This window comes from Gossypium raimondii, chromosome 1 (genome assembly GCF_025698545.1).
Source record: "Gossypium raimondii isolate GPD5lz chromosome 1, ASM2569854v1, whole genome shotgun sequence".
NCBI classification, from domain to species: domain Eukaryota; kingdom Viridiplantae; phylum Streptophyta; class Magnoliopsida; order Malvales; family Malvaceae; genus Gossypium; species Gossypium raimondii.
In genome coordinates this window covers 8,561,943-8,631,892 of record NC_068565.1, presented here as the reverse complement: position 1 = coordinate 8,631,892, position 69,950 = coordinate 8,561,943, and the positions used below count along the sequence as shown (strand labels likewise).

The window sequence follows — 69,950 nt, the reverse complement described above, 5'->3', positions numbered from 1 at the left end:
AAGAAAAAAAAAAGTGGGCAGGCCAGCTTCCAGATTTTTTCCCAGGCAGTCTGGACAAAATCTCAGGCCCGTATTTTGGGCTGGGCTGGGCCCAGGCCTAGGAAGAGGGCTGAATTTTTTTGGGCCCGGCCTGAACCCTGCCCAGCCCGGCCCATGAGCACATCTAGTTGGTTAGTAGCTTCATGCTACTAACACGAAGGTAGTAGATTTAACAAGTGCAACAAAATCATGGATTACGTCCTACTTCACAAACGAAAATAATTATACTATTAAGTTGGTGTTATTTCCGATCTGATGAATTTGAATCAATTGTATTAATAAATTTTTTAATTTATCATTCAAATTAAAATATTATTTTGATATTAGTTTTATTTTTTAATTTTAATTATACATATTTTATTATTTATATTATTTTTAAACACATTTATAAATTTTATACACATATATGTGTGATAGAATTTCTGATTATAATAAATTAATATAATAACTAACTAATTATTAGAAAAGGATATTTCATGCACCATCTTGATTGATTTCGATATGGAAGGAAATGCAACCGTTGATTTCAAAGGTTGGTTTTGTTTTTTATCGTTACTATGTTTTACGGTTACTAATTTATTTTTTCAGTGTTTGAATTTGTTAGCCATGTGTTGCACTGTGTTTTTTTTATTTTAAAAAAATTAATTAATGCTAACGCAGCATACATGTGAACATCACATTAGGAAAGTTAACATATGATAATTTTTCATCCATTTTGAGTGATTTGATAAATAATGCATATTTAATGGACAAAAGATATGAAAAATAAAACAGAGGATTAAAATGATATTTGGTGTAAAGTTGGAGGACCAAATAATTTTTTTACTTTTAGTTCTTTATTGCTATTGATTTATTATTTATTAAAGTTGTAATATATTATTAAATTAAATAAATGATTTGTTTATTAAACGAATGAAAGAAAGAATGGAATTCAAAATAAATTAACGACCAAAATGAAATAAAATTTAAAAAATATATAGAGGAACTGCGGAAAAAATTATCTCCATCGAAATTCCAGACAGGAAATATGGATATGCCTCATCTAAAGAATCTGGACCTTCCATAGTTTCCCATTAAAGAAAACCTATGAACATAGACAAGAAAATTAGAGCATGTAGTTGCCGACTTGCCATGATTATAGCTGTTGTCTTTTTCGTCAACTTCAAGGATTACTGACCAAACAAATATCTAGCTGGCAATACCAAGAAACGGTTCCCTATATATGTACACATGGAACTCTTGCTAACGGCATGGCAGCTTTGTTTGTTTCCAGGTTTTTTTCAGCCATGGCATTGACTGTCAAGCAACGATTCTTCCTAACAATTCTAGTTCTTGCCTTCCCTTTGTCGGCAATAAGTGGAGACCCTGATATTATATCTGATTTTGTGGTTCCAATGGAAGTGAATAATACTCTATTGGATGGAAATTTCTTCACCTATACTGGCATGAGGCCACTCATTAACTCTGATCCACCAACAAATTTCACTGTAACTAAAGCAACCATGGCTGAATTCCCTGCTCTTAATGGACAAAGTGTTTCCTATGCTGTTGTACAATACCCTGCTGGTTCAGTTAACCCTCCTCATACTCATCCTCGTGCCACTGAGCTTTTGTTTCTCACCTATGGTGTACTTGAAGTTGGATTTGTTGACACTACTAACAAGCTCTTTACGCAAAGACTTCAAGCTGGTGATATTTTTGCGTTCCCAAAGGGATTAGTCCATTATCAGTTCAACTGTGCCGAGAACGATTTTGCGGTCGCGGTTTCTGCTTTCGGTAGCGCAGCTGCTGGTACTGTTTCAGTTCCTTCTACGGTGTTGGCAACAGGCATTGATGATGAGATCTTAGCGAAGTCTTTCAAAACAGATGTGTACACAATTCAGAAGCTCAAAGCAGGGTTTGCACCTAAGGCCTGAGATGGAGATTCTAAGCTATTAGCAATAATTCCACTTATGGGGTTCTAAGATTTGGTCACATATGTACGTCTTGTGCTGCAAAATGGGGATTTATCAATTTGCTTTGTTCTTTGAAGAGCGACTTGTAAAATAAACATCAAGATGTAATAAACCCATTCTTGGTCTTTGTTGCAATATCAAATAACTTGTTATGATATGGAATGGAAAAGGGGAGCAGGTTTCTTATGGAGATGACCCAGAAATCGACGATGGAAGAACACTGAGAAAAGTTGAAAAGAAATCATGACCAAGATGTAATTAACAAACAGAGAAGAAAGAGTCATTCAAAAGGCCAAGAAAAATATGGTACCAACAATACAATATTATATTTATATCAAATAAACAAGATACGGCATTGCTTTGATTTCCTTGGTGAAGCCAACAACACTTGATATATCTCCAATTTCTCTTCTTCAGAAATGTATAATCCTGTGAGTATTGTCAACTTCTGTAGCGCTCCACCATTCTTTAGAATATACTTTGCCTTTCCAATACAATCTTTTTCATCTGTAAAGTTTGTAATTTTGATGGTCTTGAGTTTATACAACAAACAACAAGGCACTTTCTGTGGCAGAGAGCAGAGAACTTCCTAAAACCACAACATAAAAAAAAGGGGGGGTGTCAGTAAGAGCCTGCAACTTAAATAAAAGCTTAAACATAGAATATACCTGAATAAAGTAAAGCTTTCTAGTTGAGAACTTGTCAGCAAAGTTTCAAGTCCTTTATCCGAACTCGACCAATCAATAAGACCATAATAATAACGCATATCCGGCTCCATCAAGTTGGCAAAAACAGGAAGCGGCTCACAGCTTAAAAGCTACGACAGTCACAAAATTTGCATTGTGTCAGTAGATGATAAAGTATCTAAAAATCTAGAGATTGCAAAATAAAGTCAAAGAAACAAACCATCAGAGATGTAGCAGGCAGAACAAGTGAACGAACACTACAGATCTCTAAACAATGCTGTTGCATCAGCTTGAAGATTACAAAATGAATATCAGCGCTCACAATAGATTCCAAATTCTTCAGTGAATACCCTGTTGCTACATGGGAAATGGATTTGAAGTGGGCTAGATTAGGCGTATCGATCATAAAATAATGGGTATACGAGTGAAGTGTAGTCAATCTCTTGAGCAAATGATGTGAAATATTGACGTTGCTTATATTCCCCATGATGCATTCACATTGTTGAAAAGTATATTTACCATCGAGCTGTGGTCTTGCACATCTAACCTCTTTCGAGGTGTCGTCCCGTAGGATTTTACAATCATCGCGGTGTCATCCCATAGAACTTGCTGACCGCCACCGCAATGTTGCTCTTTGAAACTTAATAACTGTCGTTATGATGTCGTCCCAAAGGACTTGTTTCCCATTTCACCTTACTACTCAAACACCGAAGAGTCCCCCCGCAAGGTCTGAAGCTTCGCACATCGCGGTCTACTCCCAACAATTCCGGATGGCGATATTTTAACGGAATTCTATTTTCCTTTTTCTCTATTCTTCCACCCATTCTTCCATTCGCCATCCTAACATTGATACTCGAACACCGCAGTGTCTCCTCTATAAGGCCCAAAGCTTCGCTCATCACGGTTTACATACAGTAATACTGTATAACAGTATCTAACAAAAATTTTCATTCCTAATTTCTAACTTCACTTATCTTGTTAATATTTTCCCTTCCCTACCCCATATACAAGAAGCAAATATATTTAACATTTATCGTTATACATACACCACACCAATTAACCCATCAAGAATTATTCATTATCAATGCTAGGATGGACCCGATTAAGCAACAAGTAAAAAAAATAGTGGAATAAATTGAGAAATTGAACACATAAATTTAACGTGAAAAAACTCCTCCAAAGAGGATACAAAACCACGGGCAAAGATAATTTTACTATAATGACAAAAGAACGAAGAGTACAAAAGATGGAGATAAAAACTAAACCCCGAAAACCCGAAAACAAAGAACACTCAAAACATAAACACAAAATTCTCTAAATGTGTTATGAGTTCTAATCTCTAATGGGTGTATTTTCTAAGGTTGTACAAGAACCTATTTATAGGCTAAATTAGTAGGTCAAATAAACTATGCTAATAAAGGTTAAATATATTATACTAATAAATATTAAATCTTCTAGAAAGAAAATATATTTTATTTAACTTGACTTGCAAGTAATCTCTTAGAATTTAGGTCAAACAACTCTAACAATCTCTACCTTAACACGAATTCTTACAACGTCATCTTCGCTAAAGCCCGCCACGAGTCTATCTTGAACTATGTAGGGAATTAACTGAGTCGAATATGTGCTTAGAAGCTGGAAAACTTTTAGCCTTCGACTTGTGCACTGCCAAATCAAAACTAACCCGGGTTTAAATTTCACGAACACAGTGCCGTAACTTTTCAAAACATGTATCCTAAAGAGAACCTCTCTTCAACGAAACAGTTATACCTTTTTTCCCTCCTATGACCAAGTTGCCTCCACTCCAAATGAATTGACTTCAACTCTGTATCAGACGAGGGACGTTCGATTTCACCGGTCACGGTAGAACCTTCCAGAATATAAAGACTGTCAGTTCTTTACCTTTTAACAAAACGAGAGCTCCACAAGATACTTTAATGTCGCTTGACTCGATGCTGATTCTGCATCCTTTCAAGTCTAAAATACTCAAGGAGATGAGATTCTTTTGTAAATTAGGTACATACCTGACATCTGAGGGTGTCCTAATTGTCCCATCGTGTATCCTAATTTTAACAGTACCAATACCAATTACCTTACTAAATGACTCGTTTCACATGCGCACAATTCCACCTTCAACCGAACTGTATGTGGAAAACCATTCTCTATTGGGACACATGTGGAAAGAACATCCCGAATCTAGGATCCACTCGGACGTGAGCTTGGAGTTATCGCTCGTTGACACTAACAATAAATCATCACCACTTTAATAGGCCAAATTAACATCAGCTACATCTTCCTCGTTTCTCTCAGCAGCTTTTTTATTTCGCAGTTTATAACAATCTACTTTGATGTGACCTAACTTTTTACAATAGCAACACCTTTTGTCTTATTTCTTTGATGCTACCAAAACGAAAGCTTGCCTATCTGCCATGCTATCCAAACCAAACTCATTGTCGAGTTTGTCTCTACTCAACAAATGACCCTTCACATCTTCGAACAAGAGTTTGTCTCTGCCATAAATTAGAGTTTCCTTGAAAGACTTGTATGAAGGGGGTAAAGAGCACAATAATAGCATAGCCTGATCTTTATCATCAATATGACCCTTAACGTTCTTTAAATCATTTAAAAGAGTAATGAATTGACTGATGTGATCTCTAAGAAGCTCACTTTCGTTCATGCGAAACCTAAATAGACGTTGTTTCAACACTAAACGATTAGCTAGAGACTTAGTCGCATAAAGAGTTTCTAACCTTTTCCACAAGACAGATAAGGTCTTCTCCATTAATACCTCTTGCAATACCGTATTCGTGAGGCACAACTGGATTACAGACAAGGCCTTTTCATCAAGCTCTTCTCATTCTGTTTGATTTAGATTCTCAGTTTTTTTCCCGGTAATAACCTTTTTCAAGCCAGTTTGAACTAGAATTGTCATCATCCGAACTTGCCACAAATTGAAATTTGTCTTACCATTGAACATCTCAATTTCAAATCTTGTTGCTGCCATCTCTGAACGGGTTGATATATGAAAATTGAACTAGCTCTAATACCACTTGTTAGGATCGACCCGATTAAGCAACAAGTAAAAAAATAGCGTAATAAATTAAGAAATTGAACACATAAATTTAACGTGGAAAAACCCTTCCAAAGAGGATACAAAACCATGGGCAAAGATAATTTTACTATAATGGCAAAAGAACGAATAGTACAAAAGATGGAGATAAAAACTAAACCTCGAAAGCCTGAATACAAAGAACCCTCAAAACGTAAACACAAAATTCTCTAAATGTGTTATGAGTTATAATCTCTAATTGGTGTATTTTCTAAGGTTGTAAAAGAACCTATTTATAGGCTAAATTAGTAGGTCAAATAAACTATGTTAATAAATGCTAAATATATTAGCCTAATAAATACTAAATCTTCTAGAAAGAAAATATATTTTGTTTAACTTGACTTGCAAGTAATCTGTTAGAATTTGGGTCACACAACTCTAACAATCAAACATTTATCAAACAATTGGCAAGCTCACACAACATTATCGATTATCCAAAGGTAAGGTATAGAAACTCACTTGAATTCTCTTATCTTTAGCAGTTGAGCTTGTCCAAACGTCAAGGCCTTCTTTATTTTAGCAGCTAAGTATGACAACCATTTATTAGATAAACTAAAGGTGTTCAACCCAAAATCAAGACTTATGTAGAAGTTTGTAAGAATTACTGCTTCACCCCTTCTTCAATCCAATAGTACAAAGAGGTAAGGAAACTTACTAGTTTTTTAAATTTCTCTATTATCAGACTTCAATTTTTTTTCTGTTGCAACATGCAAGACTCCCTTCAGCTACATTCTATTCTTCTTTAGTACGTTTGAAGAAAATGATTTTATGGAAATAATAAGATTTGTAAAAAGAATTGAGAGAATTCTATCTTCTCACACATGTGTATATATATACTCCTAAGGCAAGTTCTTCACTGACCATCTCAACCCTCCATCCTTAATCATTTTGTCTCCCCCCATGGAACTAACCAGTTTCATCCTAACCGAACCAAAATCGAAATCCAACCAAATCAAAATTTGGCCATTAAAATTTCTAAATTCCCTGATAGAGTCTGACAATTTGCTAATTCTTTCAATTTAGTCCTAATTTTTCTTAGATTTCGGGTCAATAGAGATACCTGGGTATTACAACTCCACCTTTAACTGGATTATATATGGAGAAAAACGAATAATCTGTAACACCTCTAACCTCTAACCGTCGCCGAAATCGGGTTACAAGGCATTACTAGATATCTCGAACAATATACAGTAATTCTTAAATAAATAACAAACATATATAATCATAAATTCATATAAATTCTTACTAATTGACTTCATTCATTTTTTATTTTTTTTAGAAAAATTTGAACATAACCCCTTTATAACTATTGAACCTTCCCTGCAAATATTAAATCGCAACCAATGCATTATATATTCAAATATACCAAAATATCATTTATCAAAGTGCACCCAAAATGAACATAACACATAATGTTTCCATTCTAAACTAAACATTTCCAACTCAAGCCATATCACATAGCTTGATCAAACCCCAAAATTCATACCAAAAATTAACTATACATGCCATATTTACATTATTTACATAAGGTCCAAAAGTACCGAAAATCGTTTGGATAGTGTGATAGCAAATCTCTGACCTAGTCCAAAATCGAGCTAGCTTCCAAAGTCTATAGAACATAAGAAAATAAATGAAGTAAGCATTAAGCTTAGTAAGCCGTATAATATAGAATTAAACTTACCAATTTAACATTTAAGCATTTAAAACAATTAAAATCAACTCATTTGTCTACAAAGTCTATTCACATCACCATCCACGAGTTAGTCATATAGCTAAATATATCATGTCGTCCCTATAATTCATATATTCATAAAACAAATAATTCATGTAAATCATATAGCATTTATATCAATTCCATCCTATTCGTGTAACCTGTAATTCATCAGTAATAACATAAATTTTTCCGTATCAATAGTAACTTATACATATCAATGGTAATTCATCCAAATAATTATATAACTTATTCATATTATCAGTAACAGTAATTATACCCGTTGAACCTATTAGAACATCGAGGGATACACGGGGGATACACTATAAGTGTATTTATCAGAAATTCGTCAATTCATTGTCATTTTCGCTCTTTCGAGCCATGATCGGTAAGCTCATTCTGAGCTGATAAACGGTAAGCTCTATCGAGCTGAAACGGTAAGCTCCGTAGAGCTGAAACGGTAAGCTCATACAAGCTGTGGTGAGTCCGCAACAAATACAGGAGCTCGACCAAACGGTAACCCTAGTGACAAGTCACTCGTATCCGACGATTTTCTAAAGTTCAAACGGGCTCGGTATTATCCAATTTCATCAATTAAGCAATGAAAAATCAATAGCTCAATTTCTCAATTCATATGTGTGTATATATATATATTTAATATAATTAAATACATACATTTAAATACTCAAAATTTCATATTCAATGCCTATTATTATACCAAATCTATATAACGTATATAGTATTTGTAACATTTCATTTGCATTCATGTAAACAGTAATATAATAGTATATCGGTAATTTAAAATTCAAGTGGATCATTCATTCAACTTACATACATTCATTTTTGGACAATTACAAATATTTAATAATTCAATTCTAGCTACACGAACTTACCTCGTATTTGCTCGAATACTTTCGTCTACCCGTCTAACTTTTGTTTCCCCCGATCAAGTTCCAGTATTTCTTTATCTTGATCTATACAAATTCAAATTTAACTCATTTATTCACCAAATCAATCAATCCAATCCATATAAATATATTTTGACATTTTTACAAAATAGTCATCATATTTTCACATTTTGACATTTTAGTTCCTAATTCACAAATACACAAAATATACGAAATTTCTTTATACGTATTCTTAGCGAATACTATATATCTTCTAATCAACCCATATTTTCATTTATTTCACATTTCTAACATAATATTTCTATTTTTTAATTAAATCCCTAATGCTCATTTTTGTCAAAATTTACTTTATAAAACTTGTATATATTTTAATACTCATCAATAATCTAGCATAATACTTCAAAATATACTAGTATTCAACAATGGCACATTTCAAAATCATTAAAATTTTCAGAAATTGAGGTGCAGGCTAGCTAGAATACAAAGCAACGATCTCAAAACGTAAAATTATTAAAAACGGAATAAAAACCATACCCTAATTGAGAATCTAAGCTTGGCCGAATGTAAAAGCCATGACTTTGGCTTTCTAAACTTCAAAATCATGCAGAAAAAAAATGATTGCTACTTTCTGTTTTGTTTTACTTTAATTCAATATTAATAACCATTTTACCAAATTAACCTTAATGAAATAAAAGCATAATTCACATATTTTAAGGTCATTTATGACCAGCACCACTATCATTGGTCCAATAACATAATAAGGACCTCTCATTCAACTTATCAGCAAATAAATACTCTTAACTTATAGCATGCTACTTTTACATTTTATGTGATTAAATCCTTTTTATCAAATTAAGTATTTAAACGGTAAAATTTCTTAATGAAATTTTTATACTATAATTCCATCATGTTGTAAAACTTATTAAAATAATATAATAAATATTTTTACTCGGTTAAGTGGTCCCGAAACCACTATTCCGATCAGACTCAAAAATGGGCTGTTACATAATCACCCTCATTCTCAGCCATATCAACTACCTTAGTAATTATCCGAAATTATCAAAAGCTAAAATTTGTGATCCCATCGAACTTCTCGATATCCAAATTAGTTGTTGTGTCACCGGACGAGTTGATCTGCGGAAGCTAAACCGTATTTTTTATACCAATTTATTGGGGATTGACCTGTATAAACAACGAAATGGTAAAAGTGGAGAAGAATGAACACATATATTTTACATGAAAAATCCTCTAAAGATGATAAAAACCACTAGTAAAGGAGGCTTTGACTTTTCACTAAATAAGTAAATAAACGGGAGTACAATATGGGTAAAATAATCTAAATGTACAACCTGTACATTACCCAAAACTCTAACTCTCATAGAGTTCTCTCAAAAGGGATATTATACTCTCTCTATAGTTACTATGAAACTCTCACTAAAATTCATTTGTAACTGCATCTTGTTACCTCGAAAAGAAAAACTCTATAGTTCTACATCTTTTAATTGCCTTTTAATTGATCTCTCAAAATAGGAATACAATTACCCCTTTAAATAGGCTAAGATTAGAGTTATAATCATACTAAAATATCATTTGAATAATTAGAGTCTAACTGGGAGAATTAGCGTTGCTTGAAGTCTAAAACACGATTGCCAAATAGGAGAACACGTTGTGACGTCGCAACATCCCATTCGCCTCGTCATGACATCGTCTATCATGTCATCCCGACAAGCTGGCGCTCCTCGTCCCGACGTCGGGCTTGTTTTGGCCCTTCTTTGGTTGCTTGTCGATTCTTGTCTAAGGTGCGTACAACATGTCTGATAAATGTGAGGCACACCCCACACTTAATATAGAAGGAATCAAAGATTGCTTAAAGAGAAGAGAACAGTAAAGAAATTACTCAGAAACTAATGAGAAAAATGTTGATCAAAATGATAACAGATCAACTAATTTGATTCAATCAATTGGGTTGATTACATATTTATAGGAGTCTTAATAACTAATCGATAAATTGAAAGTATAACTTTTTAGTTGACTAACCAACAAAGCCAACTATTACAACTACTATAACAAATACCAACCGACTCAACAAATATAGTTACTCTTAGCATTTTCTTGGTCTTAAGAACTTCTTCATAAGAGACAACACTAACTTGAATGTGAACTGTATTAAACCGAGAGGGTGGTATAGGCTTAGTCAAAATGTCTACATCTTATTTAGTGGATGGAACTTGATTAACGACAAACATCATCTCGTTAACTTTTTTAACGATAATTTCATCAAATCTATTAAAAAAAGTAATTTGAAAAAAAAAATAAAGGCTGATGGCCAAAAAAAGCTCAAAGAAACAATCAAGACCATTTTGACAAAATATATAAATATTAGTAGTCAAAGTTGCTATTAAGCCTTAAATATAAAAACAGGAGCTTGAAATTTTGGTGGGATTTAATTAAGTACATAAAATATTTTTATTTTTTTTTAAAAATTGACGGTTAAATTTAGACAAAAGACGGAAAACAAGAGGGAGACGGTTAAAATCAGCGCATAAAACGGCTAACTACTTTTTCTATGTATTTTAATTTTTAATATCCTTGTGCGTGTGTATGTGAGATGACAGCTTTCTTTCCTACGACCATGGCTGCCACCATCACCATCACTCACCATATAAAGCTATAAGTCCATCATCAACCACGAATAGAAGACTTCTTGTTCTTTCTCTTTTTTTAATCTTTGTTCCAAAAAAGAACCAAAACAAAGGAAGACAATACTCTTTTTCCCCTTGTTATTTGAAGAACTTAACTTGGCTGAGCCCTTCATTTTCTCCGCTTTCCCTTGCATTCCTTTGATTTTTTTTTTTTATTTCTGGGTATTTCTTCTTCTATTCAAAGGTTTCAGCTTTTGGTAGGTCAGCTGCAAATAACAAAAGAAACCCCCCCCCCCTTTTTGGGTGCAAAAAAGGGGGGAAACAAAAGAGAAGAAAACTTTTATTAGTCCTTTCCGGGTAAATGCGGGGGGCTCCTTCAGAACCCGCCGATTCTTATTATGAGGTCCGGCCTGATTCCACGGATGTTCCTGCAACCAGATTTAGGATCAAGGTTTGATTTTACTAATTGAAAAAAAAAATGACGATTTGTATCCATGTTTAAGAAAACTTTGGAAAGGAAGCATGTTTTATGTAATGGAGGTTGCATTAATGTTTATTTTTGTTTAGATTTATGGGGAAAATATCTTTATCTTCATTATTGGCTCTAATTTGATTGGACTTTAGCTTTAGCGGTGAATTTATCTAATAGAGGATTTGATGGTATGATCTTTTTGAGATTTGATCTTGAATTTATACGTACGTAGAAACAGTGCAGTTAAAAACTGAGGCAATGAACTTGGTTTATAATGTAGTTTCTTGTCATGATCATCACATTTTCAAGTCAATGCTTTTCATGGCAAAAAAAGAAAATAAAATTCTGCTTCCAGATTAAAGAATATGGTTTATATGATGAATATCTTTGTATTTGCTTATGCAGCCTGGTAAAACTCTAAGTGTAAGAAAATGGCTAGCTGCATTTTCTTCAGATGGCCAATTGGATATAGGCAAAACTCTAAACCGGATTCATCGTGGGGTAAGTTCATATTAATGTTCAAAACTATTTATCTTTTCTACATTTCAATTGATTCAAACAAAATTGTAGTTATGTTAAACATATTTAAGTTAGATGGATGATTTGCTTGCACTTTTGTATGCAGTTGTTCATATATTTGATATCCTTTGCAACTAGCACCCTGTCCATCTCTTATTTGCAGTCGATAAAGAAACTCAGCAAAACAATATTCAAATGTAGATTGTTATCCTTTTGATTTTTTAGACCATCAGTGAGAATTGATCCATACACCGTAAAAAGGAATTAGAACATGCGGAATGAATCCATGAAAGAGTTTTGATGGTTTCTTACTACAAGAGAACAAAAAATGAACTCATCTATGTGTTTCATGTAACATTTACTTCTGAATCTTATATGTAGAAGATCATAGATGTTGTGCATGGCTATGGTTATGGGACTTCAATGCATGTACTTATTTATGCTCTTTTGTTTCTGTCTCTGCCCATCAAGTTTATTTATTTACGTATTTGGCAAACATAGGGGATCCATCCAGCAATTAGAGGAGAAGTTTGGGAGTTTCTACTTGGCTGTTATCATCCTATGAGCACATTTGATGAAAGGAAGCAGATACGACAGAACCGAAGGTAGTCCACTTAACCTGTTTAACAATTTTGATCTATTTGGCTATTGAATCTTGAGGGATCGTTCTCTGCCGAACCTCTTTCCTCATCACATGATCGTTTTCTGAGTTTCTTTTTCTCACTTCTATATCTCAGGGCACAATATGTTAGACTGAAGAATGAATGTAGTAAAATGTTTCCTGTTGTTGGAAGTGGCAAATATATTACAGCACCTGTAATCACTGAAGATGGTCAACCCATTCGAAACCCTGTAGTAGATTTAGAGACAAATCTAGGCAAGTTACTTGCACTTTACCTGTTTATAATAATAGTTTACTGAAAGTGAAATAAACCAGGTAGTGATATGTAATGAGTTATTCAGATGCAAATGCTAATAGGACAGAAATGGCAAACGAGTTAACCAGTAATGGTCCTTTGGACATGAAAGTAGTCCAGTGGATGCATACATTGCATCAAATAGGTTGGTTTGTTGTCTTCAATTTCAAATACATTTCTCTCTTTGATTTGTTGCTTTCTTCTCTTAATCATTACCACATTCCTTGTGTTTATGTTTCCTTCAGGTCTCGATGTCAAACGCACTGACAGGACTTTGCTATTCTACGATAAGCCAGAGAATTTATCGAAACTTTGGGATATTCTCTCTGTTTATGCCTGGATAGATATAGATGTAGGATATTGTCAAGGTGTGTAATTACATGAAGTTTTGTTTCATTACTAGGACAGCTTTTTAAATTGATGATTATAGTTTCTGTAATTTTAATTGCCTCAATCAAGTATATTTATTCACCTTAAAATGGCATTACCTTTTTTTCATTAGCATGTGATTGTGGCATATGCTTAACATATATGTATATATGTTTCTAATCATTTTCTTCTATGTGCAATTTGTAACCAATTCTAATTCTTGAAGTTAGATTCAATAACAATGTTGAGCAGGAATGAGTGATCTATGCTCCCCCATGATTATTATTCTTGAAAATGAAGCCGATGCATTTTGGTGCTTTGAGCGTCTAATGCGCAGATTGGTAACTTTCTATATTCGACTTTATTTTGCTTTACAGAGGTATAACAGCAAGATGGCCTATCTTTTATTATGCACTCAAGTCTATTTTCCAGTACTGGGATAAGTTCTAGTTCCTACCGGTTTAATATAAGCTTATGTATCTCTATTGTCAAGGTTTAAGCTCTTTTTCTTCTTTTAAGTAGCATTCCTATGACATGTGTTCGTTCTTTTTTGAAATCTTAAAGAGAGGAAATTTCCAATGCACCGAGACTTTTGTTGGAGTACAGACACAACTTAGTAATTTGGCCACAGTAACTCAAGTTATTGATCCGAAACTTCATCAGCACTTAGGTACGAATCGAAGCTTATATCTTCCGTTCTCTAGTGTTATGGATTGAGCTTTCTTTGTACATCTTCGAAGACTAATATTTCTGTTCTTATATTTTGGTTCTACAGAAACACTGGGTGGAGGTAACTATCTCTTTGCTTTTCGAATGCTAATGGTTTTGTTTCGTCGAGAGTTCTCATTCTGCGATTCATTGTACTTATGGGAGGTATGTTCAACAGTTATCTTCCTTTGACTGATTTTATTGATTCAGATTCAAAATGCATGCTAAACTGCTTTGCATATTAACCGATAAGTAGATGCATATTGTAGCCTTCATGGAAGATATACTTGTGTGTCCCGGTACACTTCACATGAATTCTTTTACGCATTCTGGTTGCCTAAACTTTCTACAGATGATGTGGGCTCTGGAATATGATCCGGACTTGTTCTCTCTGTATGAAGAACTTGAACTGAATATGGAGAAAACCGAGGGTTCTAAAGGAAAATCAAAACCAACCCGGAAGTATGGGAAGTACGAGAGAGAAAATATGAAAATTAAAAGCGTGGATGCACCCCTCCCCATTTCTGTTTTTCTTGTTGCCAGTGTCTTAAAAGATAAGAGCTCGGTACTACTGCATCAAGCACGGGGGCTGGATGATGTAGTTAAGGTAAGATTACAATTTCCTTCCGTTGATCTACAACTCGTGGGATAGCCAAAATTCAAAGCTGTCTTATGTCACCTTAGCGCTTTGGCTTTTTCAGATTTTGAACGACATGACTGGAAATTTGGATGCCAAGAAAGCCTGCATTGGGGCATTGAAGCTTCATAAGAAATATGTAAAGGTACTGCTATTTCATTGTCATCCTTCTTGATCTTGATGCAACACAAACATTTGTGCCTTGCTTTATGTTTAAAATTCCTTCATTTGATGTTGTGATCGCAGGCCAAGACACATCGTAATTCTAAAAGCATGGGATGATTTTCCATCCAGTGAAAACTTGATCTCTGAAAAGAGAATAATGAACTTCCAGATGGGATCCTGGCTCCGAGATTACAGAATTTTGCAGTTGCCCTGACCATGACCATCCAATGTTGCCATTGAAGCAATTGTTGTATTAGACATCAGACCTCCACATTATTTGCATACTGAAAGCAATCTATACACGTCCATCGTTGTATTCTAAACATACCTTGTGCTTCATCAATCCTGAACAAGCAAAGTTAAGAATTCAATCCGATCTCCAATCAAAGAAGAAAATAAATCCCAATCAAATGAAGATTCGCTTTCATAAAGAACATGACAGAACCTGGATTCTTCAATCTCCAACAATTTATTTCTTCGGTTCAACTGTTTTAAATCCTAAAGCAAAACAATCTATTCTCCATTTTTGTTTTTATGAAGTTCATATATTTCCATGTGAATCTTTTTAAATAATCAATGCAACAATAAAAATATTTAAAATCAAGGATTAACATTCCACATTTTAAATCACAATTTGATTTATTATAAATAATAATGTGTAAAATATATAATTTAGTAATGAGTAACACAAATACACCATTTTCATACCTATTAAGTTAATTATAAATATAAGGGTAAAGTACAGAAATGTTCACTAAACTATTGTCCGGTTCTATTTTGGTCAATAAATTTTTAATTTTTTCAATTTAGTCACGAAACCAAATATTAACTGCCACAGCTGTACTGACGTGGGCCTTTTTTATTGGTCGGATAATAAATTTAGCCCTTCAATGTTTACACATTCTATCAATTTAATCCTAAACATGAAATTTTAACAAATTTAACCCTCAATTTACAAAATTTTTCATTTTAGCCCTCTAATATATATATTCCAAAAATGAGTAAATTTATGTAGATCACATACCCCTATCCAAGCCTCACCTCAAGTCCAAGTAGCATAAGCTAAACAATGGATGAAAAAAAATGGGGTATGTAGAATGAAACAAAACAAGGGAAAATAAAGAGTAATATTTTTGCATAATTGGTCCATTTAAAGGTTCCGCAATCAAAAGACTATCCACAGGGAATGTATTGTCTTTTACTTTGACGAGGTAAGAACAAGAGGCGAGATCATTGGCGAAGCTCATCTGGGTGGTGTTGACTCAGCACTTGACCGTACCGTTGAAGAGTTAACGTGGCTTGATCTAATTGGAGAAAAAGGGAATAAGTTATTTAATTCATAAAACATTAAAAATTTAGAGAGCTAAAATAATAAATTTTGTAACCATTGAGGCTAAATTTATTAAATTTATTAGATTTTGAACTAGAATGACATTGAGAGCTAATTTTGTTTTATAATTTTTTATATTTAGAATTAAATTGATAAAATATGTAAACATTAAAATTAAAATTTGTTATTAATTCATGAGCCAAAAGAGCATTGTCAACGATGTTACCACCTTTTATAAAAGCCCTTTGGCTTTCTGAAATCATTGTAAGATTCAAATAAAAGATGTTACATTTAAACATCTTCTTGTTTTTATAACATTAAATATTATTATTGGTACATAATTCACATTATTACGAATAAGCTTAATTATATGCCAAACTAAGGTCCAAATTATATATATACATACACCAAAGGGCTTGAAGCTTGAGGAGTGATGTAATCCGAACTGAAGTAACAATTCTAATTTTTTTTTTTTAAACTTATCTATCACCTACGTGTTTGAAACAAACGCGTTAAGTTACGTGAACGACTTAGTACTGAATTAAATTCAATACATATACAATTTAAATAAATTTTTAATAACATTTATTCACATAGTTTCTTTCACAATATACTTAAACTTTTAATTCATTTTCAAAACGTAAAATTATTTAAATTAACTTTATAACTTATAGTTTTAACTTTTAACATATATTGTCACTAATTAACTTTCACATCCACGTATCAAAATCTTTCTCTCATTTCACTAACATAACATAAACATTTAATTCACATGTATCTTTTAACGCTTAATTCTCATGTTCACTTTTATCTTTATCTTTATCTTCATATATTATTACACATAAACATATATTTTTACTTTCATACATCACTTTTGTAGTCCTTAGTGAATATCAGAAGAGTTCAATAATTTCGATACATTGTAGAGATTCAAGCCAAACATGGACTTCCGACCTATAACGGAACTTTGATAATAGGAGCTCTAGAAAAATATAGAAAAACCCCCAATAAACACATCACATAACCCAATACTCCTCTCCCAATCTCCTCCGAACCCCCATATCACCAAGTCAATTCTCATTCGAACCCTCAATCCCTCTCAACTCCAAAATCATTTCGTTATAATATAACATATTTCTTTTAAGTTCACTAATGCCTTTATTCATATAACCTACTTGATATATCACTTTGTACCATATTATTTATTCATTTTGAATAACATAAACACATTCACTACATTTTTATTTCAAATATTCACTTTATTCACAATTCATAAATATACAAACATAAGATATTCACAACAGTTAGCATTTTAGATTTCAATTAATTATCATTAAGTAGTTTACTTTCTCATAACACTTAAATTTTTATTTCGCTACTTTAGCACACATGACAATTTTGAACATTTCACAATTTAGTCTTTAAATTCGTGAAAATTCAATAATTATTTTATCACTTTACACTTCATTACTATCACATAACACTTCATTTAAGTCTTCAATCACAATATTGATTTCATAAACATATTTTATACAATTTACAATTTAGTCCTCTCTATAGTAACTTCACTATACTACCTCTATTCAGGTTATCAATTTATGACAAGTAAATAAATTTTCACTATTTATAATTTAATCTTTACTTTCATAAAAATTCATAATCCCTCACATTGCTTACTTTTAATTACATTTTCACTACTAAATTTAATATATTCAATAATCTTAATCATATCTTATTTAATTATTTCGTATTAAAATTTAAATACTCAAATATTCAAATTAAAATAAATAAGCTTAAATTCAATTAAATACTTACCTATTTCTTTACTAGGTTATGGTTTTAAGGCAGAACTAAGGAAAATTCATGCAATTTTCTTTCTTTCTTTTATTTCCTTTATTTCCCTTTTATTTTTGTTGCCGTCCCACTTTATCTCTCTTTTCATTCAATTTAATCCTTATTTCACCAACCAATTAAATTCCACCATGTTTCACCCATAATTATCATATATTAATTTTCCTTAAAACTTTACAGCTCACGAGGTTAGGTGTTTTAACATCATCATTGTGTCTCAAAAATATCATTTTCAAAATGGAAGATTTGCATTTAGGTCCCTCAAATGCAAAATAGGAAAATTGTACTTTTCCACTTTATTCAATTTAGTCCTGATCTCGATTTTCCATATTCATGAAAAAGAATATCTCTTAAAATTTCACCCCTTTTCTAAAATGGTATATTTACAGTTTCAGTCCTTCAACTTTTAAACTTTTATAACTTAATCCTTACCAAAATTTAAGGTATTACAACCGTTGTAGGCAAATAACATGTTAATCATTTCACTAATAGTTTTGTTATGCAGGAACAACATGAGTTTAGGGACAAAGTACCAATAGAGAAAATCATTGAATCATTTGTATTTATAGGGCGAAATTATTAAACAGGAAAGCATTGCTAGCCAGAAATGATGAAAATAAAATAAAATAAAATGTGATGAGTGTATTAATTATCTTTTCTTAAACAATCTTATATATAAAAGAAACTGAACTAAAGAAAAGGAATTTGTCTTTATTCATTGAAATCTGAACCTGAATCCTATGACTCTTTTGCAGTAGAATACATACATAAAAAGAAAGCAAAAACCAAAAAGTTTACTCCAAAGTATTACTACATTGGAACCCTTGTCATAATTATCATAAAATTTTGTTTCCACAGTTTGTTACAGTTGCTTATAACTCTAGTAGAACAAGCCTTGAATTTGAAGTTAGCCCGCTGCTCTCGCTCTTCATCCTTTAGATATATCCACCCTCTAATGTCCAGTTCATCAGCATTTTCATGTTCCTTTCCCCCCCCCCCTCCCCCAAAGACGAGAAGTCAAATCAAATTTCCGGTCATAAAAGATGAATGATTTTGATGGGGCTGGGGAGAGTTATTCAAAAATACAGATACTTACATATCAATAATCTTTACCAAAGCTGACATACTCCGAGCCAACAAAAAAGGAAAAGGCAATGATGATCAAATGAAACGGTTTGTGATGAGCAAGAAAGTGGTGGTAATAGATATCAAGATGAAACTTGCAATGGAAAGCGGAGAACGGTGCCCTGAACTCGGGAAACTACGAGGAAGTGCACATTCTTCGCCATTGAAGTAGACCTTGGAAGGGAACCCATCGCCCTTTCGAATTTTTATATTGGGCGTCTTTTTCTTGATGAATGAAATAACCGATTGCTGTTTTCCAGGGACTTTAGGATCACTCGGTTTAGACCCATTTTTCATTTCCACCAGGTAATTCAAGTCCTTCAAGCTTTGGAAGAAAATGGTGTTCTTGATGCCTTTGAGCTTCTTGGTTCCATTAAAGGAAAACACATTGTCGTAATCAGGGTATGCTTTTTTCATTTCAACGGCTACGAACCAGTCCACGAATGGAGCTTCTTGCCAATTGAACAGCGTCATCCGAGCCGACCATCCGGCCTTGTGATCGGTGTTGATATGCCAGTTGATGCTGACCCCACAGTTGTCGGGGCAAGGCAACTTCCTGGGAATCCCTTTCTTCTTGAGTTTAGCAAAGGCTTTAGTTTTAGCAGTCCTGTTTTCGGAAGGAAGGAGGAGTGCATCGGGTGGGAGATGCATCGCAGGCTTGTCGGGATTGCATTTATCGGTGTCGATATTGTCGCATCCGCAAGCACAGGTGCTGCATGGAATAGCACCATCGCTGTAGTAAGCTGAGAAGGAAACACAACACCTAGTTTTCCTTTTCTCTGCTCTGGTCATGTTGCACACAACTTGCCAACTTGCGATGGCATATACTTTAGCATCGAACCCCTTTGGATTAGGGAACTCAGAGGGATCTACTCTAATCGGAGGCCCACAGTGGTAGCGAGCATTAATGACGCCGGTAATATTCCATCTTTGTGGTGGGTACAAAATAGTGGGTGGGGTATCAGGGGGCAATTTATACACCCTTAATTGGAAAATGGCTCGGGCTCTGCTGGGATCCATTTGTGGTGGCAACAGACTTGCATTTTTACAACAATAAGGGATCTTACCAATCTGGGTATCATTTGCTTTAGTAAGCGGCAAATCAGTAATGGTTGGCTTTTTTTCACAATTCATGACATTAGTGAAATCGAAGCCCGTGAGGTAACGACCAGCTAAGCCATAAACGCAGTCGGAGATATCAAATCTGGGAGTGTAGGCTCCTTTCATGGAGTAAATGAATTCCCCTCTCATCCATTCCCATGTCAGGTTCCAACGATCCAGCCTGCCGATGGGGCTGCTGTTGTCCATCGTTACTTGGGCCTCGTAGCTGCCTTCATATGATTTAACAACATCGTACGTGAAGGTGAGGTCTCCATTTTGCCTAGCCGCGAACTTGCTTTTTTTATTGGAATTCAGTTTGAATTTCGGATCCCTTTTGCAACATGCATGCATGTAGGTTTCTATAGAACAAGAACACAAAAAAGTAATGTTAGCTTGCCTTAGATAGCATCTCATTAAAAGCATGAAAATCATCATTGGATTGGAACTTGAAACACACTATATTTAGTAGGCGTGGGGCATCTCCAGCCATCGTTTCTGAGGCTGATGGTCTTAGGCATAGGAGTGGCCTTCTCGCCTAATCCGAACATGGAACCCTTGAGCTCAACCTGGACGGCAATTTGATTAAAATCCCCAGCAGTGTCAATGGATGTCTTGAGGTCTGCGTTGGGGTACCCTGCTAAGGTTGTTCCATTTCCAACTGCCGCCGGGAAATCCACGTCACCGTCAACCAGGACGGCGTTGGTTGCGGACACCAATATCTCTTTATGTTGAAACCCAATATACATCTTCCATCCTTTTACCTCCTCCGTCCCAGAATTTACAACGGTGGCCATGGCTTTAAACGTCCACGGCTGAGCTGAAACGTTTTTCAGGAGGGGTAATGCTTTAGTCCTTGACGTGAAAGCGTAGCTCAAGAATACACCATTACAATTGTCCATCTCAGGCGGCGGTGGCTTAGCCGGTGTCTCGTCCGTATAGTCGTCGACAGCATCGTCTGGAGCGCCATAACACACCAGGATTCTTGTGTGGATAAACAGGAAAGCAAGACATATGAGTTTCAACCCAGGCACTTTCATGCCTGCTTTTCTTTTGTTTACCTTTCAGACCCTTTTTTCTTTTTTTGCTGGCCAATGCTGAGAGCGGCGGAGGAAAACACAGAGAAGAAAGCCGCGCGGCCACGGCGCGGCGAGGGGAGGGGAGAGAGAAGAGAGGCGATGAAAGAATTCTGTCTGAGTGAAACCCTATGAAGTTTAGAGAAGAAAGGGTTATAAGGGAGAAGAAGAGGGACGTGAAGCCTTTAGCTATATTCTCTGCCTCTAGTTTCTGCGGCTGCTTCGGACATGGAAAATTAGTTATATTAATTATTTGTTTAATTCTGTCCAGTAAAAAGGATAATAATGTTTGTAGTTTTATTTTTAGATTGTTGGTTAAGGTTTCGGATTTGTTAATGTTTTAGTTTTATAGCAAGCAAAACCCTCTCTTGCACATAAATGGTTTACATTCTTCTTTACTTTGTGGATGTTGAAATGGACCCTTAAGCAACTAACCGATATTGCTTTGTATGTAACTCCAAATGTTGTTCCAAACTGCAACACCCAAGTTTTTTATTTGAATCAAATGTTTCCTACATGTAAGGCCAATCCATATGTAACAATTACTATTTAATAAAATGATACTTGAGGTCAAACTTGACCGAACCTCGCTAGTAACCCAACTTTGGACATAGGTCTATTGTTACATTCCTTCACTGTCTGATTTGATTGATAAGTATGCATGTAATGTTCTTGCCTTGGTTAACCTTGTTTTTTGCAGTTAATTAATGATGTTTGTGTTCCTTCGTTTAGCTTCAAGGTTGTTCTGTGAAACTCTGCACTAATTGGTATTATTGCAACAATGGTGGCTTAACTGTGGAAGTTGCAAGTATATAGAAGACAAAGAAGAAAGAGAACAGAACTCAATTAAAAGGCATGCAAGGAGAAGAACAACAAGCTACAAAATGCTAAGGTTTTGCTACTAAGTTACAGGAGATTATTCCAAATCCTACCAATGACTGCACATTATTCCAATTCCTCCTATCTCCATAGCAGTTTAGCAACTATGACCCTTGCAACTAAGCGTCAGCGGTCTCGGCGGAATCTGCAGCGGCCAAGATCAGCTCCGGCTGAATGCTTCCCACATATGTTCCATCAATTGCATTAGGCAATCCTAATGATTTCAGGGCAAGATGGGCTGCCTTTTGCCCTGATATCATCATTGCTCCAAATGTTGGCCCCTGTATTTGTTAATATGTTAATAATAGTCCAACAACAACAGTAATAAAAATGATTGTGCAAGTGGGAATAAAATTACCATTCTTGGGGATCCATCAATCTCAGCAACTTCCATCCCGGTGACAATCATCCCAGGCACAATTTCCCTAGTCAGCCTCACTATAGCATCCTCAGCTGTATTCATATCCAGTGCCTTCATCCCTGGCACACTATCAATCATCCCAATGCTTTTCAACCTCTTCACCCCGGTGGCTCCAAATGGCCCATCATGACCACAAGAGCTCACCACCACCTTGGCCTCCATCACATTAGGGTCCATGCAGGACTGAGTGTCATGGTTCATTGACACCAGGGCCCAGTTTGTCACAACACCACCAACTCTCCCTTCCTTCACTATTAAGTCCTCCGCCGCCACAGCGTTGAACAGCTTCACGTTGGGGCGGGCTAGAAGCTTGCTCATGATAGTGGATGTGAAAAGGGCTGCATGCTTGATCACAACATAGTCGTCTTGTTCATCATATTCAATGGCGAGTTCGTCGAGGAAGCGATGAGCTGGTTTCCGCACTACCTGAATAAACATAGAGTTTGAGACAATTTCAAGGCCTTAAAACAAAAGAAATTTCATAAAAGAGAACCCAAAATGATTTTTGTTTTTTTAAGATTTACCATGGCAGAGAAAAGCTGCCCACCGAGCCAGGCACCACCTCCGGGGCTAACAGACTGCTCGACAATAGCTATCTGTACGGAGGGGTTCTTGCTAAGCTCATAGGCACAAGAGAGCCCGGCGGAGCCGGCACCGACGACCACCACATCGGTATCAGCATAGGTGATCATGTCCATCATGTACCTGCGTGTCATCTCACGTGAGACGATGGACTCCTTGATGGGGTCAAACCTGAAATTATTCAGATCATAGGGTGGAGGTGATGCTGCAGACATGGAAATGGATGCGTTGCACGGGGAAGACTTTGTTTTGAAATGAAAAGAAAGTGGTTTAATTGGAACCCCATGGAAGGAAGACCCGAAGAGAGAAGTGTTCCTGCAAAGCTTTGAAGAGGAAGTGAGAGTTGTAGCTATGGAAGATGCCATTGATTAGAAGAAGAAAACAAAAGAAGGTTTTGGTGTTCCTCGGAAGTCTGGAGAGGTGAGATAGTAGAAAGAACTGAAGAGACTGACCAAATATATAAAAGTGGAACAAGAAAAGTGAAGAAAATATCTGAGAGGACACGTGGGAAGAGGATAGGATTTGAAGGGTCTAGAATGGTTAGGATTTGTTTTTATATACTAAATATTAATTTAATTGTCATAATCATCAAATGTGGGGCAAGAAAGATGGTGTATTTGGTGCATTAGGGTTGAGGCATTTTGTTGGCTAAGCACTCTCTCTCATCCCACTTTCTCTATTATGTCATTGTCAAATACTCAAGTGGGCTTCAATATGAAGAACCTTTTGATGATCTTTTGTCATCAAAAGCTCAACTTTTGGTAATCTTTTTGTCACCTTCTCATCCTACGGATTTCTAGTTGATTGTAGTATCTTGGATTTTTCATTCACCATGGTGTTTTTTTATTTAAATATATTACCTAATTATTAATATTTTTTATAATCTTATTATAAAATATCACTTAATTATTTAGTGGTTAACTGTGATAATTTTCAAAATTAGAATAATAATATTTTTAACCATCAATATTTATATATTGTGTAATTTAATCCTTTTATAGTTTTATGTTTTTGTGACCCTTCCATCTAAAAAGTTAAAAATAAATTTATCATCTAATTTGATTAAAAATAAAATACACAAAAATAGAAACACTAAAAATCTAAGATAATAATTTTCATCTTTTATTATTCTTTTAAAAGTAACTCTCAATGTCACAAAGAAAATTAAAATTGCAAAACAAAAAAAAACAAATTACACAATGTGTAAATGTTGATAGTTAACTTTTTTAGAATTAAGACTAAATTAACACAATTTATAAAATGTTGAGGATTAAAGTTGCAATTATATCAATTTTAAAAGATGCTACCTAATAGTTTGGTAATCATTCTATAACCTTTCATAGTGAAATTACCAAAAAAAATTACTAATAGTTGAACAACTACTAATATAGTTTACCCTTTTTATTTTAGTAAATATTGTAATTTTATGGTAGGTATAGAGAATCATTTTAGTAACTTGAAAACTACTAATTCCAAGCCCATTGTAGCTAATATTTGCCTTATGAAATTAGGTTTTGTGTGGCACTCGAAGGCATCTTCCATAAGAACAACCACAACCCAAAAATTTCTACCTATGTTTCTCTCATCAGAAGTTTCTCCCACACTTCTCACATTATTCCTTCTCTTACCACCTCCATCAGTATCTCGACCTAAGCATCTTTTTATTCTCACCGTATTACTCACACTTTTGCAATGTATAATGTATTAACCAGTACTTGATTTCTAAACCACCAAAATTCTTAAAATTGTGAAACATAAAATTACTTTATCCCATCACCTATTTGAAATCAAAATAAAAAGCTACTAAAACAAAAGAATAACAACATAACACTTGCCAAAAATAATAAAATCTCATTCTACAATAAATCTTTCACCCATAGTAAAGGATGTCACAAACCAAAAAATGGTACTAGAGCACAAAGAAAACTTGCTAAAACAAAAAAAAAAACTTTTAACACAAATGAAAGTCAAATGAATTTTTCCTTATCCCCTTACCAATTTATAGTCTCTAATGTGACCCTTCCTAAGAATTATTATAATATTTGTTGATTCCATCCACAAATTATAGTTTCACATACATATGATATAATAAAGTAAAATGATGTCGTGGATAAATCAAGCAACATCACTTCTTCTTATCTTATATAATTGCATTTTCAATTGTCCCCTTACTCCATAACCAAAATATACTCTAATCGCAACTATTCTATAACATAACTGCAATATTGGAAAAAACTCTTTCGCCAACACTTGCCAAAAGGAAAGGAAGGAAGAGAAAATAGAGGCAAAAAGAAATTGAAAACTTTCTAAGTTTCGAGGAACGTCATTTTATAACCTTTCCCTCAACATGGGGGGAAAGGGCAATTGTTATATACCTCACCCCATTCCGCCTTACTCGAATGGAGACCTTGCCAAGTGCCTATCACGTCAAAGACCATTGCCTTATCAAGAGCAAAGACCTCACCATGTCTCATACACCATTTGTAAGGTTCACAAATTCATTGTCGTGTAGACTCTAAAGACTCAACAATGTGGCACATAGCTCGAGGAACATACATTAGTATACCTGTCAGCAAGGCCACATGACTCATCCTATAAACATCAAGGAGAGGAAACCTACCTAGGAGTATGTATATATAGCTCCCAATCACTATGACATGAGAAGACATTTAGAAATCCAACTAGGCTCTTGAAATTCAACAATGTGAACTTTCTCCCTCCCTCCATCTCGCCTCTCTCCTTTCCCTTACATCTTCCCTCCCTTTCACTTAAATTACATCAACAATAATTATCCTTTTAATTTAAATATGTTCTATAAGCAACAAAAAAGTAAGATTTTATTTCTATTAAAAAGAATCTTATCTCAAAAAGGAAATCAACAATTTTGGTAACCCCAATCTAAACATGACACTTGAAGATGCTCTTGGAGACAATGCATTTAAAAAAAGAGAATGATAACTTTGTTATCACACTTTACATGGAGCTTATGCAAAAATTGATTAGTCAGCCTTGATATATATAGAAGATATATTTGATGGTTTTATAGAAAGGGAATTAAGTGAGCACGTACTATTGGAAAATGTTCCCATATTAAAGTAAACATGTAACTATTTTCTATTTATTTGAACGATGAATGAATAAATGAAGTTAATTTCACATTTCACTATTATGTCTTTTGTATTTCTATCTTTTATATTTTGCATGCAAAACAAAATCGTGACAAGCAAATATTAACTCATTGATTGTCTAAGTTCAAACTAAAGATAAATGGCATTGTAAGAACATTTACATTGTGAGAAAGACAACTTATTTCAGTAGATAATCTAAATAAGTCTGTAATCCTGTAAAAAAATAGAAGTGAGCATTTGATTAAAATACTGAGAAGGATTATTATGTCGTCTACAATTCCAAATGGAGAGATGGCTAGCCTTGGCTATCGGAGCAATTGACTCCACGGGTAGAGACGTAGGTGTATTCATTAGTAGAATGATACATTGAACTAGATTCAAGATGAATTAATTATGAATCCATTTGTGAAATAATTCACTTGTGACGTTCATAGTGTGATTTACCTAAATTCTAAGTTAGCCATTGACCATGCGTATGCAACTCATATGCTTTGATATAAGTGGAGGCTTATGCTCTAACGATAATCGAGCCCATAGCCGGTATGTTGAGTACATGACTTGTGTATGACATGACTTTACTAACAACAATGGAATTCATTACTCAGTTAAAGAGTTAATGATATCCTCTCATTGGCATTGTGTGGATTAATAAATATGGAACGTGACAACAGGCTGCTTATTCTCAAACAAGCAATTTATCTCAGTCATTTGTTAACAGTGATCATATTAATCATTAAGAAGACACAATGGTGACAACAAGATAAAATAGGATTGTATTGAGTGAAAGAATTTAGCTCAAAGGAATCAAGGATATCATTTGAGAGAAACACACACATGACGAGGCCATTGGACAAAACAGTTGGATTAATTGTTTTCGTAAAGAGTATAAAATAAGGAGTTTTCAATCATGGTACTTCTTATGGATTAACTCTATGATTAAGTAATTGTGAATTATCGGAAAGATGCTTATGGACATAATTGCAATTACTAGAGCCTAATTGTATATGCTCGATTGGTCCCTCCGCTAGCCCAACAAAAGCTCGATCGAATTGCAATTTGAATCAGAAGAAAATTCTATAACTTTGGAAATCATTTAATTGAGTCGATTTATTCGATGTGGAATTAAATTAAGTGGCCGTGAAAATTGTTCAACTAGATAATTTGATTAAAGAATTTTCTTGAAAAATTAATTTGGAAAATCTAAGTGATTTTTGGGAAAATTAATTTTGATCAAGTAAAATTAAATTAATCAAATTAATTAAAATTAATATGATATTTTTGGAAATTAATTTTCAAGTCAGACAATTGGCCCAATGAGTAATTGAACTTAAAAATTGGACCTGAAATCGTAAATTGAACCTAGGAGCCCAAAACCAAGACTAAGACCCCAAAACTAGTCAAATCGGGCTGATAGTCCAACCGGTGGCTAAACCAGATCGACAGGGTTGTCACTGGACATAGCGGTACTAGCGGCTGGCGACGGTTGGTCTTGTAGAGAAAATTCTCTGAAGAGATTATTTCATAAAATTTCTAGAGATATTTTTCTGATTTACAATTTGACTCAAAAGTTTAGAGAAATTACAAAATTGCTCCACTAGCAATTTTTTGAAATTTTTTTATTTGAAATGAACCCACTCTCGATAGACGTGGAGGAGAAGGCTACTCGGTCGAAGCACTTATTCTAGACAAATCGAAAAGGTGAAATTTTATTTAAGTGTTTATTACTTTAGATATCACAACCAAAATCATTTTTCAAAACCCGTTTTTTCCAACTATTGTTGAGTAGATTTACGATGATAGAAAATTAAGAGTTTTCATCTTGTTCAAATATCTTCTATAATTCCACTTATCAATTAAGTGTTAACAACTTTAATCAGGAAAGGCGCATTGAGAGAAAATTCGTAATAAATGAAAAATAGTAAGGCTGCAATTATTGTGAATGGGATAAACTGAATTTAAAAGATAAGTAAGACGTGTAGACAGTTTGGTGTTGTTGCGTAATGTACACCAACACAAAAGAGGATACATTGCAACTTCTTTAGTGTTCCAGCACATAAAAGCACAGCCGTTGGGTGAAATTGAAAATTGTAAATGGATTATTCAAGTTTTGATCTTTTTCAAGGAAAAATAGAGAAAAAATGACGTCATTTTGCAACAAAGGTGGGCACATTCCCAACTAGTCTTCAAGTAAAATCATTAAGAACTTTAGGGACAAAGAATCTTTAACTCGGTTTCTAAGGAAATAAAAAAATATCAAGAAAGTATTATTGTATTTGGGGACCAATACAATTACTCAATAAGGTAGGTCCCCAAAATACATAGGGTGATGGAAATTTTGCCTCCCTCTTTACAATAGCTCCAAAGTGTCCCACATTAAAGCTGAATAATGGGTTGCTTTTTATTGGATTGAAGAAAAACATGAAATCCCAATTAGCATAAGAAGTGACAACTTTGATGCTTATTCTGGTGTAATGAAATCCAAATGCAAAAGATGGTATTCGAATGACTAAAACTATACTTGTTTTAACTTTAAATCACAGAGCAACAAACTTCCGTAGAGTTCATAATCAACCAATACTACAGATTCCGGCAAACCGGAAAGTACACGAAATACGAGATGCATATATGTTGTAATTAAATCAACATAAAGGTGTAACAACTATGGATATGTATATATCCCAAATCAGGTAGTATTTCCTACTTCAATAGGAGGCGAGTGAACCTAGCCAAAAACTTTAAGCATGTGCAACTTAGAAACCATGGATTTTGATGTTTTCCTTCTTCACAATGCCAGCCTGCTCAGAAACACAAAGAAACTGCATCAGTGCACTTCCGCTTAAGGTCACCTAAGAAATTTAAATATTCCATAAAGCGATAACAATTACCTGAACAAGGAAGGTAGATACGTTCTTACGCTGGTCACCTTGAAGTTGAATAACCTGAACACGAATGGAAAAGGTAAAAGAATTGACCATCGGACTAATTAACAAGACTTAAAAGGGGTAATAGTTACACGCACCTGGCCTAATTCAGGGTCTTGGACCACGGTGCCATTGCAGCAGAACTCCTTTTTGAGGTCTTTGAGTATCTTGTTGTAGCTGAATTCTTTCTTCAACCCCTGGACAGTTGTCAGGCTTTTCCTACCGTTCCGTTGCTGAACACGAATGTGCACATAGTCCTTTGCACCAGCACCTGAGTCCTCAGCATTTGCATCGGCAAAGGGATCTATCAAGACAATTACGAATGAAAAGTTAAATCCGTCAACAACGATGAAAATAACTGAATTGAGGAGGTTAGGATCCAAGTATACCAAAGGCAGTGGGAATTTGGACGTCGAGATCAGACATGAAACTTAGTTGATCAAAGAGGCCTAACAACCACAAGCTCGGACCTAAAATAGCAAAGCAATACCCACATCAGATCAACATCATATCATATATTACAAAAGAAAAGAAAAGTGAAGATCAAAAGTTAATGAAAAAGACAATGTTTATCGTGACCCTAAATATTTTCCTATCACTTTGGCCTTCAACTTTTAAAATTTAGTCAAATTACTTTCTATTAGACGGAAAAAAGTAATTGAACCAATAAAATTTTAACGGCATTGACCTGACAATTCTGGCGGCAATCCACCTATACTTAATAAGTAGAATTTCAAAATTAATAAAAAATATATACAAAAATTATCCATGTTAACAATATAAGCACATGTGGACCGCCATGCAGCCTGTCACATTAAGACTATTAAAATTTTAACGGTTCAATAAGCTTTTCCATTAAAAGCAAAGCAATTTGATTAAACTTTCAAGGTTAAAAAGCAAAGTGTTAAAATTTTAGGGTGAAAGTGAGAAAATAAGTAGCTGAACATGGAAAAATCAAAACCATAGGCTAAGCCAAAAACAAGCAACATCTAGTCATGACAAGATTCAAACTTGACCACAATCATCATTAACCCAGGTTTGTCCTAACATGTGTTATATACCCTCTCTAAGGAAGATTCAATTCCCAGGGTTCCAATTCCTATTTGCTCTTCTACTTACTCAATGATATAAGAAAATGCAAAATTTTACCCCCACAAAGGCTAACATTAGCTACAACTTCATTCCAAAAACATCATTATTATTAATTCTAAGCACCACATTATCAAACCAACCAAACAAGGAAAGAATCAGAATTTTAGATTAATATTTTCAATCTAATCTAATCTTCAAACAAGAATGAACAACAAGATTCCCGGAAAAGTAACAATCATAATTTTGCTGCTTTTCTTCATGCAGAAGAGATTTTTAATTTGAAGCAAATATAAAGATTTTTTATTAATATTAGACAAAACCCAGGATCAAAAAAGTTTTAGATGAACAAATGGACGGTAAAAAAATTTGATTTTTAACCCGCAAAAACATTTAAAGGAAAAAACTGAAGGAGCTTTATGGGAAAAGTTACCTGATCCAAGGATTTTTGGGATGGAGAAATGAAATTTAGGTTATTAAAAGAAGAAAAAATGAACCCTAGAAATAAGCAGAAATGTGAGAGGCGTTTGTGTGTGTTGTCGGAGTGGAGTTCAATTTTTGGTTTTTGGAAATTGAAAGGAAAGGCTTAGAAATTAATTTACTAATTAAAACTCTTTTTGGAATTTTCGGAGGTTGTACGCAAGTTATGGTGAATGAGATTCATGGGCGTGTGTCAAAATGTACTCGATTGTGATGGTGTAAACATACACGTGGCGCTCGATGGAGCTGTGTGTGGGTCAATGAGAATAAAGGAGGGAGCACTACAGTGGAGTACAATTTCTGACAACAAAAGTTAAAAAACAAAAAAAGGTTAAAACGACGACTTTTCGGGCACGACCGGTTGTCGTCTTTGGTCGGAATCAAGTTGGGTTTTAATATTAAGATATTTTTGTTCCAAGTTTGTTATTAGTAAGTTGACTCATTTCAGTTTTTCCCGTTATTTACCTTTTCTTTTAATGCTAGAATCCATCCCAATGGGTAAATTACTTTCCAGATTTATTTTTGTTTAATAATCACAAATATATATATTTTGATAATTTATATTAAGATATTTTTGATAATTTTTTAGAGAATTTTCAAAAGAATTCACAGTTTTAACTACGATTGAACATAAAATCTACAGAAAAGTAATGCATACCAAGTGTTTGAGTAAATCCTCTCAAAAGTATTCTATTACTTTGAAGGATTACAACTGAGTGATTACAAATGATGGGAAGGTCTCTATTTATAGTTGAGCTCCTCCAAATTTAACGGTACATATCGAATTAATCAATAGACTTCTCTACATATTTCATGACTCGAGCCAATTCAAGTAGATCAAATGTACCTCATTTGGACTTAGATCCGCAGTCCGCGCAATAAATGGTGTACTCTTTACCATTCCATGTAATGTTTATAACTTCCCTCTCTCCCATTATTTCCGGTATACAATAGGTTCTTCCACTATGTATTATTTGCAACACATTCACTCTTTAATAACTTTCTAATGAGACTGTAAATGGAGTTTTAAACGTTTTCTTCAAGTTGTTTTGATAAACTTTAAAAATTAAAAAATTTTCTATGCAACAGCTAGAGCTTTCACCATCCCTTGCTATTTATATATCATTTACATCACATTCACCTATCTCTATCTCCGCACTTGTTTTCTAAGGTCTCTCCGTCATCTCTTCATGTTTACTACCTAAAGGAAAGAACCCTCTACGTCCACTATAATGATCATTAATTGTAATTCTCATACTAATTTCCTTCTTCATGCATGCTAATGGTCCAAAGGTTATCCGTTCAACCCAGTAGGAGATAAATATTAAACAAAAAATTTACATATAATTCATCATCTCAATTAAAGTGATCACAAATTCAAATGATGCCAATTTCCATATTGATTCTAAATTCTAATGCATGATCTTCATGAAAAACAACGCCATAAGTTCATTTCAGTTCAAGTTATCTTAAAGTAAAATCATTGAAATTTTCATGTTTATGCTAATACCTATCTTACAGTCAACTAATGATAGTTTGCATGACTTGTAGTATTACAGCACCACAAAACTCATCCATCCTTACAGGCCAAGAAAATTAGATTTCTAAACTGAAACACAACTAGACTTTATGCCACAAACATGTAAAAAAGTATAAACAAAATCCTTCAAACTGGCATCTTTCATGATGCAATTGCTATATTTTTTTCCTCAGTGTAACTTGTCCTACATATTCTTGAGAAGGGAAGAGTGTACAATTGAATCAAGCAACAGTGATTTCCTCTGCTGTGCTGATCTCCTCTGTAAATTGAACTTTCGGCTCTAGATCGATGAACTGATTAGATTTGCTAGCTAAATGTGAAATGCTTACTCTTCCTTGACGCTTGATATAGTCAGCTACAGCCTTCATCTCCTCCATTGAGATGTATATATACTTCCCTCTATCATCCATGACACCTGAAAGTCGCCCTGCACACACACCAAATAAAGGATCGTTGCATAAATCATTACATTGTAGATGACAAGCATTTTGATTATCCATTTCCTAAAATCAGTACCCGAATTGATAATAGATAATAGTTACATACCCATACTTTCAAGGGAGGTGATCCTATTGATACATTCCTGCATCAAACAATCATTGTACTTTAAAAATAGAAGCAAACGGGGATAGGATTTAAAAAAAAAAAGGCAACACACATTCCGTTGATGGGTTTTACAATATTCAAGAGGCTGAAAGTACACATATGAAAGGGTTTTACTTAGCTATTAAGATCATATACCTGGGTTCTCAATTTGAATTCTCCAGCAAGATCTTCCAAAGGAATACATTTATGATTCTGCACGATCATATACAAATAGGTTAAAAAAAACAAAAGGCAACACAAAAATATACATTCCAAAGACTTATTGGGACCAAATAAAATTATAAAGTGGACTGATGCTCATTCAATCATTATGCAGCTCGTGTAATTTGAAAATGCTTATTATGTTCCATGAAACAGATATACACATTTGATAATTTATTTATTTGTCAATGAAAAAAGACCAGAAGGAAGAGATCTAGAAGACTGAAGAACAGCCAAAGAAAAATTTTGAGCATTCATCAAAAACAAAATTAGGATGGCTAACTAGCTTAGATACCGGGCTCAAACGTACCTTAATGTATTCCACAAAATTAGAAAGCAAATCCTGACTTCCATCTTGCAATTCGTTCTCTGTTGTTCCTTCAGCATCAACTGAAAATGCTCCTTTCCACTTTTCAAACTCCAAGGCAGCAGCTTCTTCCTCCTTGGCCTTTCGAGCTTGAGCTTCTTCTTCCTGCATAAACCATAGCAAATGTAGTGAACCAGAAAATCATATATGCAAGGGGTCATGTGTTTGGATTCTGCATGCATCATGCTACAAAGATGAAGGCAACCAACAGACCAGCCTACGTTCCTCTGCCTCACGCTCCTCATCCTTTTTCCTCCGCATTTCAGCATATCGATCCTGTTTAGTCAGCCTTGACTCACGAGCAGCCTCTTCAGCCTTGACCAAAAATCATATGAACTTAGTGAACAGTGGCCAAGAGCCCGAGTAAAACAGAAAATAGATAAGTAAACAATAAGATGATAATGATGTACCCTTCGTTGTGCATCCCTTTCTTGCCGTTTCTTTTCCTTCTTCTTTGATGCTTTAGCCTCATAATATCCATCTCCTTCCTCTTCTTCCTCACTTCCATCAGCAGTTTCTGCATTCACATTTCGGTACACAAAATGCTCAAAACCAGTGCCAGTAACCCCAAGAAGAGAAAAGAGCATAAGAAGACTAGACTGTCCTACGAGGTAAATTCAGTTGCATCCTTTGGCACCTTCCCAAAGAGAAGAAAAGGATCCTGGGCTTACTAAGAAGCGTTTACATGACCGCAACGACTTTTCAACAACATAAAGCGTTTAAATTCAGTTTGTATTCACAAAAGAACCAACGCTTACTCTCAGTCCTCACAAAGAACTCATCAGATCATAAAAAATAAGTCACTGCTGGCTATGTCCTTAGTCCACTTATAAACAGTCCCTATAAAGCATCAGTCAGAGAAAACATACCACTATTTGAAAATTAATACACTAATTGGCAGAAACAATAACATCCTGGCAAATTTATATATTCTCCTATACTTATTTCACACACGGAATTCACAACTATGGCAGGAAAGTCCCAATGGTCATTAATCAGTAAATTTGTTAAATTCTCAACAATAATTCGAACTTCAGAATTCTATCCAATTCACAAACCTTCAGCAGTTGCAGCTGACGACGAGCTAGCTCCTCCTGCAGTTGGTCTCCTCCGCATCCTACTACGAGCACCGGCCCCACCACGTACTACATTTTCCCTTCTTGGAGCCTATAACCCACACCAACCAATATAAAGAAAAACACAGAACTAAAAACAAATTTAAGACTTTTAGAATAACTTCAAACATACCTGCCGTTCTTCAACATGTTCAACGGTTGGTCGAGTATCCTGACGGCGTTTCCATATATATAACGGAACCAACGCTAGAACGAGAAACATTGAAAGAAACAAAGCTAATATTTCCTCCATTTTTTTTAAGAAACTGCAATAGAAAATAATTACTATTCAAAATAAATGGATGTAAATTTGAATGATCAAAAATATAAAACCCTAACAAAGAGAAGAAATAGGTCAAATAATTGTCATATTTAGATTCTTTAACTAAATTGAGAAAGAAGAAAGAAAACCCAGATCGACTAGTGGTAGTAGCTCCCTATTTGGATGCTTAGAAAGGTGAAAAAGAGTGAATTTGCAGGAAGATTTAGATTACCTGAGATTTCAGGCAATTTTTAAGAAATCAAGGAGACACCGTCGATAGAGTCAGATTATTAAGGAGGAAGAGGGATATAAAGGATGGAGCAACGACGTCGTTCAGGTGTTGACCAAACTAACTAGAGGATCAATTCGGCCAAAGGAAAAATAATTAAACAAAACTTTATTTTTTCTTATAAGTTCTTAATATATTTTTATAACTTGTTATTTTTAAATACAAGAGTTTTATTTTTTTTATGGTTTATATATATTTTCTTAATTTTTGTAGTATTTCTTTTATATTTGCAATAACTTGTTATGATTTTTACAATTTTATATTTTGTTTACATTTTTAATGAATTTTTATAGTCTTATTAACAATGTAAGATTAAATCTAGGACGACCACTTATTATCATCTTATTAGCCTATTAGTTTATTTTACTGTCAACTATTGAGAGAGGCTTAAATAGTTTTTAAGTTAATAACAATGGCTCAATTGGGTGTGGTTTAATTGATTTTTTATATTTTACTTTTGTTTTTAAAAGTTTAATTCAACATGAGATCCTTAAATTATGTTCTTTGTTTATGTTAAGTATCTAAATTTTACTCTATAACCAAAATTAATCTTGTCGTTACGCTTTATTACAAAAGTTATAGCCAATCGGAAAATCGTCATGCCACAATCTCATTAAAATATAATTAAATAAAAATTATATTAATATGAAAAAATATTCTCTCCCCCCTACCCTTCATCTCTATGTAGAAAATAAGTCAATCCCACCGATCTACTACTTCCATTGAAGCAAAGACAATAAATTTTTTTAAAAAAAACCCAAAAAACACACACACAAAAAAAAATCAAAGAAAAAGAAAACCCACAATGGTAAAAAGCCTTACGACCCATCAAAGCAAATAACGGAGATGATTCAATGACCAAGATGTTCAAAAACCACCACCCATTAAGGGGGGACCGTGGGGAAGAGGAGAGGGATGAGAGTGGGGGAAGGGTTTTTTTTTATTTTATATAATATTAATATAATTATTTTTATTTAATTATATTTTAATGCGGTGGTGGTGTGACATTTTTTATTTATTGAGACATTTTTTTAATGGTAAGAGCCAACTTCTGTTACGCAATAAAATTTAGATACCTGATTTGATAAAAAAATAGTTTAAATATCTAACTCAAACAACAGACATGATTTAAAGACGTGATATTGAATTGAGCAGTTTTTAAATAACAAATTGAGGTGTTAGGATAAGCTTCTGTTACTAAATAAGCTTTTTATCCTATGTTATTAAGGCCCCGTTCTTCTGCCCGTTTTAGAAGGACTTTTCCTTTTCCCTTAAAAGGAATGAAGAATAACCTCCTTCTCTCCAGATTATTTCACCATCAGAAAAGCACTTCTCTCCATATGAGAAGCTAAAAATTTCTCCTTTTCTTCAGCTTGAAGTGCTTTTGGCTGAAAATTGACCAAATTAACCTCTGCACTTTCACGCCCAGTCTCTCTTCCTTCATTCCTTCATTTCTGTTAGAAAATTTCCCTGAGATTATCGATTTTCCAGTAATCCCCCACTCTCCTCCTTCATTCCTTCATTCCTTCATTCCTCTCTGTCGATTATCGCCGTGGTTTTCTGTGGGTTCGAACTCGTATTGGAACCTGGACGAACGGATATTGCGGTGACTTGCACTTTATCGGGCGGGAGGTACATATATTTTCTTCCCCAACGTAATGATCTGTTTGGTTTCTTCATTTTGGTTTGATCTGCGGCTTTTGCCACTGTCCATTTTTTGTTTAGTATTTTCTCTGTATTGGTTTTTGAGACTAGAAATTAATAGCCTCAAAATGTTCTTAGAGGGTAGAAATGTTCTGAATTTTTATTTTTCATTTGATAAGTTAAATGAAAAAGGGAAAATCGTGAGAAGAAAGCTTTGTTTTCTTATTGTTTATCGTCATAATTTTGTGTTTTTAGTTTCTTCAATTCAAAAGTTTTCTCATTACAGCTACTGAGTTTCCAGTTCAGTTGTTTTTGGTTCCAATCTGACTCGTCGAGTCAGACTTTCATCGACTTGGTTGTGGCTCGGATGAGTTGTAGAGAGAAAATCGTTTGCATATACTCGTCATGGTAATCCATTGCTTTAGGGATTTTTAATTGCGGTTGAGTTGAATCGGTTGAACAAGGCATCTTGTTTTTTGATTCTTTACTTTAATTTTCTTTGTTAGATATTTTATAGGTTTGGCAAGCTTAAATTTTATAGGAAATTCTTTGATGGATTCTGTAAGGCCCAATTTTATGCCCAAGCCCGAATATTAAAACAAGATAAACGACAGTCCAATTACAAAGGAAAATAACAAGCCCAATGTAGCCCATGGCTTGTTGTAACAAAAATTAAAAACCCAGCCAAGACAACATTAACATTTTCGGCAGAAAGTTGCCCCCAAACCCTAGCGCCGCATGCCTCGCGTGGCCTCCTCGTCTGCCACGCCCACTCGCACGCCTCTGCCACCACTGTCGGCCACGGGCACCTGCAAGGAGAAGAAGACACGCGGACTAAAAAGAAAACAACAAAAGAAGAGATAGACAAAAAGAAACGACAAAGAATAGAACGGAAAGATTTTGTATTTTGGCTATAAAGGCCGAACGTTTTCTTGCATCGTTCTTCTTCGATTTTTTGTATTTTGGCTATAAAGGCCGAACGTTTTCTTGCATCGTTCTTCTTCGATTTTTCTTTGTAAAAAAAACGCACATCAGAAATCAAAATAGCAAAAATAAAAGTTCAAAAAGGTTAAACCTTTACTGTTTTCTATTCGTTTTATTTTCATTTTAATTTTATTTCTATCTTTTTCTTTTTACAACTTCATTTTAATAAGGAAAATAAATAAAAAAAAGAGGAGGGAGTGCACCCGAATCAGCCCTTAGGCCCGCCGTCGATGGTCTTTCGTCGTCGCCGGATGGGGTTTAGGGAGGGGCCAAAGTTTTTTCGTTCACTGTTCCATGGCCTTGGAACTCCGGCAGAGAAGGGGAACCTCCCCTTTTGTTTTTTTTTTTTGCGTTCTTTGCAGCAAAATGAAACGGCAGAAAAATGAAGGTTTTTTTAGCTTTTATGTTGATTAAAACGACGCCGTTTAAAGGGGAGACCTGCGCATCCTTGCCCTAATGGGTAATTTGCGCATTTGGTCCCCCCAATCCTGCGGCGCATTCAATGCTGCCTTTTGTTTCATTTTAATTTCGGCCACATAAGTTTTCGCGTGTTCCAATCTGGTCCTGCAAGGTGATGCGCATAAGGGATGGGGAATTCTCACAGTTAGTCCCTTGCGTCCTCAGCGCTTTTCATTTCAATCCCTTGCTCCATTTCTTTTAAATTTTTAATTATGCCCCTTTATTTTATTATGATTTCAATCGCGCCCTTAACCTTTTAACACCATTTTTTTTATTTTTTTATTTTTTTAAACTATTTCTTTTATTATTTAAGATTTTCTTTTATATATTATTTTATTTTAAACTATTTTAGATTGACTAGTATTTATCTCAAATATTTTATATGTTATTTATTTCGAATATATGTATATACCTTACCCATTCTAAATTTATATGTACTATGTAATTTAAATTGTTTCCTATCCTATTTATTTCGAAATTCTTCATATTGTTTACTTCAAAACTGTTTTATTTTTGTTTATTTTGAATTTCCATATACTAAGTATTTTGTACATTATTTTATCTTATATTAGAATGTACTATATACAATAATTATTTTAAAATTATTTTGTACCTTTTCAACTATGCTATTTGTTTTATGTTTTATTTATTATACATTTGAAGATTTTTCTCATTTTATGTTTTTATATGAACATACATATTATTTATTTTAAAATTTTTATACATAGTATTTTTAAAATTGTTTTGTATATAATTGATTTTTTCAATTTTCTCTTTTCATATTATTCATTCAAAGCCCATTTATTATTTTTCAAAACAATCCTACATTTCATTTGCTTTAATTTGTTTTATGCTACTCATTTTGAAATTGCCATGTATGCTACTTAACTTATTCATCTTTGATTATTAATACTAGTATTCAAATAATGTATGTTGAGTGGATGTTGTCATTGTGGATGCCGTAATTAATTTTTTCGCGTTTTCATATTTTTGTTATACATTTGTGTAATTTTATTCATGTATCATTACTCTATGTTTATTATTGTATTGATTAGTTCACGTCCTTATATTGTAAATTAAACTCCGACATAGTTATCCAATTTAGATTGCTTTATTTTATTCTAAGTGAGATAAATGCATACCTTCAAATAGATTACCGCTATTATTCAAAATGAATTTTGCTAAATAAGGCAATATTTTGCATTTTGGAAATTTGAGAAATTGTACCTAACTTCTTTGGGTGTCGATTTTCTCATTAAACCCAAATAACAAAATATCCTTTTAAATTTCAAACACATAAAATTTCAAAAAAAATAAAGACAATATTCTATATTTAGAAAATTCGATAAATCGTGCCCTAACTTACTGGGTTTTGATTTTCTTCGTTGACTCTAAGTAATCGAATATCCTTTTAAAATTGAAATAAATGAGGTTTAAACAAAAAATATATGCAAGCTTACTCTCGAAAATACTAGGTGTCGTGTCCTAACTTACTGAATGTGACATCTTGTTACTTCGAGATAAGAAAGCATTTTTCTATTTTGATTTATCCAAGTATTTTTTTTTTAAAAAATAACGCAATATAAAGAAGGATCGTATTTTTAAATTCTTTTCGAGTTTTTAATTTTCGACACCAAGACATTAAGTAATCAACTAGGTACCAATTCTGGGCGTATCGAGGGTGCTAACCCTTTCTCGTATGTAATGAAACTCCGAACCCATTTTTTCTGAATTTCGTAGACCAAAATCGTTGTTTTAATAAAAATTAAATCGTTTATTAAAAACAACCACTTTTTGAGGTGACCCGATCACACCTCATCAAAAAAAGGATTGGTGGCGATTCCCATTTTCGTTTTCTTTTTCAAAATCCAAGTCGACCCCGTTTCCATAAAAAAATGGTGTCAACAGATTCGATGTGATCTGTTTTTTGTTTCATCTTGTTTTTTTTTTAATTTATATGAAAAGCATTCAGGTATATCAGCTTTAGTTTTTGCTTTAGTTTTTTTCTTACGCACTTGACCATGGGATGGTTGAGTGCCCTATTAGAGAAGGCTGATGGATAGACCCAATATCTATCAGTACTCGCGATCTGGGAAGTACCTAGGCAACTTATAAGGCCTCTACATTGAGGGAAAACCTGCTCTACGTGAAAAAAAAGGGAAGTTAACTTTTGCATAACCTCTGTTTTATTTTCCTTGGGCATTGGAACAATCACAAGTGCAGGAAATAACTGGTCATATTTTGTGTGGATAATATATAGAGCGGAGTGATCTAGAACCTAGCTTTGACAGCAAATTATACCTTAATTAGGTAGAGGTAGTTCAGGGTTTTTTACCTAATTAGGATAGAAAAAAAAAATTACTGAAATAGTATGTCAGAAAAAAAAAATTACCAAAATGGGTTACTTTTTCATTGGAGCCTATTTGGTAGGCGTCAATGAATAAAATAATAATATTTTTTTTGATTAAAATATAAATTATACTTTTCCGGGTTATTATATAACCCGTATAATGCATAGTATTGGCGCTTATTTGGGAGGCGCCAATGGTGGTGCCTATTTGGAGGCACCAATGGTGGTGCCTATCTAGGAGGCGCCAATGGTGGTGCCATATTAGAAGGCGCCAATGCTGTGATTTTTCTCTATAAATACCCCCAACACAGACATAAATTTGACTACAAAAACGGAAGAAAGAAGAAGGAAGGAAGCAGAAGAAAAGAAGGAAGGAAAAGAAGAAAAAAATTAGGTATTTTGGTTTTTTTTTTTAAATAGAATGTAGAGTTTTGTTAGTAATTTTATTATTCGAAAGTTATTTTGCCATGTTATTAATTTTGTTAGTTTGAATGAAAAATTTTGCATTAAAATTTTATGTATTTTGTTTACATTTTGAAACTGTTTTAAGAAATTTGAAATTCTTTTTCTGATCTAGTATTGAAGATGGAGAATCGGTTTTTTGTATGCGTTTATTTCGATGGAGAAATTTTAACAACAAGCTGTGGGATGTATATTTGAATGTCGCAAACAAGTAGCAATGAGATTTGATAGAAATATCTTGTTTGATGATATGAAGGAAAAATTAGTGAAAAATTTATAGACATTGTGGGAGAAGGATATCAAAAGTTTTCTACAAGTTTCCGGTATCAACAGATCCAATAAAATTTACGAAATGGAACTTGTAGCGATGAAGACGTGGAAACAATGGTCGCTCTTTATTGTGGGACTTGAGTAACAAAAATGCACCGATTCGGTTATTTCTTTGAGTTATCCGATTGTGGAGGCAATGAAGATCCCACTCCATTAGGTGAAGAAGATGGAGTTGAAGCGCCGTGTATGGTGGTTCCGTATCGTATGTTGATAGTCAATCACCTATACATGGGATAAATATTGATCTTAATCTTTGCGGTAGAGGCCGATGTGGTTGGTGGTGATGTATACTATAGTAGTGATCCTGTTGATTCTGAAGTGGATAGTGAGAGTGATCCGACGCAGACGAGGTCCGGATGATATTGACGACGAAGGGTGAATGAGGATGGAAATGTTAATGCGTCTTCAGTCGGAAACCAGATTCATCGTATTGTGATACACAATAATCCTGGGGCACACATGTCTCGGATAGACCCGTCTGGCATGGGCGGTGAGTTTCGGAGTACCCTGAAATACCACATGGTTACCGAATGGGCGTATATTCTGATCCAGATGAGTTGCGCGTGGGCCAGAGTTTTGAAAGTAAGGAAGAATGTATGTTTGCAATTAAGCGGTATAGCATGAATATATCAGTAGATTACAAAGTCATCGAGTCTAAACCAACATTATATATTGGAGAGTGTTGGAGGTCGGCGGAAGGTCGCAATTGGCGGTCGAATTGCATTTATCGAAGTCGCGAGATGGGAAATCTGAAAATTTGTGGAGCCCCACATGCACTTCAACACGTATGATGAAGATCATCGAAAACTTGACTCCAAAACTATCGTACATGCATCACGGCAATGGTGAAAGACATGCCGACCATTAAAGTTTGATCGATTCTTTGAAATACAAGCACGATTCGATGTCGAGTACCATACCGGAAGGCATGGATAGCTAAGCAGATGGCAATGGAGCAATTGTGCGGAGATTTCGATGCATCGTACAATAAATTACGAGGATGGATAGCCGCCATGAGGAACACGTGGCGGGGATCGTAATTGAGTTGCGACACGATCTTATGACGGTCCAAATGACCAACTACAATCGAGAAAAGAATTTTCCATCGGATGTTCGGACTTTTGATCAATGTGCGCGCATTTCCCCACGCAAACCATTTGTGCAAGTAGATGGAACACGGCTATATGGAAAATACACAGATCTTACTTCTTGCGGTTGCTCAAGACGGCAACAGGAACGTACTCCCGATAGTACCATCTCATTAATAGTACTTGATATGTGATTATTATTATTAATTAGAGAAACCATTTCCGCAAATCGCAATAAAAAATGAATTACATTAATTTGTTTCAAAAATCAATAATTCTTGTTAAATAAATACAAAATCAAATAAAATTTATTTATATAAAAGTTACATTATATAAAAATTAAATGAGTTAACAACAACTATATGATTAAAAAATCAGTTATAATTAAACTTTTAATAAAATGATTTTAATTTTTTATAATTAAACTTTTAATGAAATGATTTTTAATTTTTTTATAAACTTTATATGTTAAACTCACCAAATACTAAACTAAACACAACAACTTATAGCTTAATCCTAAATTACTAATAAATTAAATTTTAAATAATTACAAACACAAAATATTGTGAAATTTTCCCAAATTACTAACAAATTAATTATAAAATAATTACAATATTCATACAAAAATTACAATATTACAATATATCCCCACATTACAATATTCATACAAAATTACAATATTACAATATTCATACAAAAAATTGCAATATTCATACAAAATTATAATATTACAATATTCATACAACATTACAATATTCATAAAAAATTATAATATTCATACAAAATTACAATATTACAATATTCATACAAAAAATTGTAATATTCATACAAAATTATAATATTACAATATTCATACAAAAAATATAATATTCATACAAAATTACAAAATTACAATATTCATACAAAAAATTGCAATATTCATACAAAACTATAATATTACAATATTCATACAAAAATTTATAATATTCATACAAAAGTACAATATTCATACAAAAATTACTAATCCAAAACTATAAATACAAATTTAATTATAAAATAATTACAATATTCATACAACATTACAATATTCATAAAAAATTATAATATTCATACAAAAATTTAAAATATTCATACAAAATTCTAATCTAAACTATAAACACTAAATATAGATAATTTATAATTAATAATTAATAAAAAATTCACAATATTTTCTAAAATATATCCTAAAAATTTCACAAACTATAAACCTTTTAAATTATAAACAAAATTATTTATTAAAAAATACATTACCTTTTTTTTTTTCTTCTTCTTCTCCTTTCTCTCTTTTTTTCTCTACTGTGTGGATGATTTTGGGACCATTTGCTATTACTTATAGCAAAAATAAAAGCTTATGAAGGACAATTCACTAGCAAAGCAGCAGACATGCGAAGTGACACCCATTGGCGCCTCTCCATCAGGCTCCTTCATTGGCGCCTACTTGAGAGGCGCCACCAGACCCGACCCGTATTTTTGACCCGTATTTTTTTCAAAAAATATTAAAAAAATATAAAATTATATTTTATTAAATTATTATTATTATTATTATTTTATTCATTGGCGCCTACCAAATAGGCTCCAATGAAAAAGTAACCCATTTTGGTAATTTTTTTTTCTGACATACTATTTCAGTAAATTTTTTTTTCTATCCTAATTAGGTAAAAAACCCGGTAGTTCACCTCAAGTATAGGTAGAATGAGGGTGATGAGCTCCATGGTTTGACCATGGTGCCTGAGGCTTCTAATGGGATGATGCCCGATCACTATCTTCCACTTATCAACTGATCCCCTCAGTGCGCATCTCAATTCCTCAAACTAGTAGACACGATACTTTTACATTAATCCTGAAAATGTATGATAAATGATCTTGTGTGCTAAAGTAATTGATGGCTTTACATGCTGTTCTAAAGATCAGCTGGTGTTTCTTGGCACATGTTATGAGTGATTATATGCTTTGTAAATGATCAATCATCTTTAACAATAGTTGGAAATCCATAGCGATACATTATTACACTAGTTTTGCTTTATGGTGATGTTTTCATTATAGTGACCATGAAAGCGATACCATGTGGAATATTTTATCACAAGAAAGATAAACTGTAGCGAGTTTTATCAAGTCTTTCCAAAGCGAGAGGTTTTCACACTTGCGGTTTCGATTGTATTTAGGATTGGATTTCTTTTCGGATGGCGGATGTATGGTCTTGTGGAGTGACTCTTTACGTTATGTTGGTATGTGCATGTTTGTACGTGTGTTTTCTTGTTTTTATTTTGTGTTTCTTTTTTCTTTCTTCTTATCTTGTGCTGAAGCATGATCTTGTAAACTGTCTATTCCTTTGGAGTTATGTTTGGTCATAATCCGTAAAGAAACTTTCTTGCTAAATGAGGAAAAAAGTATGAAGCAGGGTATTTTTATTTCGCTACATATGAAGTGGAATTGCCTTTCTAGGGGTGGCTGTTTGTATATATGTCATATGGGGGTTAAGGATGCCATGGTAAGGCGACACTACTATGTTGGCGAGTAAGATGAGAGCCACTGGCTGACAATTTCTTATTTCCTCTGGATGCTCAACACATATGTCATGCTGCAAAATTGTTTCTTGCCAATGATTTATTTTATGTTCTTATGAACAAAGTTCGACTCTGATCTTTGATGTAGTTTTATGTCATTATCATGAAATTTAGGCAGAACCTAAGAACTATTTCTTTGTTTATGAGGCTACTTTGTTAGTGGCTTATTGGCAATGATCTTTTCTGGATGTGTATTATTCAACCATCTATTTATACACTTTCTGTACTTTATTTACAAAAATAGCATTATGTTACTCCTCGGTAGACACTTTAGTTCCTTTCTTGTTCATCTTAAAACATTATGCAATGTTAATGATGTGGACTGTCTACTAATTTGGCATATTGCTTGGTTCCTGAGACCCGTTATTTAAATGATTGGAATTGAAGAATTCATCCTAACAATCTTCTTTCCATGAAATATTCTTTTTTGCCTTCTTCATCAGACAGTCTCAACTTTCATTTTCATATGCTTATCAAATATAAGTATTGTATTAACCAAATCATTTATTGAATATAACCAAATCATTTTCAGATGCTTATCAAATATAGCATCTAGTTTAATGGATTCACTTTAAATTGTAAATGCTATTGACAAATTTTTAGTATTTATATTTGGTATATAAATATTATCCCTTTTAAAACTTTAATCCAAATATATGTAATATTTTAATTCATTAGGTTTATGTTTTCTATGTTATGTTAGTATATAATATGAGTTATATATTCAAATACATTTTAAAATAAAATAATACAAATGTGTTAAAAGCATTAATTAAAAATAAAAATAATTTTTATAATAATACAATTGTGTCAATATCTAATTACAAATATTTAATTTTATATTTAAATATTTAAATATAGTTTATTTATTCAAATTAAATTTTATAAATAATTAATATTAATTACTTAGAAATATTTAAAATTAATATTATATATTAAAGTATTAACAATAAGTTATAATAAATTATTTTTATATTTTTGCTAAAATATCATAATATTAACTAATTTGAACATTATTTAAATACATATTTGTTACTTTATAATCTTATGTCTAAAATGGACATTTTATTTTTCAAAAGCACTTTTTGACAGCAATACCAAACACTCAAATTTCTCAAAAGTAATTCTCAAAAGTACTTCTGAAAAGCACTTCTCAAAAGCATTTCTCAAAAGCAATAAAGAACTGGCCCTAAGTTAGTAACCATGAAACAAATATTTTATGATATCATTATTTATTAATTTAGTTGGAATATACAATTTTAGTTAGAGATGGATTTGGAGGATGCATTGCTAGGGATAGATAATGTAGCACCCGTTAGCCCTAAATCGTCGCCGGAACAGGGTTATGAGGCATTATTGGACATCTCGGACAATTTATAAATAATTCTTAGATAAATAACGAACATATATAAAAGAATCATAAATTCATATAAATTTATGCTAATTGGCTTCATTTAAAAAAATTGACAGATTTTTACTTATTTTACATAAAACCCCTACAAACTTAAAACCAAAAACAAACCAATACCAATATTTCAGTTAATGATTTTATACTTTAAAACACTACTAAATCATGCTTAATAAATTGATTTACTACTTTAATTATAAAAGGTTAAAGTTAACATGTAAAAAAACTAATTCATATCTTTCATTTCATTTCAAGATTTAATACTAAGTTTAATAATTTATAACTTTAAACTTTATTTATCATCCAAAAGATTATAACCATTTACTTACAACCAAGATCATTTAGCATATATATTTACATATATATATATATATATATATATACGACTTGTGTACAATCACCTAGCACATGCCACATAAACAAAAGGAAGAAATACATCACCAAAATTTTCTTGATAGAGTTAGGATATTTCTGGATGCTGAATTGGACCTTGAACTCTAATGACCTGCGCACGGAAACAACTGTACGCTGAGTATTTCATACTCAGTGGTATTACCATAATTCAAATTATAATATTAATAAACATGTAATGCATAAAATCATACATACAAATTTAAACTCAAATTTCATATTTCAACAATAACAATTCATCAATTAATATCATATATCCACAATTTGGAACTTGGACACATCATGAACCTTAGATTCATTTCTCAATCTCATATCACATTTCAATTCACAATTCAACTTTTCATTTCATTTCAATAGCTCGATTGATCAACTCATTCAGTTTATCATTTCATTATTTACCCTATTAACAAAACTTGGACTTTGGCGGATACACGGATCCAACCAAACACTCCAATATGGCACCCAGTGCCTTATCGGATAGTTCGAAGCAATAGTTGACACCCAGTGTCTCATCGGCAAAGCCGAAGAAAGTTGGTACCCAGTACCTCATCGAATCTATCCGAAGAAATATAGTGACACCCAGTGTCTCATCGACTCGAGGTCGAAGTATCCCTGAACTCTTCCAATCCTATGGCATGCCAACTATATTCGACTCAGCCCGATTAGTTAATAGGGTCTCCAATTTCACATTTCAATTCAGTTTCACTTTTTCACTTTCAATCACATTCAATTCAAAATTCACTTTTTCCATTTTCAAGTCAATATTCATTTCAATTCCACACATATATTCTTCATTCAATTGAATTTCTTTCAACTTAATAATAATACTTACATTATATTTCACTTATCATACATATAAATTAAAATATATCATTTAATAAAAAGTAATTTGAATTATAGTAATACAAACCGTGCTTCTCGTGTCTACTCCTCTTTCACTTTTTCTTTTCCTTTCTTCATGGATGCCTCGGGTGCGATATTAGCTATGAAAAATTAAGATAATTTCTATAATCATTAATACAATATAAATTTTTCATCTAATACTTGAATTTCTATTTTACTTTCATCCCAATTTCAATTTAATCCCTAAATAGATTCATTTATTTTTCTATTTCAATTCATACCTCATTTCTACTCAATTTCAACTAAACTTAAACTTAACTATCTAATTTTTATCATTAATTCCTAGTTTTGAAATTCTTACAATTTTGGTCCTTATTATATAAAATTTATAACTTATTTTACAATTTAATACATCTCCGATTCCAATTAGAAATTTTATTAATTCAATTTCTAATTCACACTTTTACCTAACAAAATTAATGTTTAAAAATCTAATAACTTCCAAAATTTTCAGCATATACTTGATAATATTTTGTTCTAGGTTCATAAAACTCAAAAATTACAAGAAAAGAACTTAATTTAACTTACCAATTTAGAATTAAACCTTGAAAACCCTAAACTTCTTTTCTTTTCTCTTTTCTTTGCTTTCTGTTTCGTCCCTATTCTGTTTCTATTTTTCCTCTATTTTCTTTCTTTACTTTACTTTATATATAATATAATAATATAATATATAAATATTATTCAATAATATAATATATTTATTAAAACTTAAAATCTCGGATTTTAAGGATTAACCGTTTGATTTAATTGCCCTTTTACTCCTTTTTACTTTCTTTGTATCATATTTGTTTATTAATTTAACAATAATATAATATATAATTATAACAAATATCTAGTACTTAAATGATAAGTAAATTTAATACAAATGTACATATTTTAATTAACACTTGTATTTTACAATCACCTTACACTTGTCTTTATTTATTTTAGATTATAATTATAACTAATAAATATCTTTTGCTTATTATTTAAGAAAATATACAAATATACTACAAGTGTATTTTTATGCATTTTACACATGTTTATTATCACCACCATACATTTGTCACTATTTTAATATAAAACCATAATAATATTTATATAATAATAATAAACTCTCCCCATTTGCCGCCTCACCTGATGAAATAAGCATAATTTCCTATTTAATCCCCTTTATTTTATTTTAATCTATAATTAAACTTTTACCCCTAATTCAATTTAGTCATTTTTTTTACTATTTTCTCTAATTTGAGCTAATTTCACTTAATTAAAGCCTATTTAAACATACTACCAAACTCACAATTACTCTTAATATTTATTTACGGACTCGGTTTGCTAAGACGGAGGCCCGATAATGTATTTTTTCGATGCCCGTGAATTTTGAGTCATTACAAATAAGATGCCAACGACATTAACGCATGAAGAGAAGAAGCGTAAGGATCGAAAGGTGTTAACACAGTTACATCTGCATTTGTCTAACGAAATTTTGCAGGATGTGATGAAGGAGAAAACAGTCGCTGCATTATGGAAGAGGCTGGAACAAATATATATGTCGAAAACTCTAACCAGCAAGTTGCATATGAAGTAGCGTCTTTATGCTCGTCGTTTAGAGGAAGGTGCGTCTGTACACAAACACTTAACCGTATTTAAAGAAATTCTCTTAAACTTGGAAGTCATGGAGGTTTAGTATGATAAGGAAGATCTAGGGTTGATTCTACTTTGTTCCTTTCCCCCGTCTTATTCAACCTTTAGAGACACGATTAAATATAACCGTGAGTTTCTCAAAATTGATAAGGTTTATGATTCTTTGACCTCGTATGATAAGATGAAGCATCTTGTGGTTAAACCCGACTCTAAGGGAAAAGGGTCTCATTGCTCGTGGGAGACAAGATTGGAATGCTGATGATGATCGTGGAAGGACACAGGAATGAAATCTTCGCGGTAAATCTAAGGGTAAATCGAAGTATTCAAATAGAGGTAAAACTTGTAACTTCTGCAAGAAGAAAGGACACATTAAATCTGAGTGTTGTAAGCTACAGAACAAGATTAAAAGGGAGACTGCAAATCAAAAGGGAAAATAACCAGAAAATTCCGGTGAAGCTGATGTTGTAGAAGACTACAACGATGGTGAACTTCTAGTCGCTTCTGTCAACAATTTTAAAGTGGGCGAGGAGTGGATCATTGATTCGGGTTGCACCTTCCACATGAGTCCCAATTAGGATTGGTTTACAACTTACGAAACAGTGTCTGAAGGTGTTGTTTTGATGGGAAATAATGCCTCGTGTAAATTTGCAGGTGTTGGAACGATTAAAGTTAAGATGTTTGACGGAGTTTTTAGAACACTTAGTGACGTGCGACATGTTCCAGAATTGAAGAGAAATTTAATTTTGTTGAGTACTCTTGATTCAAAAAGGTACAGATACACAACTGAAAGTGGGGTTTTGAAGATTTCCAAAGGTTCATTCGTTGTGATGAAAGGGCAGAGAAAGACTGCCAAGTTATTTGTTTTGCAGGGTTCTACTGTTACTGGTGATGCAACTATCGCTTCCTCTTCCTTGTCAGATGATGATATTACTAAACTTTGGCATATGCGCCTTGGGAATTTGAGTGAGAATGGCATGGCAAAATTGAACAAAAGAGGACTTCTTGATGGGCAAGGAATTTGCAAACTAAAGTTCTGTGAGCGCTACGTTTTTGGGAAGAAAAAGAGAGTTTGATTCACTAGAGGAATCCATAACACGAAGGGAATGTTGGAGTATATTTATTCTTATTTTTGGGAGCCATCTAAAGTGCCTTCGAGAGGTGGAGCTAATTATATGCTAACTTTTATTGATGATTTTTCTAGAAAAGTTTAGGCGTTTTTCCTGAAGCAAAAAAGCAATGTGTTTTTCACATTTAAGTCTTGGAAAACTATGATTGAAAAATAGACGGGAAAACAAATAAAATACCTCCGCACAAATAATGGCTTAGAGTTCCGTTCTGATGAGTTTAATAAACTGTGCAAGTCAGAAAGGATTGTGAGACACTTGACAATTCGTCATACTCCACAGCAAAACGGCATTGTAGAACTAATGAACAGAACGATCATGGAGAAGGTTCGATGTATGTTGTCAAATGCCAACTTACCAAAGTCGTTTTGGGCCAAAGCAGCCTCTACTGTATTTTTTTGGTCAACCGATCTCCATCCGTTGCCATTTGAGAAAAAAGACTCCACAAGAGGTATGGTCTGGTAATCCTACTGACTATTCTGATTTAAAGATCTTTGGGTGTCCTGTATATACTCATGTTGATAATGGAAAATTGGAACCGAGATCCATTAAATGTGTTTTTCTTGGTTATAAAGTTGGAGTAAAAGGGTATAAGTTATTGTGTCCTGAAAATAGAAAAGTTATGATTAGCAGAGATGTTGTTTTTGATGAAACTGCTATGCTACCTAACTTATCTCTTAAAGACTCTTTCAATAAAGAAAATCAAAAACAAGTGGAGCATCAGATTAATCCAAAATCTACAACAGAGTCGACTCCTCAAGTCAGTACAAAAATTCAAAATAGAGTTGCTTCTTTACCACAATACTCTATTGCCAAAAACAGAACTAGAAGGGAAATTAAACCTCCAAAGAAGTATGCCGAGGTTGATCTAGTTGCTTATGCTTTAACTATGGTTGAAGATACAGATGCAAACTAAGAGTCATCTAATTAATCTGAGGCAATTAGTTGTGAAAACTCAGAAAAATGGATGTTTGCTATGCAAGAGAAGATGAAATCACTCCACAAAAACAGAATATGGGATCTTGTGAAACTTTCTAAAGGTAAAAAGGTTGTTTGTTGTAAATGAGTGTTTAAAAAGAAAGAAGGGACTCCAGAAATTGAAGAAACCAAATATAAAGTAAGGCTTGTTGCAAAGGGTTACAGTCAAATTTCAGGAGTGGACTTCACAGATGTGTTCTCCCCAGTTGTTAAGCATAGTTCGATTTGAGCTTTGCTTGGTATTGTGACCATGCATGATTTGGAGCTTGAGCAGTTAGATGTAAAAACTGCATTTTTGCATGGAGAACTTGAGGATGATATTTACATGCAACAACTAAAGGGTTTTATAGTCTTAGAAAAAGAGGACTGTGTTTGCTTGCTGAAAAAGTCCCTTTACGGTTTGAAATAGTCACCAAGACAGTGGTATAAGAGGTTTGATTCCTTTATGACTTCTCATGATTTCAAAAGAAGTAGTTCTGACAGTTGTGTTTACTTTAAGAAAAACAGTGATGGTTCTTTTGTGTATTTACTCCTTTATGTTGATGACATGTTGATAGCAGCAAAAGATAAAGGAGAGATAAGAAAGGTCAAGGCCCAACTAAGTGAAGAATTTTAGATGAAAGATTTGGGACCAACAAAGAAGATACTTGGTATGGAGATTCTCAGAGATAGAAAGTAAGTAAATTGCACCTAAGTCAGAAGGGGTACATTGAGAAAGTTCTTTGCAGGTTTAATATGTAGAGTGCTAAGCCTGTTAATACTCCTTTAGCAGCCCATTTCAGACTTTCATCGGCTTTATCTCCACAATCAGATGATGAGATTGAGTACATGTCACATGTTCCATACTCTAGTGCAGTGGGATCTCTCATATATGTTATGGTTTGTTCACGTCCAAATTTATCATATGCAGTCAATGCAGTTAGCAGATACATGGCGAATCTCGGTAAAGAACATTGGAAAATAGATCAGTGGATTTTAATATACTTACGAGGTACTACTGATGTTTGCTTACAGTTTGGAAGAATTAGAAATAGAGTCATTGGGTATGTTGATGCTGATTTTGCTGGAGACCTTGATAGAAGAAGATCTCTCACAGGTTATGTCTTTACAATCGGAGGTTGTACAATTAGTTGGAAAGCCACTTTACAAACTACAGTCGCTTTGTCTACCATTGAAGCTGAGTATATGGCGATTACTGAGGCTTGTAAAGAAGTTATTTGGTTGAAAGGACTCTTTAGTGAACTCAATGAAGACCTTCAAATCAGTACAGTATTTTGTGACAGTCAGAGTGTCATCTTCCTTACCAAAAATCAAATGTTTAATGAGAGAACAAAACACATTGATGTTCAATATCATTTTGTTTGTGATATTGTTGTGAGCAAAATTAGTATTCATGAAAATTCTGCAGATATGATGACTAAGCCACTTCCTATAGTCAAGTTTGAGTATTGCTTAGACTTGGTTGGTGTTTATTGTTGAAGTTAAACCCTTAAAGGGTTTTATGGAAGAGGTGAAAAATTTGTTCGTTGAGAATTCGTGTCACGATAGAGATTGTTAGAGTTGTGTGACCCAAATTCTAAGAGATTGCTTTCAAGTCAAGTTAAACAAAATATATATTCTTTCTAGAAGATTTAGTATTTATGAGTATAATATATTTAGCATTTATTAACATAATATATTTGACTTTGATTAGAATTAAGTTTTTCAACCTATAAATAGATATAGTCGAAACTCCTCTTGTAATCATTCGAATTCGACATAGTGAATTTTCTTCTCCTCTGCCCGTGGATTTTTCCCGAAAGGGTATCCACATAAAAATATGTGTGTTATTTATTTTTATTTCTCGTTTGTCATTACCGACGTTCTATTTTTACATCTAGATGTGTTTTAGACTCCCTAAATTTAGTGATGCATATTGGAAGCGCTATTATTTGTTCTGCCATTAGTACTGGAATTGTCTTTCGTTTTTAAAAAGAAATGCATTAGACAACAAGAACTAATTTGCTGCAATTTTCTGTTGAATAGATGATGATGGGATATTAGAGAATCTGGAATTAAATAAATATAATTTTCCTTCACTAATTTCTTATAAAAACTAGAGGGAAATAAAATTGGAATAGAAGGGATGGATAGGATACGAGAAACACAGCCAACTTACATCTACATTCAACATTCCTATGTTATAACAATAACATCATAATTAATCATGCTGCCTACCACCAAACTTGAGCAAAATTCCCAGAATGTTTTTTCACTGGCTTGTTGAGTATCTTGTGTTCCAATATTTCTCAATCTCCTCGGCTGTTCTTCCAGGGATTCTCCCAGCGATCAAACCCCACCTGATATAATAGCATATTCAACCTCCTTTTTTTCACATAAAAATGTTAAAAAATAAACCCAGTTTGCTCATGTTGACATGTACCTTTCTCCAACTAAATTAAACATCCTGATTACTAGTGTTTCCTCATCTTCTGAGAATTGAAGTTCCAAATCTTGTTTACTTTGATCCTCTGTAAAATCGAGTTTAGAAAAATTCACTTAAGCTTTACAAAAATAAAAAACTTTTAATAGCTGCAAAATGTAAAAGATAAGAAAAGGACTAGCTTTATCCTGTCATAGACCAAAAGCATTCAAAAAAGAAGAAGAAGAAGAAGAAGAAGCAATGATGCAAAAAGGAAAATCTCAACAGTAGTGGAAAAGAAAACATGGGATTTTGAAGAACAAGGCTAAGGAAATTTTACCTATGGAGTCGGAGTCCATAGATGCATTTTCACTCGAAGAATATTCAGATTCAGCCATTTTCTTAATATTTATGAGTCAGAGAGTCAAAATAGAAATTTGAGTTTGGAGATGTTTTAGAGGCATTTAAATACAGTTCCAAATGCGATCATATAGCAAAAATAAAATAAAAATTCTCCTACATGTTAGTTGGGAAATGGAAAGTTAGTTGGCGAATGGAATAAGGAATTTGGTGATGGTATATGTTAGGTGAAATGTTATACTAGTAGGGATATAAAGTTGATTTTTCAGACATAACACATTGGTTTAAATAAATAAAAAAAGGTTGTGTATTGTGCCAAAAGTAGCATCCAATCAGTTTTTGTACTTGGGAAACCTTGCCACGATTCAATCATGTTGTTTTCAGAGTTATCTCAACAGGTTATTCTCATCCATCTGCACTGTTCTGTAGCAGAATCATGGTGTTTTTAACTGATATTACAGCTGAGAATTGTTTGTAAAGTTAGAAGAGCACTTTAAAAACTTCATTTTCAAAGCAAATTTACTTAATTAAACTTGTGGTTTGAGGTTTGGGGTCTATCTCAGGCCATTTGTAATTAGAAAAACGTTGCAAGTACAGTCCCTGTGACGTTCTAAATCAACACCCAAATCTTGTAATTCCAAAGATAACAAAAAGGAAGGATTATTTTATTCCCTTGGATGGGAATGTTGTGTACTACTCATCAAACTATGCATGGGGAGGACCCACCATTGCAGCATGCTTGCATAGCAGGAAAAAGTGGTTTACTCACTTTACATCGATTTATATATGTTGGTTCTTTTTATGGACCTCACCCTGGAACTCCCCCATATGCTAGCCATATGCTACTTGATTTCATTGAAACTGGCTTGTGGTTTTTATTTATTTTAGGGTTAATATATTATTTGATACTTGAATTTAATTTCGATACTTGACTTTTTCTTTCTCATCTAAGTACCTCAATTTGGCTTTAATATTCAAATTAAGTACCCAAACCAAAAGTAGCAAATGGTATATTACCCATTTACTTTATCATAACCGAACAAGAATAGGTAGGGTAAGATAACATCTGAGAACTATCTATCTCTATCGAATTATCAAAGCCTGACTCTCCTTTTAATGCTATACATATAGATTTATTTATTTATTTTAACATATCAATCCATTAAAGAATAGAACAATACAGTCGGTAAGGCCTGAAAAGTTCAGAGAAAATACAACAGGAGGAGAGCGAATGAGTGACCAAGATTAGGGTTGAGCATTCGATCGAATCGAATCGAAAATTTTCGAGTTAATCGAGTTTTCGAATCTCATTTTATCATCCTAACTTTATTTGAAGTTTTCTCGAATCGAGTCGAGTGAGATGGAATTCGAATCGAATCGAATATATTTATTCGAGTTAAATTTTAAAAAATAATTTTGGGTCCTTGTAACCACTGTCACCCACCTTAATTAAATTTTTTATTAACTTTCATCACCTCATAATTTATTTATTAATTTTTTATATATTGGTTAGCTTCTTTGCTTGCGTAGTTGTTTCAATTATCTTCAAATTCTTGTCACTATGTATTTTGGAATTAAAAATATATTAAATGTAAAAATATGATTTTTTAATAAAAGTTATTTTAAAAATAAAATGTGAAATTGATACCAATATAAAATTTTAACACGAATATTTTATGGCATAATTAATAATTCAATTTTAATATAAATATTCAATATGACTAAACAATTCAATAATATAAATAATATAAATAATATAAAATGTGAAATTTAATTTAATAATATAAATAGTAGATATAAATAAAATTATTACTATTTATGTTTAGTGAATTTTTGGATAATTTTGATTTTTATTTGAGGGTAAAGGGTGAGAAGTAAAAGTTTAGGGGAAAATAAAAGTTTTGGAGAATAAAAGTTTGAGGAAAGTAAATAGGGGAGTAAAATTTTGGAGGAAAATATTAAAAAAAATTGGAGGGGGAGGGTTTGGGGTAGATGGGAGGTGGGATGGGAAGGAATAAAAGTTTTAGGGAAAAGTGGAAGGAGTAAAATTTTGGGAGAAAATAAAAGTTTTGAGGGTTTTGGGAGTAAAATTTTGAGAAAAATAAATGGGAGAGTAAAATTTTGGTGGGAAATGGATTTTGGGTAGATTGGGGGGTTGGGAGGGGAGGGGAGTAAAAGTTTTGGGGGAAAAGTGGGAAGGAGTAAAAGTTTTGGGGGAAAAGTGGGAAGGAGTAAAAGTTTTAAGGGAAAAGTAAAAAGGTTTAGGAGTTTGGGGTAAAAATGTAAAATATTATAGTTTAATATTCGAATTATTCGAATTATTCAAGTTATTCGAATTTAAAAACTCAACTCGATTCGAACTCGAAATTCGAAAAAAAATTCGAGTTGATTCGAATAACTCGATTCGTTTAACTCGAAATTCGAATTTTTTTTCGATTTTTTCGAGTCGAATCGAGTTTTGCTCACCCCTAACCAAGATATTCGGGGGCCAAGGGGAATTTTACCATCAACGGCATGCACGCCCCCATAAAGAAGGCCAAAAAAACGACACCAAAACATCATGGAAACCAAGAACCACCAAAAATAGAAAGTAGACTCGCTACTATCACGAGTGATCTCAACCACTAGTCAAAGCAAAGCTAGTATGGTGAGTCCAAATTCCAACGAAATTCTAGCAATATCCGATTCAAAAGTTTGGAATTCTTAAATTACAAAATCTTATAAAACTAATTACGATTGACTTATACTCCTCTTTTAACTGTTATTCGAGCAAAAACAAGTAAAAAAAATGCACCAAAAACTTATCCAGTAACCAAGCATTGGGTACACGGTCAACTTTAAGAACCTATTACTCATATGCCGATACCAATTCAATCCACTTAAAAAACTGGCAAAATACGATGTGAAAGGGAATAACCTGTCAAATAGTTTTTACTAAAGATGATGGTAGCAACAACCATGTGAGAAATAGAAATAATTAAAGCTAACATCGCCATTCAGCATCACATAGGGCTAAAGAGTTGAAAGCACAACAAGAAACACAGTCACAGGGTGCATTTATCAGTATCACACCACTATAAACATATTATAACATTACATATATAGGAGTTTCAGAATAGGATAGACTTGAAGAAAATTTAGCCGTTGCAACTTTAAAAGCCGTGGATTTTGATGTTATCCTTCTTCACAATACCGGCCTGTTCACAAAAGCAAATAAGAATTCAACATGCGGTGAATTGAAAATACGAAGCTCGGCACATGCATGACTAACGAAACGAAAATAGTTATGTCAAAATTGGAAAACTCTAGCTGGTTTTAAGAATATCTAAATGAAAGGGTAACGGCAATGACCTGAACAAGGAAGGTGGAAACATTCTTCCTTTGATCGCCTTGAAGCTGAATAACCTACAAAAAACCCAAGTATAATAAACTTAACAATCAAGAGCAAAGATGGAAGCCAAAGTCGATCACTTTCTTAGGTGGTTAGACACACACCTGCCCTAATTCAGGGTCTTCGACCACAGTGCCATTGCAACAAAACTCTTTCTTGAGGTCCTTAAGAATTTTGTTATAGCTGAATTCTTTTTTCAACCCCTGGACCGTGGTCAGGCTTTTCCTACCATTCCGCTGCTGAATACGAATATGCACATACTCCTTGGCACCGGCACCAGAGTCTTCAGCATTTGCATCAGCAAACGGATCTAGCAGAACGACAATGGGTACTAGTTAGATTTTTCGATACCGAGACAATTTGGTATGAGAGGGAAATGCTTACCAAAGGCAGTAGGAATCTGGATGTCAAGATCAGACATGAAACTTAGCTGGTCGAAAGAGCCCAACAACTAGAAAACTAAGACCTACATTGCAAGGCCAAATGTTGATCAGTGATTTCATTTGACTAGATTATAAAGTTTTATCTCTCTTCACATCTCTCAATCAAACATTTTATCAAATTACTTTCTGCTAAAAGGAAAACAAACTATCAAAGCATAAACAAACATTTCATGAAAATAAAAAATTAGCATTCTTTGTCAAGCAAAAACCTACACAAAGATAAAGCACCATAGATTCATACATAGATTTCTGCAGCTCCAAGCATAAGCCACGAACAAAAATAGACATTTTTCGCAAAAGGGGCACCCATTATGTTGATCTAACCTAAAGAGGGTAACAGTGAATTTTAACCAAAAAGGAATGCTAAATTATATCAATAATTTTTTTTCTGGTAAGAAAGGCAGGGATTGCTTAGTTATATTATACCCAAAGAGTACCAACAAGGGTTGTGATAATAGTTTCAGAAAAAGGAGCCGAAAATCTTCACTTTTTTTTTCGATTAAACATAAAACCCAAAACAAGCATCAAAGAGAATTTACACAATCAAATCATCGATTGCAATTATAAATAAAATAAAAAGTAAAAAAGCGGTGAAAACAAACCTGATCTGAAGATTAGAGTTTTGGATAATCAAGAATCTGATTATGAAATAATAGAAAAAAAACCCTAAAATTGATGATCGAAGTCTGAGCTCTCTGGCGCTGAGTTTTGAGAGAGAAAACATATAAGCAAAATATCTCGTAAATACAAAATATCAAATTTTTATGCTTCGTCCCTGTACTTCAACTAAATTACAGGCTTTAGTCTCAATTAATTTGTAAATTCAAACCCTCAACTTTTATGGAAGCTGACTGGAATTTGAAAAGATTTGAAAAAAATATTAAATTTGAAAAATTGTTTTAGACACAAAACATTTAATACATAGGTTAAGGTCCGAAGTTTATAATATTATATAATTTATACCATATGATGTATGATAAATTGAAAATTAAAATGCTATGTATAAATATTAAAATATATATTTAATTGTTTATATTTATAAATTTGATGAAATAAAAATAAATAAGATTATTTTAAAAAACAAAAATAATGAGTTTAAATTATTTATTGATAAACATTGCTAAATTTAAGATTGATAAAATGTGATTTAGTTAAACTATGTATGATATAAATATCATGTGTAAAACTGGCCCAAATTTTATGCATTTTCGGTGAGGTTGTATTATAACGTAACACGCAATTTATTTTAATTTTTAACAATCTTTTATTGTTTTGAAATATTTTGGTATTTTTTAATTAATTTTTTAAAATATTAGATTTTTTTATTGAGATGGATAAAAATAGATTTTACGGTTGACGACAATTTACTTGAAAGTTGGAGCTGCAAATGATTTTTTAAGAGATTGGAAGAGGAGATTTCTCCTTGCGAGCCTCTAGCCTATTATCGATTAAATTTTTAATTGTTTAATTAAATAGTTAATTATTCTCGATTAAGTTATTTATCACCCTTAGTTAAGAATATCTTTCCTGTCTCATCTTCACTCTCCCGATCTCACTGCTTGGCACAAGTTATACACAACAGAATACCCTTCCGGTGTCACCTATCTAGATATTCTACCAGGGGCGTTACTCCCTAATATACTAAGTACTCTTGAATAAACAAACAATTTCAAATAAATAACTACTTAACAAATAAAACCGAATCATGCAAGATGTAAATAAAGCACAATAATCTATCATACATATAAACATTAATGGACTAGATTAACAAAAGGTAAATAAAAGAATGGAAGGGAAGAGATAAGAGAATGCTCATGAATAAATATATTGAAGCATGATTCCGGAGAAATCTCAGCTTGCAAATGTCTTCACATTGAAATAGAGAAGTTTCGACTAAGCGAACATAAAAATAAAAAAAACAAAAAATTGATTAGTAAAAATTATCTGTCTAAGTTTGCCCACCATTCAGGTGATCCTAAGCTTACTTATATATGCTACCGGTGACTTGGTGACCATTTAACCTAGATATATTTTTGGATTCTAATTAATGCAATATTTTGATAAATGCTTGGGGTCCAAATAAGGAAATATCTCAAAAGTGTCGTCCAAAGAATCAACTTCATTTTGGTTTGTCTTCGCTGCGTCATTGTTGTTGACACCATTTTTTGTGAAAACGGGGTCGACTTGGATTTTAAAAATGAAAACGAAAATGGGAGTCGCCACCAATCCTTTTTGATGAGGTGTGATCGGCTCACCTCGAAAAGTGGTTGTCTTTAATAAACGATTTGATTTTATTAAAACAACGATTTTGGTCCACGAAATTCAGAAAAACGGGTTCGGGAGTCGTTTACGCATGAGGAAGGATTAGCACCCTCGATACGCCCAAAATTGGTACCTAGTTGATTACTTAATGTCTTAGTGTCGAAAATTAAAAACTTTGAAGAGATTTAAAATACGATCTTTTATTGAAATGTTGAAAATTTTGGGAAAAGGGCATATTTCACGTTATTCGAGAAAGAGAATTATATCCAGTAAGTTAGGACACAATGTCTTGAATTTCCGATGCGCGAATGAATGCCAAAAATTTACTTATTTAAAAATATATTTAATTATCTCGGGTTTAGAAAAGGGATCATGCCCAATAAGTTAGGACACGATCTTTTCTTAATTTTCGAGATCGTTTAAAACTTGAGTTTGAAAAGATTCGTGTATTTAGATTTATTGTGAAAATCGAAACCCAGTAAGTTATGGTACGACCTTCTCGAATCTAAACACGAGATTTTACTTATTCAAAAATCATAATTTATGCATTGAATAAAATTAATCTAACATGAAAAAGTTGGAATAAAATACAGTGTTACTATGCGTAACAAAACAAAAATGAACACGATGATGTAAACATAAATAATACGAGCAACAACAACAAAAATAAGATAAAATAAATTATACATAAAATAATAAGTAAATAAACAAATAGGACTAAAACGTTTTCAAAATAATAATGAACACATAAATAAATAAATATAAAATAAGACAATAATAACAATAATGAAAATAAAAATAAAAATATCTATGTATGTGTGTATATATATATAACAAAGTTTGAAATAAAAAGATATAAATAAGCAAATAATAATATCAATATATAATAAGATAAATATATTTAAAGTTTAAATAAGTAAATATAGATAGAAATATAATAATAATAATAATACTAATGATAATAATAATCATAATCATAATAATATCAAATTTATTAATATTAATAATAAAATAACTGAAATAATAAAACAGGGGGGCTAAATTGGATTTTAAAACAAAATTCGGGGGCAAATCAGAAATAAATAAGAAAGAAAGGGACCAATTTGAACGAGCTAAAAAGAGACGGGGACCAGATGGGAAATTATCCCCATCCCAGGGAATGCCCTACTTCAATATTGACCAAAGTGAAACAAAATAAAAATTGTACCGCAAAATTAAAAAGAAAAAAACAACTGAGGACCAAATTGTAAACTGTCACAAAAGCAGGAGGACCGCGCCCGCAAATAACCCATGCGCCAGAAAACACGCGGATCCTAGGAGCTTCGGGTCGGGTCAAATCGGGTCAAGCCAAAACGGCGTCGTTTTGGTGCCTGAGAGGCCTGCCCAAAATGGAGTCGTTTTGGAGGCCTATTTAAGTCAAATTTTCCAAAAAATTTCATTTCAACTTTCATTTTTAAAAAAAATCCTTTCTTCTCAAAATATCCTCTCCCCATCCACCCACCTACCAGAATCAAGCAATCGCTGCCGTCATCATCGTGCAAGCCATGGCCACATGCACAAATGCAAGGGAGTCCAAAAAATTTCTCTTTTTTTTCTTCCGATGCAGCCCTCCGCCCCCCGAGCACTCTGGCAACAACGAAAAGGTAAAAAAAAACATCTTTTTTCCTTTTTTATTTAATATTTCGAAATAAAAAAATCAAGGAAAAAAACAAAGCAAAAACAAAAATAAGAAAACAACCTTTGAATCTTTGCTCTTTTTTTGAACCGTTTTCTTTTATTATTTTCAAAAAAATGCCCTTTTACATTCAGTTGAAATGGCTTCTTATAGCCGAAACATACATTTTTTCTATTTTTTAAAAACTGCCACTTCTATTTTGATCTTTGCAGGTGCAAGTGGTTGATGTGACAATGGCGGTGACAGAGTTGGTGGCGGTGAGGCGCTGGTCAGAGGCGGTGGCAAGTGGGGTGATGGGACGGTGGCAGAAGACAGAAGACCCTAGGTACGGCGCACCTAGGGTTAGGTTTTTTGTTTTCTTGTTGTGAATGGGTCAGGGCTGCTGTAGGGTTTTTGATTTGGGCTTGCATTTGGGTAATGGGCTGTTAGTGGGCTAGGTTTGGTTTTGGGCCCCAGGCATAAATTGGGCATTACAATTGTGATGTGGGAAAACTCCTCGTCACATCACGATGTCGAATGAATTTTCAGCCTTTGCCACTTCGTTGTTCCATGTTGCAGCACGGGCTTCCTTGTATCACGACTCGACGATTGTTCCTTGGATTTGTTGAGTATAACTCATATTTCAATCAAATTTAAGAGATAATCTCCCAGTTAAACTCTGTTTATTTGTTTCAATTGAACTCTGATTAGTCTAAATTATTTTATTGTTATTTGACCTACGAATTTAACGTATAAAAAGACTCTTTTACAACCTTAGATAAGACACCCACTAAATATTAAAATTTATAATACTTTTAGAGAATTTTGTGTTTACGTTTTGAGGGTTTTTTGTTTTCAGGTTTCAGGGTTTAGTTTTTTATCTCCATCTTTTGTACTCTTCGTTCTTTTGTCATTATAGTAAAATTATATTTACTCGTGGTGTTTTATCCTCTTTGGAGGAGTTTTTTCACATTAAATTTGTGTGTTCAATTTCTCAATTTTTTCGCTATTTTTTACTTGTTCGTTGCTTAATTAGGTTGATCCCCAATAAGTGGTATCAGAGTTAATTCAATTTTTATAGATCAGCACGTTTAAAGATGGAAACAACAAGGTTTGACATTGAGAAGTTCGATGGTGTCACAAATTTCAGTATGTGGTAAGTTCGAATGATGGCAATTCTAGTTCATACCGGCCTGAAAAAGGTCGATACTGGTAAAAAAGCTTGAGAATCTAGATAAGACAAAATAGTAAGAGCTTGATGAAAATGCTCTATCTGCAATTCAATTGTGTCTCGCGAATATGGTATTGCAGGAGGTATTGATGAAAAAACCTCATTCGCCTTGTGAAAAAGATTAGAAACTCTTTATGCGAATAAGTCTCTAGCTAACCTTTTAGTATTGAAACAACGTCTATTTACGTTTCGCATGAACGAATGTGAGCTTCTTAAAGATCACATTAGTCAATTTATTACTCTTTTGAATGATTTAAATAATGTTGAGGTTAAGGTTGACGATGAAGATAGACCTGTTCATTGGTCGGGCCACTCAGCTTGCTCGAAATGTGGGAGGATTTGGGCAAAAATATAGGCCCGAAAAATGAGTTTGGACAAAAAATAAGGCCCATAAAAAAAAGGGTCTTACCTTAGGTAAGGCATTTTTGGCTTGGGCCTAGTTCGGCCCAAATTCACTAAAGGACAAAAAAAATATGCTATTTTTTTGTTTTTTAATATATATTATTTTTTTATTGTTTTCTCCCTATTTTGCTACTACTTTACTATTATATTGCTACTATTTTGTTGTTATTATTTAGATATTGTATAAAACTTATTTTATTGATAATTTTGTTATTATTTTAGAGGCATTTGTTAATTTTGTTATTATTTTAGAGACATTTGCTTGTTAAGTTGCATCTTAGTGTTAATACATATTTTTAAAATTTATTTTCAATTTATTGGAAAATATTTATTTTGATATTTTTAGTAATTTTGATGTATTATATATATTTAAAAATTATATAAAATTAATAAAAAAATTAATATGGGTGGGTCGGATCGGGCCCAGGTTTTATCTTTGCCGGTGGTTTTTTATCCTCTTTGAAGAGATTTTTCCACGTTAATTTTGTGTGTTCAATTCCTCAATTTCTTCCGCTATTTTTATTTGTTTGGTGCTTAATCGGGTTGATCCCCAACAAGACTCTTGGCCTGAATTGGCATCCTACACACTTAATTAGCTATTAATCACTCTCGAGGCCCAAGTTAACCTTTACGGGTCATCGAGACATCAAAAAATGCATACAAACGCTTATTTTACTGATAATTAAATCCTAAATTACTATTACTAAAAATACAATAATTAATTATAAAATACCTAAAAAGTAAGCTGCTACAATTGGCGGAAAATTAAAAATTACCCTCTTTTTTAAGTCATAAAAGGTGGTTTGTATATTTCATAGCCATGCACTGTTCGTTGAAGTGAGATGTTGGTGAGCTCATCTTTGAAGTTGACCTAATGAAGTCTCTGAGCGTAACGATCAACTTAAGGAGGTTTTCCAAGCACCGCAAACATTTTTTATTATATATTTTTAAAATTTTGAACATATACATGGGCTTGAAAAATATCCAAATTGCGTTAAGTGTTTGTGGGTTGAATCCAAATTGGATCACCGATGCAAAGTGAAACCATTTTATCCCCAGGAGATCTTAAAATTACACAGAGAACCTGAATACTACCGATCCCAGTTAAGGCAGTTTCATAACCAAACAAACAAATGTGTCCATTCTTGCATGCAGAAATTAACCTACGTGTTAGGTTTCAAGTTTCAACATCACACGTATTCCCCATGCAAAGGTTCAACTCTCCTATAAATTACCATCACTCCTCCACCCCATTTCTCACCCTTCTCATCTGATTATTTTCTCCATACCAGCATAAATCAACAATGGCAAAGCTCGCAGTTTACTTAGCCACCCTGGCTCTCATTTTGTTCCTTGCCAATGCTTCAATCACATCTGTGACGGTCGAAAGCGAGGAAAACCGGGATAGCTGTGAACAGCAGATAAGGAAGCAAGCCCACCTGAAGCACTGCCAGAAGTACATGGAGGAAGAGTGGGGTGGCGAAGGCAGCGACAATATAGCCGGCGGGTACATTGACTCATGTTGCCAGCAGCTAGAGAAGATGGATACGCAATGCAGATGTCAAGGTTTAAGACATGCAACGATGCAACAGATGCAACAGATGCAAGAACAAATGGGAAGCAAACAGATGCGAGAGATCATGCAAAAGGTTACCAAGAAAATAATGTCCGAATGTGAGATGGAGCCAGGGAGGTGTGACACGCCATCTCGCAGTTTGATTTAAACAAAATATGTTCTCAAGAATAAATGTAATGTCTCCCTTAGTTACTCTGGTGTTTTAGCTGTACTCGCTCTCTTCATCACAATAAAGAGCACATAATCGTGTGCGGTTTGTTAAAAGTTTTAAATCTCTTAATTTAATTAGGAACAGTAACCGGCTTGGGATTGTATAACTGAAATTCCAAGAACACGAACCTGATAAATGAGATGTTAACAATTTCGTATTCAAATGTAGGAAGATGTAAAGTGTATGAAATTGGGTGTCAAATTGTTATTAATTTTTCACAAAGCTTTAGGTCTTAAAATTAGATGCCTACAGCCATGATTATAATTAGGCAGATAGAACGAGGTAACAGAAAGAGAGTTGCAGGGTGAGAACATGCCACTTACAATGTTTAGATCCAAGTGTGGAGTTAAATAAAACCTTGGCAAAAGAAAAACTCATTCAAGAAGCAAGACAGCATAATTTCTAATGATAATTGATCAAAGAAAATAAGGTGGCAACTTTCACTTGAAGCAAGGCAGTGCTTGAGCAAAATTCAAATTATGAATTATTTTAATCGAGTTTGAGTCCAATCAAATACATCCCTAAATCAAACCCTCCATTCTTCTTCATCAGTTCTTTAGGGCAGCAACTGAAATCTCTTGCGACACTTGGAAGACTTTTTAAACCGACACCACGAGCATACCAGAGTTCTCTAGAGGAGTGTCGTGGATTCTGAAATCCAGTGAACCTTGGAAGTTACATTCTGATGAAACATATTTGCCCAAAGCAGATCCAGAGTCAACAGGAGCTGGTGCTGACCACTCCAGCCCTCAAGTAAATAAGAATGATGGAAACGGCAACACACCACCATCTTCAGCCTCGTCTTCGATTGTGTCAGTTCAGAGAAAAACCGAAGTAGTTTTGCAAAATCTTTTACTCGGAGTAACAATGAGATCCAACTAAAAATTTAAGAGATTTAGATTAGTGTAAAAACAAAGAATTTGTGTCATTTGAAAAGGTAATGAACTAGGGTGTAAATACTGTTTAATCACCCATTAACTGGTTCACCTTTAGGTTATCTCATTTATACATGAATGGATACTCGATTCAAAAGTTTTGAAGTTGAGAACCGTAATTTCCAGGGGCTATAGTTCATCTTTTGAAAAAAATACAGCTAGTTATTGAGAAGTTATTTAGTTGTGGTTAGTTTCTCGGGAAAAAGGGAAGAAATTAATATTGTTGGTTTTGCTGCAGTGATTTATTTATGAAAGCTAATGTCTGCCCCACATGGATTCCGTTTTACCATTGAATTCCTCAACTCAATCACCCTACCACATATCTCACAGCTCCAAAATTGGCTAGATACTGATACAGTGATTTTAATCTTTTATAAAGAAAAGATTATGGCGTAAAACAAAAGGCTAAATACCATTCACCACCCAACAATGCACATGCTTGCAGAACATATGACACAGCAACATGCCAAATGAATGTTTTAAGGATAGGAGATTATGAAATAGTCCGAACCTTATTTAATATAGTAACTGAGTTGTGGCTCTCTAACCACTTCACACCAAAGTATCATTACCTTAAAAATAAAAAACACAAGGATCTTCAACTAATAGAAGGTTTTGCCACTTTAATGGCTAAACATCATGAAATAAAAAGAAAACAAGACAACACCAAAGGCAGAATGGTTAACAGGACCCAAATCAGAAACCACCACGGAGGCGAAGGACAAGATGCAGAGTAGACTCCTTCTGGATATTGTAGTCAGCTAGAGTTCGACCGTCCTCCAACTGCTTCCCAGCAAAGATCAACCTCTGCTGATCCGGGGGAATTCCCTCCTTGTCCTGAATCTTTGCTTTTACATTGTCAATCGTATCAGAACTCTCAACTTCCAAGGTAATAGTCTTTCCTGTGAGGGTCTTCACAAAAATTTGCATACCACCACGAAGACGCAACACCAAATGGAGGGTAGACTCCTTTTGAATGTTATAGTCTGCAAGGGTTCTGCCATCTTCAAGCTGTTTCCCAGCAAAAATTAACCTCTGCTGGTCTGGTGGGATGCCCTCCTTGTCCTGAATCTTGGCCTTAACGTTATCAATTGTATCAGAACTCTCCACCTCTAAAGTGATGGTTTTTCCAGTGAGCGTTTTTACAAAGATCTGCATGCCACCCCTAAGACGAAGGACAAGGTGGAGGGTAGACTCTTTCTGGATGTTGTAGTCAGCAAGGGTGCGGCCATCCTCCAGTTGTTTACCAGCAAAGATAAGCCTCTGTTGGTCAGGAGGGATACCTTCTTTGTCTTGGATCTTGGCCTTGACATTATCAATTGTGTCGGAGCTTTCCACTTCAAGGGTGATTGTCTTGCCAGTAAGGGTTTTGACAAATATTTGCATGCCACCCCTGAGACGAAGCACAAGGTGGAGGGTAGACTCTTTTTGAATGTTGTAGTCAGCAAGGGTGCGACCATCTTCAAGTTGCTTACCGGCAAAGATAAGCCTCTGTTGGTCAGGGGGGATCCCTTCTTTATCCTGGATCTTAGCCTTGACATTATCAATTGTGTCAGAGCTTTCAACCTCAAGGGTGATTGTCTTGCCAGTAAGGGTTTTTACGAAGATCTGCATGCCACCCCTGAGACGAAGGACAAGGTGGAGGGTGGACTCCTTTTGGATGTTGTAGTCAGCAAGGGTACGGCCATCCTCAAGCTGTTTCCCGGCGAAGATAAGCCTCTGTTGGTCAGGGGGGATCCCTTCCTTGTCTTGGATCTTGGCCTTGACATTATCAATTGTGTCGGAGCTTTCCACCTCGAGGGTGATGGTCTTACCAGTAAGAGTTTTCACAAAGATCTGCATCTGTTGTGTCGACATGAAACACAGAATTACTTCGCATGAACCAAATTATAACATTTTTTGAAGAGCAAATAACTAAAAGTAGAGTAGAAGCAACCAAGATCAAATTCGGGATAGATTATACCTACATATAAAGTTGAAATAACACCTTACACCACAAATTATGAATAATACATCAAGCAATTAAAAACCGAAATCAACAATATTTTAATTCATACAATCTACCAATCGAATAACATGAACAATAACATCCAATTTGTGCCGACCACCCAACTTAGACTCACCAATAAATCACACAAAATCAACGGATTGATAACATAAGAAAATAACAGTCATAAGAAAGAAATAAAAATAAATTATAATTAGATCCAGAAACTAGATCAGCAATAAACGATGAAACCCTAATATTAACAATAAATTATACAGCCAAAACAACCGAGGATTTATGATCTTGAATTCGAAAAAATAAGAGATAATTATACAAACAGATGCTACTATTTATCTCAAAACCGATCGAATTGAAGAAATCAACAAGATAAAAACCCTAAATAAATCGAACAAAAATATACCCAAAAAAGTTCAACGACAACAATTAAAAAGAAAATCAAGAATCGAGAGAAGGAAAAGAAGATGAAAACCAAAGATTACCTTTCGCGAGGGATTTATAATCGAAAGCTTTGAACAAATATTAAAAGAAAAGACGATTGGAAATTTGATGCGAAATTAGAAGGAAAAACGTAGATTTATAAGAGGAGATTGCCGACTTAATAAGGAAAAGTACGGAAAAGAGGAAGCCACGTGTTATGTAGAGTTTTGGATCACCTTGGATTACACGCTAAGATTGGTCTTTCCTTTGACCCAGAGATTTAAGAAAGGTAGATATTTGCCTTTAAGACAACGCTGCCGTTTATGGCTTTTCTTTGCCCCCAAAAAGTACTAGAACCTTCTAGAATTATTTTCAAAATTAAAGTAGTTTTATGGGGTAATTTATTAATAAAAGTCTTATATTTTTAAAAATTATTGAAATAGGCTCATTATTTAATTATTTATTGGAATGGTTCTTTTCTGTGAAATCGCGTCCACGTCAGCGCGATGTCAGGGTACGCGTTAGGAAATCGCATTCACGTCAGCGCGAGTTGCTGACGTGGCAACAAATCGCGCCCTCAAGGACGCGATTTGCTGCCACGTCAGCAATTCGCACTGATGTAGACGTGATTTCCTACACCACATAGTGCGTTCCAGGGGACGCGATTTTGCCGTTTTTCTCACGTTAAGTTTTTTTTACTTTTAGGGTTTAGGGTTCAAGCTTTTTAGGGTTTTTAGGTTCTGGAAGAAATAATTTCGAGTTGATGTTCCTGATAAAATAGTATAAAATCGCTTCTAGCAGGATGCTATTTGAGAAGAATTTGTGAAATCGCGGCCTCGTGGACGCGCTTTTGCTACAGTAGGTCATGGAAGAAATAATTATTTTTTTGACGTTTCTGAGCAAATAGTATAACATCGCTTCTAGCAGGATGCTATTTGAGAAGAATTTATGAAATCGTGGCCTCGTGTACGCGCTTTTGCTACAGTAGGTCATGTAAGAAATAATTTTTTTGACGTTTCTGAGCAAATAGTATAAAATTGCTTATAGCAGGATGCTATTTGAAAAGAAATTGTGAAATCGCGGCCTCGTGGATGCGCTTTTGCCACAGTAGCATGT

The 69,950-nt window shown here is 33.6% G+C and overlaps 10 protein-coding genes and 1 long non-coding RNA gene across 12 annotated transcripts; 3 read left to right on the top strand and 8 right to left on the bottom strand.

Annotated features, from left to right (window-relative positions):
- The first annotated feature begins 1,298 nt into the window (after window positions 1–1,298).
- Window positions 1,299–2,149, top strand: LOC105780341 (germin-like protein 9-3). Its single transcript, XM_012604617.2, has one exon. It carries the CDS (start codon window positions 1,326–1,328, stop codon window positions 1,953–1,955), a length of 630 nt encoding a protein of 209 aa, XP_012460071.2. The 5' UTR covers window positions 1,299–1,325; the 3' UTR covers window positions 1,956–2,149.
- Window positions 2,150–11,010: 8,861 nt separating this feature from the next.
- LOC105780327 (rab GTPase-activating protein 22) lies at window positions 11,011–15,208 on the top strand. Its single transcript, XM_012604589.2, has 12 exons — window positions 11,011–11,501; window positions 11,928–12,023; window positions 12,543–12,646; window positions 12,779–12,918; window positions 13,005–13,103; window positions 13,204–13,326; window positions 13,580–13,668; window positions 13,892–13,997; window positions 14,103–14,200; window positions 14,388–14,642; window positions 14,737–14,817; window positions 14,919–15,208. The coding sequence occupies exons 1-12, from the start codon at window positions 11,412–11,414 to the stop codon at window positions 14,952–14,954; spliced, it is 1,317 nt and encodes a 438-aa protein (XP_012460043.1). The 5' UTR covers window positions 11,011–11,411; the 3' UTR covers window positions 14,955–15,208.
- A 3,501-nt stretch (window positions 15,209–18,709) lies between these two features.
- Window positions 18,710–21,281, bottom strand: LOC105780304 (COBRA-like protein 10). Its single transcript, XM_012604553.2, has 2 exons — window positions 20,702–21,281; window positions 18,710–20,603 (listed from the first exon to the last, which is right to left on the bottom strand). Exons 1-2 carry the CDS (start codon window positions 21,279–21,281, stop codon window positions 19,180–19,182), a joined length of 2,004 nt encoding a protein of 667 aa, XP_012460007.1. The 3' UTR covers window positions 18,710–19,179.
- An 863-nt stretch (window positions 21,282–22,144) lies between these two features.
- LOC105780320 (thiamine thiazole synthase, chloroplastic) lies at window positions 22,145–23,640 on the bottom strand. The gene is made up of 3 exons (XM_012604578.2): window positions 23,142–23,640; window positions 22,555–23,043; window positions 22,145–22,477 (listed from the first exon to the last, which is right to left on the bottom strand). The coding sequence occupies exons 1-3, from the start codon at window positions 23,562–23,564 to the stop codon at window positions 22,316–22,318; spliced, it is 1,074 nt and encodes a 357-aa protein (XP_012460032.1). The 5' UTR covers window positions 23,565–23,640; the 3' UTR covers window positions 22,145–22,315.
- A 5,190-nt stretch (window positions 23,641–28,830) lies between these two features.
- On the bottom strand, window positions 28,831–30,963 carry LOC105780290 (protein translation factor SUI1 homolog 2). Its single transcript, XM_012604527.2, has 5 exons — window positions 30,771–30,963; window positions 29,638–29,718; window positions 29,347–29,552; window positions 29,213–29,266; window positions 28,831–29,122 (listed from the first exon to the last, which is right to left on the bottom strand). The coding sequence occupies exons 2-5, from the start codon at window positions 29,672–29,674 to the stop codon at window positions 29,078–29,080; spliced, it is 342 nt and encodes a 113-aa protein (XP_012459981.1). The 5' UTR covers window positions 29,675–29,718; window positions 30,771–30,963; the 3' UTR covers window positions 28,831–29,077.
- A 1,306-nt stretch (window positions 30,964–32,269) lies between these two features.
- Window positions 32,270–35,279, bottom strand: LOC105780264 (DDRGK domain-containing protein 1). Of its 2 annotated transcripts, none has more exons than XM_012604492.2 (9): window positions 35,141–35,279; window positions 34,780–34,912; window positions 34,590–34,698; window positions 33,942–34,048; window positions 33,745–33,846; window positions 33,475–33,636; window positions 33,099–33,155; window positions 32,904–32,940; window positions 32,270–32,784 (listed from the first exon to the last, which is right to left on the bottom strand). In XM_012604492.2, the coding sequence occupies exons 2-9, from the start codon at window positions 34,897–34,899 to the stop codon at window positions 32,579–32,581; spliced, it is 900 nt and encodes a 299-aa protein (XP_012459946.1). In that variant the 5' UTR covers window positions 34,900–34,912; window positions 35,141–35,279; the 3' UTR covers window positions 32,270–32,578. The 2 variants fall into 2 exon arrangements, with proteins under 2 accessions (XP_012459946.1, XP_052487206.1); XM_052631246.1 differs by having other exon boundaries at window positions 35,058–35,183.
- Window positions 35,280–37,374: 2,095 nt separating this feature from the next.
- Window positions 37,375–38,191, bottom strand: LOC128041313 (uncharacterized). Its single transcript, XR_008196109.1, has 2 exons — window positions 38,029–38,191; window positions 37,375–37,852 (listed from the first exon to the last, which is right to left on the bottom strand). It is a non-coding gene; the product is annotated as an uncharacterized LOC128041313 (long non-coding RNA).
- A 15,406-nt stretch (window positions 38,192–53,597) lies between these two features.
- On the bottom strand, window positions 53,598–54,450 carry LOC105780295 (MYB-like transcription factor ETC1). The gene is made up of 3 exons (XM_012604540.2): window positions 54,285–54,450; window positions 53,966–54,053; window positions 53,598–53,882 (listed from the first exon to the last, which is right to left on the bottom strand). Exons 1-3 carry the CDS (start codon window positions 54,340–54,342, stop codon window positions 53,795–53,797), a joined length of 234 nt encoding a protein of 77 aa, XP_012459994.1. The 5' UTR covers window positions 54,343–54,450; the 3' UTR covers window positions 53,598–53,794.
- Window positions 54,451–57,265: 2,815 nt separating this feature from the next.
- Window positions 57,266–59,034, bottom strand: LOC105780281 (protein translation factor SUI1 homolog 2). Its single transcript, XM_012604514.2, has 5 exons — window positions 58,741–59,034; window positions 58,080–58,161; window positions 57,800–58,005; window positions 57,656–57,709; window positions 57,266–57,501 (listed from the first exon to the last, which is right to left on the bottom strand). The coding sequence occupies exons 2-5, from the start codon at window positions 58,114–58,116 to the stop codon at window positions 57,457–57,459; spliced, it is 342 nt and encodes a 113-aa protein (XP_012459968.1). The 5' UTR covers window positions 58,117–58,161; window positions 58,741–59,034; the 3' UTR covers window positions 57,266–57,456.
- Window positions 59,035–64,936: 5,902 nt separating this feature from the next.
- LOC105780272 (2S sulfur-rich seed storage protein 1) lies at window positions 64,937–65,527 on the top strand. Its single transcript, XM_012604502.2, has one exon. The coding sequence runs from the start codon at window positions 64,992–64,994 to the stop codon at window positions 65,409–65,411; it is 420 nt and encodes a 139-aa protein (XP_012459956.1). The 5' UTR covers window positions 64,937–64,991; the 3' UTR covers window positions 65,412–65,527.
- Window positions 65,528–66,902: 1,375 nt separating this feature from the next.
- LOC105780256 (polyubiquitin) lies at window positions 66,903–69,064 on the bottom strand. Its single transcript, XM_012604479.2, has 2 exons — window positions 68,897–69,064; window positions 66,903–68,251 (listed from the first exon to the last, which is right to left on the bottom strand). The coding sequence occupies exon 2, from the start codon at window positions 68,249–68,251 to the stop codon at window positions 67,106–67,108; it is 1,146 nt and encodes a 381-aa protein (XP_012459933.1). The 5' UTR covers window positions 68,897–69,064; the 3' UTR covers window positions 66,903–67,105.
- Between the last annotated feature and the right edge of the window lie 886 nt (window positions 69,065–69,950).

Excerpts from the sequence above, each read along its gene's own strand:
- LOC105780341 (XM_012604617.2), top strand. The coding sequence starts at position 1,326 with ATGGCATTGACTGTCAAGCAACGATTCTTCCTAACAATTCTAGTTCTT.
- LOC105780327 (XM_012604589.2), top strand. The coding sequence starts at position 11,412 with ATGCGGGGGGCTCCTTCAGAACCCGCCGATTCTTATTATGAGGTCCGG. Across the intron at positions 12,024-12,542 it reads TAAACCGGATTCATCGTGGG|GGGATCCATCCAGCAATTAG; the intron begins GTAAGTTCATAT and ends TGGCAAACATAG. Across the intron at positions 12,647-12,778 it reads CAGATACGACAGAACCGAAG|GGCACAATATGTTAGACTGA; the intron begins GTAGTCCACTTA and ends TCTATATCTCAG.
- LOC105780304 (XM_012604553.2), bottom strand. The coding sequence starts at position 21,281 with ATGAAAGTGCCTGGGTTGAAACTCATATGTCTTGCTTTCCTGTTTATC. Across the intron at positions 20,604-20,701 it reads CCCCACGCCTACTAAATATA|AAACCTACATGCATGCATGT; the intron begins GTGTGTTTCAAG and ends CTTGTTCTATAG.
- LOC105780320 (XM_012604578.2), bottom strand. The coding sequence starts at position 23,564 with ATGGCATCTTCCATAGCTACAACTCTCACTTCCTCTTCAAAGCTTTGC. Across the intron at positions 23,044-23,141 it reads GGCAGCTTTTCTCTGCCATG|GTAGTGCGGAAACCAGCTCA; the intron begins GTAAATCTTAAA and ends ATGTTTATTCAG. Across the intron at positions 22,478-22,554 it reads TTGATGGATCCCCAAGAATG|GGGCCAACATTTGGAGCAAT; the intron begins GTAATTTTATTC and ends TAACAAATACAG.
- LOC105780290 (XM_012604527.2), bottom strand. The coding sequence starts at position 29,674 with ATGTCTGATCTCGACGTCCAAATTCCCACTGCCTTTG. Across the intron at positions 29,267-29,346 it reads AAGACCCTGAATTAGGCCAG|GTTATTCAACTTCAAGGTGA; the intron begins GTGCGTGTAACT and ends ATTCGTGTTCAG. Across the intron at positions 29,123-29,212 it reads TATCTACCTTCCTTGTTCAG|GCTGGCATTGTGAAGAAGGA; the intron begins GTAATTGTTATC and ends GTTTCTGAGCAG.
- LOC105780264 (XM_012604492.2), bottom strand. The coding sequence starts at position 34,899 with ATGGAGGAAATATTAGCTTTGTTTCTTTCAATGTTTCTCGTTCTAGCG. Across the intron at positions 34,699-34,779 it reads AACATGTTGAAGAACGGCAG|GCTCCAAGAAGGGAAAATGT; the intron begins GTATGTTTGAAG and ends TGTGGGTTATAG. Across the intron at positions 33,156-33,474 it reads ATTTTGTGGAATACATTAAG|AATCATAAATGTATTCCTTT; the intron begins GTACGTTTGAGC and ends ATGATCGTGCAG.
- LOC105780295 (XM_012604540.2), bottom strand. The coding sequence starts at position 54,342 with ATGGCTGAATCTGAATATTCTTCGAGTGAAAATGCATCTATGGACTCC. Across the intron at positions 54,054-54,284 it reads TATGGACTCCGACTCCATAG|AGGATCAAAGTAAACAAGAT; the intron begins GTAAAATTTCCT and ends TCGATTTTACAG. Across the intron at positions 53,883-53,965 it reads TTTAATTTAGTTGGAGAAAG|GTGGGGTTTGATCGCTGGGA; the intron begins GTACATGTCAAC and ends CTATTATATCAG.
- LOC105780281 (XM_012604514.2), bottom strand. The coding sequence starts at position 58,116 with ATGTCTGATCTTGACATCCAGATTCCTACTGCCTTTG. Across the intron at positions 58,006-58,079 it reads CCAGATTCCTACTGCCTTTG|ATCCGTTTGCTGATGCAAAT; the intron begins GTAAGCATTTCC and ends TCGTTCTGCTAG. Across the intron at positions 57,502-57,655 it reads TTTCCACCTTCCTTGTTCAG|GCCGGTATTGTGAAGAAGGA; the intron begins GTCATTGCCGTT and ends TTTTGTGAACAG.
- LOC105780272 (XM_012604502.2), top strand. The coding sequence starts at position 64,992 with ATGGCAAAGCTCGCAGTTTACTTAGCCACCCTGGCTCTCATTTTGTTC.
- LOC105780256 (XM_012604479.2), bottom strand. The coding sequence starts at position 68,251 with ATGCAGATCTTTGTGAAAACTCTTACTGGTAAGACCATCACCCTCGAG.